The 72089-nt window shown below is 40.2% G+C and overlaps 1 protein-coding gene, 1 long non-coding RNA gene, 1 other non-coding gene and 1 pseudogene across 4 annotated transcripts in view; 2 read left to right on the forward strand and 2 right to left on the reverse strand.

Annotated features, from left to right (window-relative positions):
- Positions 1–535: 535 nt before the first annotated feature.
- LOC107817532 (uncharacterized) lies at positions 536–1336 on the reverse strand. Its single transcript, XM_075230225.1, has 2 exons — positions 1180–1336; positions 536–1134 (listed from the first exon to the last, which is right to left on the reverse strand). The coding sequence occupies exons 1-2, from the start codon at positions 1334–1336 to the stop codon at positions 536–538; spliced, it is 756 nt and encodes a 251-aa protein (XP_075086326.1).
- Positions 1337–1981: 645 nt separating this feature from the next.
- LOC142169341 (small nucleolar RNA R71) lies at positions 1982–2086 on the forward strand. The gene has a single exon (XR_012699049.1). It is a non-coding gene; the product is annotated as a small nucleolar RNA R71 (small nucleolar RNA).
- A 26569-nt stretch (positions 2087–28655) lies between these two features.
- Positions 28656–56538, forward strand: LOC142169036 (mitogen-activated protein kinase kinase kinase 20-like; annotated as a pseudogene).
- A 14104-nt stretch (positions 56539–70642) lies between these two features.
- LOC107817534 (uncharacterized) overlaps positions 70643–72089 on the reverse strand; it is a 3597-nt gene continuing 2150 nt past the window's right edge. Inside the window, exons 2-3 of one of the 2 annotated variants that reach the window (XR_012698736.1) lie at positions 71362–72081; positions 70643–70933 (exon numbers count right to left, since the gene is read on the reverse strand). This is a non-coding gene — a long non-coding RNA (uncharacterized LOC107817534). The remainder of the gene's footprint in view (positions 70934–71361; positions 72082–72089) is intronic. The other variant, XR_001655211.2, reaches the window with a different exon arrangement.

A 72089-nucleotide genomic window follows, 5' to 3' on the forward strand; every position in this document is an offset into this window, starting at 1 on the left:
CATTGATATCAACAATAGTCTAGCCAATGGCCCCTTTATGTTCCCTCAGAACCCGCAGCAACTTGTCCCCTTGCACATGTGATAACGAGGATGATATAATAATATGTAAGGACTCCGAAGCACCTAAGTAAGCATACCGAAGATGGGAAGGTAAAGGTTTGAGATCTAATTTTGGAGCCTCCTCAATAGATGGCTTAGGTGGTGTCAAAGCCAATGACCTGTGAATTTCCTCAAATCTCTTCAACCCATTGACATATTGACATGTCATGTTCAAAACTTGTTCAAGTTCTTCCACCAGATCATCCTCCTCTTCTTCTTCATCAATTAAAGCTCTTCTCAGAGGATCTTCAGACACCAAGTATGGCATTGTGCCTGCCAATTCCTTATCCACAGTTGTGATCATGGCTAAATCTTCATCGTGTGCAGGCAATTTGAGCGCTCGGTATACATTGAAAACCTCCATTTTGTCACCCACTCTCACGGTGATTTGTACTTCACATACATCAATAATTTCTCGGCCCATGGCTAGCAATGGTCATCCCAAAATAAATGGGACTTCCTGATCAGGCTCGTAATCCAGGATGACAAAATCAGTTGGGAATATGAATGTTCCCACTTGGAGCAGCACATCTTCAATGACCCCCTCGGCGCTGGCTAAGGATATATCTACCAATTGTAATACCACCGTAGTCAGTCGAGGGTCTCCCAACCCTAGCTGTCGAAACACAAACAATAATATCAGGTTTATGCTTGCCCCAAGATCACACAATACGCGCCCAACCACATGTTTCCCCATTGAAATTTGAATTGTGAAGCTTCCTGGGTCCTTCAATTTAGGAGGCAACTTATTCTGAATTCTGGAACTACACTTCTCAGTGAGTGCTACAGTCTCGAACACAGTTAGCTTGTGCTTGTTTGCTACAATTTCCTTGATGTACTTTGCATTCTTTGGCACTTCATGCAAAATGTCCACCAATGGGATGTTAATGTGCACTTGTTTTAAAATATCAAGGAACTTCTTGTACGCTGCATTATCCTTCACTTTCTGCAATCTTTGAGGGAACGCAGGTGGTGGCTTTAAAACTATTGGTTGTGGTTGCTTTGCTACAGGCTCTTTAACTGGCTTCTCTGACTCTTTTATAATTTCCGATTCAACTTCTGTGGTTGGTTATTTTTCACTAAACGTCACTTGCTTTCTCTTCTTTGATGGGGCTTCTTCTAATTCTCTCCCATTCCTTAATGACACAGCATTAATAGGAGCCTTAGGATTAGCCTTAGTGTCGCTAGGTAATGCTCTCGCTGGTCTGGTGTTCTGGGCAATATCAAGTTGCCCCATCTGTTTGGGCCTACTGGTCAGCCATAAACATTTTTAGCATATCCTCGATGTGACTCATCAAATTTGTAGGTTGCTCAGCCTTTGGTGGTATATATTGCTGTTGAGGAGGTTTTCGCTTGTACTGATTCTGAGCACTTTGGGTTCCACCCCAAGAGACGTTTGGGTGGTTCCTCCTGTTAGGATTGTAAGTGTTACCATATTGATTCTGATTAGCTTGGCCTCTATTAGCATTCCCCACAAAGTAAACTGACTCTGGATTCGCTGGACAGGTATCACTGGTATGGCCCTCGCCGGAGACTTCGCAGAATACCTGCACTTGTTGTATTGGTTGAACCTGTTGCATTGGTTAAAACTTCTGTTGGTTCTCAACCACATTCATCTTACTGATTTGATTTGCTAAAGATTCTACTTGTGCAGATAGTGCTGATACAACATCCAATTCAAGTACCCCGGCAACTTTATGGGCTGTGTGTTTACCTGCTTCCCTTGCCAATCCGGGTTGCTTTTGAAAAACTTGTTCAACAACGCACAGAGCTCATCAAAGTTCTTTTCCAATACTTGACCACCAGTTGCTGCGTATACCACTACTTTTATTTCAGGATGCAGACCTTCAATAAAAGTGTGAGCCAGTACCTCGTTGGTTTGATTATGGTGTGGACAGTCTTTTAGTAGCCCCTTCAATCGCTCCTAGGCTGCATAAAGTGATTCACCTTCTCTCTATTTGAATGCAACTATCACACTTCTTATCTTTGCGGTTTTGCCAGAAGGAAATAACATAGCCAAGAATTTGCAAGCCAAATCATTCCACGATGCAATAGAGTTAGCTGGCTCAGATTTCAACCATCTCTTGGCATGTCCCAACAGAGAAAAAGGGAACAATGTGATCCTGACATAATCAGATGTGACCCCGTTAGTGATATAAGTATCACTAATCTCCAGAAAATTCAGAATATGTTGTTGGGGGTCCTCGTGTGGTAGTCCCATAAACTGTCCATTTGCATCAAGTAGATGGATGATGCTCTGCTTAAGCTTGAAATGCCGAGTGATCCTTGGATTGACGATACTGGAGGTGATATTAGCAATACTGGGCATAGCCACCTCTTGTACCTCCAGTGGGTGTTCATCTGCCACTTCAACAGGAAGTTGAATGAGAGCTTGTAGATTATTTGCTTCCCGAGCTTCAATTATCACGGCTAAGTGTTGCCCTAAATCACACATGCAAGTATACACGGTCAATCAAGTAATAAAGAGTGAGTAGAGTATCGTTCCCACGAGGACTTGTGATCAATTATCAACTAAATCAAGCAATTTCTAATTTATTGAGTCAAGAATAATTTCAAGGTGATTTTTGTTTGATTAATTATACTAATGATAATTGCAAGTAAAAGAAAAACTAATGAACTAGAACACTTAGCACCAAAGATTTAATTCAATGAGAAATAATATTCCAGGGTCATGGTTATGTAACAATCCTATTGAATTCTTCCATTAACTTGACTTATTAATTTATCTGGGTTATTAACCTGCAAGGACAATAATAGTCGTAGAAATTTGACATTTTTTACTCGCCTAATCAATTTATTCTAAACCCTATATTCCTATGAGATTAAAGATTAAACGATCGCATTAATAATCTCTTGCAAAATTGGCTAAGCACGACACATAGGTATATTTCTATCCGTATGCACAAATCAATTCCCCAATGACTGGGTTCAAGATCGTGCTCTATTCAATTTTACTGCAATCAAGAATTACCTCTTTCAAGTTCAACTCAAGATTCATATATAGTATTTTACTGTTAGCCAGGTAGTAAAATAATTAGGCTCAGGATATGAATAAATAGCCCATAATATTAAATTAAATCATCAAATCAATCTCCGAATATCAACATTCATGTAAAACCATAACCCTAGAACAAATGAGTTTAGCCACGCATAATCATGGTAAAAATCTCAATTAATTTCCAAGAATACATAAAAATCATCAATAGAAGGGAAAAATAAGAACTCAAGATGAATTCCACGGTTTCCGAACTCTGTTATGGCTTTTCTCTGCTTCCAAGTGTGTTCTTGCCTCCCCAAAGTCTTCTCTGCCTTCAAAAAGTGGCTAACTCTCATATTTATATGGTTTAGGGTTTAGTTGGGCCGAATTTGGCTTCTCCTATTTCGGATTGGAAAAATTGATTTTTTCTGCTCCGGTCCCGGTCTGGCGAAGTGAACCTCTCTTCGTTGTTCAGGACTTTTCTTGTTTCTTCTGCTCTGGTCCAGGTTTGGCGAAGTGAACCTCGCTTCGCTGTCTTGGACTTTTCTCTTCAGCTCTTTTTTCACCAATTTTTCTCCATTTGATCCTTTTCCGCGCAAGTTTGTTCCTACACATAAGAAACACGTAATTAGCATATTTTCACTTAATAAGAGGTGAGAACTCCCGCAAATCACATAATAAATGGCACATACACTCACGCAAAATATGCACTTTTCACCCTTTATCACTAATCGAGTAGGAATTCTTCCCCCTTGCATTAGAAAGATCAACAGACAATAGAAACAGACTATGCAAACATAAACCCGATGGTGCACCCATCCCAAAGAGGTAATGGCTAGCTCATCATGATGAAGGCGGTATTATTTTCTATGCCCATAGCGCTCGTATAGAAATTCAAATGAGAAGTATGATTTCTTCAGATAGACCAATTCATCATTCTTCTTAAAACTCAACATCTTTAGAAAACCGCGTAGAGTGTGATTCTCTGGCACCAATAGTCCTGGACTATCCCATGGTAATTTGGCAAAACCCCATATTTCTTCCAAGAGAGGAGTCATTTCTATATTGCCAAATCGAAAAACAACTCTCTTCTCATCCCAGAACATAGTAGCAGCCTCGATCGGTTCCCTATTTGGTCGAATGTTCAGCAAGGATGGCAGGTCACCAAGTACTCTCCTCACATGGTTTCTATCATAGGGCGCAGGTCTTTCCGCCAGTCAATTAGCAAAGGCGGGATATTCTAGACCATACCAAACCTGGAAATTTCGTGCTTCATTTTCTGCAAACAAATAAAAGTTAGCCCTTTCCCCCTCCGGATTCGACTATATACACAATAATGATCCGCATGGTGGCACGTTTTTCTCCAAGTAATGCACATAATATGATGGTGTCCCTTGGGGATTATGGAAATCCCGTTGGCCTTTGGACAAGGTACATCTAAACGGGTTGCTAGGTCAATGACGTCTCAATCTGTACTAGGTTTAACATGATGCATGTACATTTCAAATCGGAGTATGGTTTCTAGAAAGGTCTAGACTAGTACTCTCAAGCGGACAACTTAAGAGGGAAAGGCATGGGACCGTCAACTGCACCGTTGATCGACTAGTCTACCGCAAACAAGCCTTTCGGTTCAAAAAGGGTGTTTTTAGGGAAACGCGGACACTGATCAAGCGCCGCTATATTGATAATAAGCATGTGTGGAGTATGATGTTGAAAGCATGAAGTATGCAAAATATTAACACATTGCCAAATATTTACATGATGAAAGTGTATAAAACAGTAAATAATATGGTAAAGATGAACATGAAGAGGAAAAGAAAAGAAAGACAAAAGAGAGAAGTCAGTTTAACTCATGAAAATGTACGAGAACATAATGAAGCAAATTAGGAAATGGGGATGGGAGAGACGTGATATAGTAGTCTTAGACAAGATGAAGGAAATGGAGAGAGGACGTACATGTCATAGCAATACAGGAAAACAGGGAGGGGATGTTTATGTCATAACAATTTAGATAAATAAAGGAAAATAAGGGAAGAGATATGCATGTCATAGCGATTCAAACAAATGAAGAAAATAAGGTAAGGGATGTACATGCCATCAAATAATCCACACAAGTCAACTTCGTTATGGTAAGAGCCTAAGTGTAAATTACCAGTAGAGTCTCCATGCTGCCGCACCCCGTTTTCTTGCGAAAGCGAGTTTCAACATGGGATAACTATTTTAAATGGGTATTAAAAGAGAAGAGTCAATACCTAATGATTTTGAGGTGCGTTAGGGCACCTATTTGCAAATAACTTTGTTTAACTAGTCCACGTCACCAAAGTTCGGGTAAGGGCTGAAATTAACTCTAAGAGAAGGGGTTAGACACTCTTTGAGGTCCACAACTGTGGGTCCCGACCAAAGTTTACACTATGTGGGATTATCGGATTACAATTGTCCTAAGTGATCATATAAGTGAGGTAAGACAAGGAATTTAAAGGTTCTATTATGAACGAGTGCAAAGAAAATCGGGCAACAATTAAACTATATAGATAATCAATACAAGTCCTTAGAGGTCATAAGGTACAACTTAATTATTCTATATTCAAAGACTAAGTGTGAACAATGGACATATAAAGGAGGGGGTTCCTATGTTTTATAGCCTAAAGGATCACCCCGTGCAACATAAATATTACTTTTCAACTCCCATAAGGTAAGGGTTACTCATATTATTCAGCAGGCATAAACTATCATCTCATGTTACCCAATTACTATGTTAAAGTTTTTTACCTGAAAGCGCTCTAATTCAATTATAGGTCATGTCCTATACGTGCACTACCCGTCCCATGCCTATGGTACAAGAGGCTTTGGACCTACTATTTGGGTGGTTCTAGACTCTACTTAGGATGCTCAAACTGATAAAACTAGGCATGCATTCAAAACATATAAGACTACACATAAAGTCAATAAATGGCTCAAGTTGGCCTCCACACATACCCAACAAATTACACGCATGCAGATTCATACATTAGGCGGCAGACAGTTTTAGAGTTAAGAAGCATGAGAGCCGTTGAATCCTATAGGCATGATTTCTATGTAATTCTGATTTCCAGTATTGTACAGGCAGCACTACAACTTTAGAGTAAAATATTGGCAGATTAAAGGGATTACAGGTCCTGTAGACATGATCTCTAATTATTTGCACAATGAGGTGGTGCAACTGTTTGAAAGCCTAGGATTAACATCATCAATTTCATAAACAGTTTCTTATGCACGTGACAACATCCTATAGGCAGAATTTCTAACAGTTGACAATTAGACTTGGTTTTATAACACTTTATCCCTATAGGCATATCATCTAAGTGAGGCAGTATAAAAGTAACAAAAAGCAGCTGATTAGTTAATTAGAACCCTATAGCCATGGTATCTAGATGAGTATTATCGAAGACGTGCATTATTGTATCATAGAGGCATGCTGTCTAATGGTTAACCAAGGCGTTTGATTCCTATAAACATACTGTCTAAAGCTTTCAGTATTAGCTATGGAAACAAGTGTAGCAATTACTTAAGCCAACATGCTTCGAACATTGTACAAGTATTAGACAAATTAAGTGAAATGTGTGATTTCCTACAAGCATAATTTCTATCAGTGTACAGAAATAAAGCACACTAAACAAAATAGCAAATAAAGCACGTAGACCCTATAGGCATGTCTTCTACTCTTTTATGCAAGAATAGAGTATATCCATTCTCCTTTTCCACTAATTTCCCCATCATTCGTTATTGCAGATTATTACATGCCCAAAATAGGATTAAAAACAATTAGAGACTTAATAAGGAGACTACAAGCCCAAATACAACAAATACAGGATACCCAAGGCTGCTTCTTGGCCTTCAACTAAGCCTTGAACCTTAGGTGATGAACATGCCAACACTCCAGGTGGCTATTAATATGCTTCAATTTTGAGTACCAAACTGGCCCAACAGCTAGGCCCAAACCATAAGACAACTCCCTTGCTTACCCATGAAATACAAAATAGCCATAACAACACAAGTGACCAGCTAGGTACTAAGCCAGCCAAACAATCTTTAAGACTTAGGAATTTTATCCCTTAACACTATAGCTAATAGAGATCAAGGATTTCAGAGACAAACAAGTAAATTTAAACAAAATCCCTTACAGGCACATATGGCATAGATAGAAACAAGTTCTCAATGACATGTTGGAACATTATAGGACAACAAAAGCAGAAGTTCAAAGTAGGCATGATTCCAAACTAATCTCAGTAGGACTTTAGACACATGATTCTTGACATGGAAGCCCGGAAGAGCCATAATCAGAACAAATAAAGGGTGAAACAACTTCACAAGAAAACTTTGACAGGAGATCCTAATGATCCAACTAACTTGAGAACTTAACATGTGAAAGGTTCAGGAAAATGCCAGCCACCACACAAAGGTTCTAAATCCAACAGGTAAGCATTCATGGCAGATGAGAAAAAGCTGACTTTCAGATGAATAAGGCAAACATGAATCACATGAAGAGGGCTGGGACTTATTCTAGTCGGCATAGGAAGAATAGGCTAGACAGATATTGGATTCACCCTAGGAGTCTTAACAGTCAATGAGCACACAACATCAAAGCAAAGAAACAAGTCTGAATTGTAACAATATTGGCATATAGAATTCATGTATTCACATGTTGATTTCAAGGAAGTAGAAGGTTGTACATGAAAGACTTAGCAAAAACACATTCAAATAAGTTATGGACATGCATTAGTTCCCTAGGAGATTCTAAGTCATGGATTCATGATAAGCAATGGACCTTAAGTAACTAGTGATAATTAACATGAAGATGAGCAATCAATCAAGTTGGACACTAGTAATGGGCATGTACTAAGGCTAATAATGTTAAGAGATAACATATTAGGCTAGGCATTTAGACAGTGTTGTCACATGATTCGCAGAAAAACATCAAGTTATGCATAAGGGATTCAACAGGAAGAATGCAATTCTGAGCAATGACATAGTTTCCTGGGAGTTTTAGTACAAGAAATCAAAACAAGGTGCGACAAACATCAATCAGGTTTAATTACAAACCAAACAAACGTCATGAATCAACTTAGCTAACCATGCAAAAATCATAACTTGAACAGAGTTGAAATTAATGACACTACATGATGGCATTAAGACAAGCATGCGTGTACACGAAGCGGCAAAACATCGAAATTACATTAACTCAAGGAAATCCAAGTAACACTAGTGCACATAACATAAATATAATCAGAAGGAAGTAGAAACGCGAGAGGATAAAGTACTAACTAGTTGCGAGCAAAGTAAACAAAGAATGAGAAACTCAAAATCTCAGGAATAGCTGCGATTGTTGGAAAACAGTGAAACCCCAAATCCCCAGTGCTTCAGAGTTCACAAGAGCCTCGAAGTGGGCTCCGAGCAGTGCTTGCACTGGAGGAGGCTAATGAACAGATTCCGGTGGCCTTGGCTTTCAGCCGGCCAAAATCATAGTCTCATAATAATATAGAATGGGTGAGAGTGGGAGAATGGTGGTAGTAATAGTAGCTAAGTAATAGTCGTTAAGCCTTAGAGGGGAACGAAAATGGGGGTTTATATAGTAGTAGAGATTGAATGAACAAACATGGAAAATAATCAATTAAGCACAAATAAGCAAAAAAAATATTACATGCAATCAATAATAGAGCCGATAAAGGGATAAATCAAATTCAAACCCTAATTAAGGTTCAATGTTTGAAAATTAGTCTCCTGGTGTGAGAAATCAGCCCTTCTTCCATGTTTATGGACGAGATATTTTCCAGATCATGGAGATTAAAGTTGAACGGGCCCGATTCTGAGAGATGGTACTTGCCAAGTTTAGGCAAGTACTAAGTAACACTATTATCACGTAGATACTGATGGGGTTACACAAATAAGGAAGGTGAATCATAGGAGATTCCATTATCTAGGCGGAATGGGAGAATGATTTAAGATGAGGCGGCTAGGGTTTCTTAGGGGGGAAGAAGGATTGGGAGTATCTGGGGATGACGTCTCAGGGAAAATGGGCGTTAGGGTTTGGGGTGGGTTATAAGATGGAAGATGGTTTGTGAGCCGTTGATTTCTGCGATCAACGGCTGAGACAGAAGGAGAGAATGGGGCGGGTCATTTAAATAGGTACGACCTGGTTCATTAAGAGGTTTGTCTGGTTTGGGCTTGGGGCTGTTGCGCTAGGTTTACGGGGTCTGGGCTAGTGAATTGGGTCCGAAATTAACTCAAAGATTGGGCCATGGTTTAAATACACAAAAAGTATTAAAAATAATTTATAAAAAAGTAATTAATTAATAATAAAATATTATTTATGTAGTAAAATGCTTGGAAATAATAGATTAACATTATAAAATATAAAATGCTATTTTAGCATAAGTAATTTAATAAATATAATTATTCATAGAATGAAGCAATTGTTTAAGTAATTACTTATTTTAACATAAGTAATTGTGTAAATAACTCAAAAATACAAATATAATTTAATGAAATGAAGCAAAGTGTTATAATACATACATGTGGTGTAAATAATAAATTTGGATGATTAAGTCATCACAAAATAATTTGAAAGGATAATTAATAAATATTTGGATAATTTAAATGCAAGAAAAATCAATTTTAAAGCTTTAAAAATCATAGAAAATACTTATATAACCCCTGTAAATTGGGTAATAGTGAAAAGTGATATTTTGAAAGTATATGGAATACTTTATAAATATGAGGGCAAAATTGGGTATCAAGAGAAGCGGGAGGAGAGGGAGGCCAAGAGGCCTCGTAGTTCAGGTGGTTTCAACAGTACCTCATATTCCATCATAGCAAGGATCGTCCTCAAAGGTCTACTCAGATGACTCGTTTGATTCATCGTGGTGTATCAGCTAGTCATGGTTCATACAGTGCTCGTCCGGATCTCTCATCTTCCAGTGCCCTCCCAGCTGAGAGTTCATCTTGTGCTCCATCATTTCAGGGTTCGTTTATACCAGGTTCTTCTAGTGGTTATTCGGGTTCTCGGGGTCCGATTCAGTCCTCGAGTGTGGAGAGTTTGGGAATGTGAGGAGGTATTGTCCCTGTCTTATGGGAGGTCTAGTTCAGTAGAGAGGTTAGGCTATGACTTCTGCACCAGTTACTTCGCCACCCGCTCAAGCAGTGCATGGTAAGACTCAGGCAGTTTGAAGTCTCCTTAGAGGGGGAGGTCGATCAGGTGGTGGTCTGACTCGATGCTATGCTTTTCCCGCCAGGTCAGAGGCAGTTGCTTTATATGCAGTGATCACATATATTGTTTCAGTGTGCCACAGGGATGCTTCCATATTATTTGACACTAGTTCCACTTATTTATATGTATCATCGTACTTTGCTCGCTATTTGGATATGCCAAGTGATTCCTTAGTTATGCATGTTCATGTATCTACACTGGTGGGTGATTCTATTATTGTGGACTATGTATATCGATCGTGTGTGGTGTCTATTAGGGGACATGAGATGAGGGTTGATCTTTTACTGCTAAATATGGTTGATTTTGACGTGATTTTAGGCATGGATTGGTTGTCAACATGTCACGCTATTCTAGATTGTCACGCTAAGGTTGTGACATTGGCGATGCCGGAGTTGCCTAGGGTGGAGTGGAGAGGTTCCCTGGATTATGTTCCTGGTAAAGTGATTTCATACTTGAAGGCTCAACGGATGGTTGAGAATGGATGTTTGGCATATTTGGCTGTTGTGACGGATGTCAGTGCTGATACTTCTACTATTGATTCCATTCCGATAGTGCAAGACTTCTCGGATGTGTTTCTTGCAGACTTGTCGGGCATGCCACCTGACAGGGACATTTATTTTGGTATTGACTTGGTGTCGGGAACTCAGCCCATCTCTATTCCTCCGTATCATATGGCACCATCAGAGTTGAAGAAATTGGAAAAACAACTTCAGGAGCTACTTGATAAGGGGTTCATTAGGCCTAGTGTGTCGCCTTAGGATACACCGGTTCTGTTTGGGAAGAAGGAAGATGGTACTATGCGGATATGCATTGATTACAGGCTGTTGAATAAAGTTACAATTAAGAACAAATATCCACCACTGTGCATTAATGACTTATTTGACAAACTTTAGGGTGCTAAAGTGTTTCTGAAGATTGATTTGAGGTCTGGGTATCATCAGCTGAAGATTCGAGATTCAGATATTTTGAAGACGGCATTCAGGACCCACTATAGTCACTACGAGTTTCTTGTGATGTCTTTTGGGCTGACCAATGACCCAATAGCCTTCATGAATTTCGGGAACAATGTATTTCAGCCATATCTTGATTCTTTCGTCATAGTATTCATTGATGATATAATGGTGTACTTGAACAACCAGGAGGAGCATGAGCAGCATCTGAGTTTTTGCTTGATTCTGTGGCGTTCTTAGGGCACATGTTGTCCAGAGAGGGATCAAGGTCGACCCGAAGAAGATTGAGGCAACTTAGAGTTGGCATAGACCGTCTTTAGCTACTGAGATTCAGAGTTTTCTTAGCTTGGCCAGATATTATCACCGTTTTGTGGCGGGTTTCTCATCCATTACTGCACCTTTGACTAGATTGACCTAGAAGAGTGCCCCATTCAGGTTGTTTGATGAGTATGAGGAGAGCTTTCAGAAGCTCATGACTACTTTGACCACAACTCCAGTTCTAGTTTTGACTTTAGCATCGGGATCATATACGGTGTATTCTGATACTTCTCGGATCGGTATTGGATGTGTCTTGGTATAGGAGGGTAGGGTGATTTCCTATGCTTTACGCTAGTTGAAGCCCCATGAGAAGCACTACCCGGTTCATGATTTAGAGTTGGAAGCCATTGTTCATGCATTGAAGATTTAGAGGCACTGCCTCTACGATGTGTCTTGTGAGGTATTTATAGATCACTGGAGATTACAACACTTGTTTAAGCAAAACTATCTAAACTTGAGGTAGCGGAGGTGGTTGGAGCTGTTAAAAGACTATGATATCACCATTTTGTATCATCTCGGTAAGGCCAATGTGGTGGCTGATGCCTTGAGCAGAAAGGCTGTTAGCATGGGTAGCCTTGCATATATTCCAGTTGGTGTGAGACCGCTAGCATCAGATGTTCAGGCTTTGGCCAATCAGTTCGTAAGGTTAGATATTTCAGAGCCTAGTCAGGTTCTAGCTTGCGTGGTTTATTGGTCGTGTTTGTATGAGTGCATCAGAGAGCATCAATATGATGACCGCCATTTGCTTACCCTTAAGGACACGGTGCATCATGGTGATGCCAAAAAGGTTTCTATTGGAGATTATGGGGTGCTGCGGATGCAAAGTTAAATTTGTGTGCCAAATGTGGATGGGTTGCATGAGTTGATTCTTGAATAGGCCCACAGTTTGCGGTATTTCATTCATCCGAGTGCCGCCAAGATGTATCAGGACTTGAGGCAACACTATTGGCGGAGAAGAATGAAAAAAGATATAGTAGAGTATGTGGCTCAGTGCTTAAACTATTAGCAGGTGAAGTATGAGCATCAAAGGCCATGCAGTTTGCTTCTGAGACTTGAGATTCCTGAGTGGAAATGGGAGCATATTACCATGGACTTTGTTGTTGGACTCCCATGGACTTTGAAGAAATTGATGCAGTTTGGGTGATTGTGGATCGGTTGACTAAGTCCGCACATTTTATTCCGGTTGTGACTACTTATTCTTCAGAGCGGTTGGCTGAGAGATATATCCGCGAGATTGTTCGTCTTCACGGTATGTCGGTGTCTATTATTTTTGATTGGGGCACGCAGTTCACATCACAGTTTTGGAGAGCAGTGTAGTGAGAGTTAGACACATGGGTTGAGTTAAGTACATCATTCCATCCCTGACGGACGGATAGTCCAAGAGTATCATTCAGATTTTGGAGGATATGCTACGCGCTTGTGTTACAGATTTCGGTAGTTCTTAGTATCAGTTTCTACCTCTTGCTGAGCTTGCCAACAACAATAACTACCAATCGTGTTTTCATATTGATTCTTATGAGGCTTTATATGGGAGGTGGTGTGGATCTCTAGTTGGTTGGTTTGAGCCGGGGGAGGCTAGGTTGTTGGGCACTGATCTGGTTTGGGATGTCTTGAAAAAGGTCAAGTTGATTTAGGATCGGCTTCGCACAACATCGTCTAGATAGAAGATTTATGCTGATCGGAAGGTTCATGATATTGCATATATGGTGGGAGAGAAGGTATTGCTCAGAGTATCGCCCATGAAGAGTGAAGTGAGATACGAGAAGAAGGGCAAGTTGAGCCCTCAGTATATTGTCTCTTTTGAGCTGCATGAGAGGATTGGAGAGTTGGACTACAAGCTTGCATTTCCACCTAGTCTATCGGGTGTTCACCCAGTATTTCATGTTTCCATGCTCCAGAAGTATTATGGTGATCTGTCTCATGTTTTGGACTTTAGCACGATTCAGTTAGACGGAGATTGGGCTTATGATGTGGAGCCGGTGACCATTTTGGATCAGTACGTTCGAAAGTTGAGATAAAAATATATAGCTTCAGTGAAAGTTTAGTGGAGAGGCCAGCCAGTTGAGGAGGCTATTTGGTAGACCGAGCGTGAGATACAAAGCATCTATCCACACCTATTTGAGACTCCAGGTATGATTCTAGACCCGTTCGAGGACGATTTGTTTAAGAGGGGGAGAATATAACGACTTGGCTGATCATTTTGAGTATTGTAGCCCCATTCCCCCATTTATTACTTATTCTATGTTCATTTGTGGTTATGTGACTTGTCGGGGTGGTTGGTTTTGTTCCAGGGATTTTTCGAAATAAATTAGGACACAGTCCCATGTTTGGAATCTTAAGTTGAAAGAGTTGACCAGATGTTGACTTATGTATAAACGACTTTGGAATGGAGTTTTGATGGTTTTGATATTTTCTTATGGTGATTTTTGACTTAGGCATATATCCGGATTTAGATTCAGAGGCCCGTAGGTCGTTTTGGCTTGAATTGGTGAAAGTTGGAAAGTTAAAGGTTTGGAAGGTTGAGATGTTTGGCCGAATGTTTGACTTTGTTGATACCAGGCTCAGATTTTGGTTCCGGGAGGTTGAGTAGGTCTGTTGTGTTATTTTACTTGTATGAAAAATTTGAGGTCAATCGGAGTTGGTTTGATAGGTTTCGGCATTGGTTTTAGAAGTTGGAAATTCATTAGTTTCTTTAGGCTTGAATTGGGGTGCGATTCGTGTTTTTGATGTTGTTTGATGTGATTTGAGGCTTCAAATAAGTTTGTATCGTATTTTAGGACGTGTTGGTATGTTTGATTGAGTTTTGTAGTTAAAGAATTTCTGTTGGCTTCAGTTCCGGTGTAATCGCACTTGCCAGGTTTTGGCTGCATGTGGAGAGCCGCAGAAGCGCCCAGGAAGGCACAAATGGGGAATTTGGCTGGGCTTGGAAGGGGGCGCAAATGTAAGGCACTTTCCGCATCTGCGAGGCTCGCATGTGGGAAGAGGTTGCCGCAGAAGCTGATTTTGGGCAGAAGAGGTGGAGTCGCAGAAGCGAATTTGTCTCTGCAGGTGCGGGCGTGCATTATTACACGCTGCAGTAGGCCTTATTGGCTTATTTATTATTGTGGATCGAGCAGCATGCGCCAACAGGCCTTATAGGCTTTATATTAGCGCTTGGGCAGGATCTGCCCTGCAGAAGTTTGACACACCAGCAATGAGCGCAGGCACAGTGATATCTACACGTGCTTTGGTGAGGGGCATTGATGCCAGGCACCCGTACAGTGCTGAGTGATTTTGTATGTGATGAGTGGGATTTGAGGTAGACAGATTGAGTAGTCTGAGAGTGTGAGTATTTGGGAATATCACTGTGATAACATCCATTTGGCTTGCATATTGACATATAAGCACATAAATGTACCATTCCTCATGTTAGCTATTCTTGACATGTTCTTATCAGTGTTGGTCTTTAATTGTGAACTTGAAAGCATGTCTAAATTTCTGTACCACGAATGAGCTAAATATGGAAGTTTCTTGAGTTATTTATTGCCATTGTCATTATCTTACCTGGGTTGTCATTATATTTGTTCTGACTGTAACCTTCTAAGCCTGTCACTGCTTTCATCCCAAGGTTAGTTATGTTACATATTGAGTACATTGGGCCGGCTGTACTCATACTACACTCTACACTTCGCGAGCAGATCCAGGTACATCTGGACACGTTGATTGCTAGATAGGTGCCAATTCTTGCTTGGAGATTTGAAGGTAGCTGCTATGACGTCCACAGACCTTGACTCTCTTCCCTCTTATATTTTGCAGTACCGTTCTATTATTCAGATAGTTGTACTAGAGTTGTTGTTTATGTTGATACTTATTAGTTCTCATGTACTTGTTGACACCAAATTTTGGGGTGTTATAGTAGTATTTCAGATGTTATTATCAGATATTTATGAGATTTTCTGTTGTTGAGTTATTAAAACCTGTATTATTCCAAATGCTTAGTTGTTATGTGATTGTCGGCTTGTCTAGCAAGTGTGTTAGGTGTCATCACAACAGGTTGGGGTTTTGGGTCGTGACATTAGGGCGCACCCCACACTTATCATGCTTGCCCTCTTCAGCTAGCTCATTTAGGGAATCTGCTTATCTAGGGCGCACCCCACACTTATCATGTTTGGAATCAGAGTATGCCATCAAGTTATCTCTAGGTGCACCTAGTGTCTACTTTATTTTTGAACACCACCCTTTCTCCCCGCACTCTTAGCATGAACTGCCTTTCCTCAATATCTAATACTGCTCTACCCATAGACAAAAAGGGTCTCCCTAAAATCAGGGGGGCCTCCTTATTCTCTTCCATGTTCACCATAATGAAGTCCATAGGGAACGAAATGTGTCCACCTGAACTAGCACATCTTCCACTATTCCTTCAGGCATGATTGTGGTTTGATCCACCAACTGCAAAGCCACATGTATAGATCTGATTTCTCCAATCTCTCCCTCCAATTTCTTGAAAATAGATAAGGGCATAAGATTAATGGAAGCACCTGAATCACACAAAGATTTTTCAAATTTAGTACTTCCTAAAGAGCAAGGTATAGCAAAACTCCCTGGATCTCCACACTTTTGAGGGAGCTTATTTTGCAGAATAGCACTACAATGCTCTATGAGCTTGATAACCGATGTCTCTTCCACTTTCTGCTTGTTGGACAATATCTCCTTTATGATCTTAGAATATGGTGGCATTTGAGAGAGTACCTTTGTGAAAGGTAGATTAACATGCACCTGCTTGAGTACTTCTAGAAAATGCCCAAATAGTTTGTCCAGCTTCTCTCTTCTTTGCTTCTACGGGAAAGGTAGAGCAGGCATATATTTACTCTCTTCAGTTTCGTCATTGCTTCTTTGTTTGTCTTTCTTACTCCTTATTGGAACTTCAGATTTGTTCTTCTTCTTCAGACCATCCTTTTGCTCTGCCCTCACTTCACTCCTACGATGCTAATCACTTTTCTGCTCCCCCTAAGTCTTAACTTGATTTCCAGTCAACTCACCCTTCTGTGTTACCATCAAGTCCTGCAATACTTTTCCATTCCGCAATGACACTGCATTTATTATTTATTTTGGATTCTTTTTGGTATCCACAAGAAGGGTTCCTGGAGACCTCTCGGATAATAAACTAGCAATCTGCCCCATTTTCCTCTCTAAGTTTCGAATGGCTGCACCATGAGTTTCAAATCTCTCATCTGTCTTAATAATGAAAGCCTTCATTAGATCTTCCATGCTAAACTGATTAGACTGTGGAGGCTAGGATTACTGCCTCTCCTGATTTTGATATCCTAGAACGCCTTGTCCTTAGGGTATCCGATTATTCTGTTTCTATAAGTTCAGACTACCACTTGGTGAACTCCACAAAAAACCTGGGTGCTTCTTCCCCATGCAGTTTAAATTACTACCACTTTGGTAGTTGCCTCTGTCAAAGCTTCCCACAGTATTTACCACTTCATCTGTATCTTAGGCCTGACACTCATGCGTTGGATGGCCCATATCACAAAAGTCAAAAACTAATGATGGCTGGCTCTAGACCTTGGCTAAGGTCAACTTTCTTATCACTTTGGTCATGGTGTCTAGTTTGGCTTGCACTGGAGTGTTAGAGTCTACCTGGTGAACCTCAGCTGATTTTCTTCTGTCATTATGCTGAGGGGGCCATCGGTTAGCATCTTCAGATAGCTCATCAAGAATCGCAACAACCTCCTTAGGGGTTTTCTTCATTAAAGGACCTCCAACTGCATTGCTCAGAGTTCTTTGTGAGGAAGGTGTCAGTACATCCCAAAAACCCTGGAGTTGCACCTACTGTAACGACCCAACTGGTCGTTTTGAGCTTTAGCATTCCATTCGGTTGTTTGAGGCTTTGGGTAGATTTATATTATGTATTATGACTTGCTTGAATGGTTGGTTTAAGATTTCGAGCACTTCGGGATTGATTTGGAAGAATGATTCTTATTTTAGAAGCTTTAAGTTGGAAGAGTTTTCCAAGGTTTGACTTTTTGGTAAACGGACTCGAAATTAGGTTTTGATTGATCCGATAGGTTCACACGATAATTTTGGACTTGTACGTATGTTCGGATTTGGTTTCGGAGGTTGCTAGAAGAATTTCGACAGTATTTGTCGAAAGTTGGCAATTTAAAGAACTTAAGAGTTCATAAGTTTGACCAGGAGTTGACTTTGACATTATTGGACTCCAATTGGTGTTTCGAGACTTTGGATAGGTATATGTAGTTGAATTGAACTTGTGTGCAAAGTTTAGAAATAATCTGAAGTGTTTAAGTATGATTCATACACTCTTTTGAAAGAATGAATCTAACAACTTAAGAGAAATTCTATTCGATTTGAGCCTCGATTCTTTATTATGATGTTTTCGTAGGTGTTTTGAGGCTATAATTTTAAATAATGTTTTTGTACTTGTTGGTATGATTGGATGGGGTCCCAAGGGGCTCCGGTGTATTTTGGATCATCGGTTGAGAAAATAGTTAAGTTAAACATTTGAAGTTTGACCATGATCAATATCAGGTTAGGATGACCACTTTTCGGTGTTTTGAGTGCGCGAGCAGGTTCGTAATGCATTTTATGATTGAAATGTGTATATGGTTTGTTTCCAGGAGATTTAGAATGAGTTTTGGGTGCTACTACGAAGATTTTCTTACTGCTGGTTTTTTTTCTAGTGTAAGTAATTACGAAACTGCCATTTATGTCCCTAAAATTTTCAGATTTCTTTTAAAACTTGAAAACATCATCTCTCCCTCATTTTAAGGCCAAATTGGGTGATTCAAGAGGATATCTTTGGTGTTATATCACAAGGATCATGCTGGACTTATCAAACGTGAGTTTAGGGATCATAAAGGACCTGAGTCGGGTTGGGACAACTTCTGCATTTTTACTTATTTCAAAATTTATTTACTTTTTTCTCACAAGGTTTAGGAGCTTGATTTTGGGCGATATTTGAGGGGATTTTCACTACTTGGATTGGGGTAAGTATTTTTGACTCTGATTTATTATTATTTCATGATTCCAACCTCGACTTTAATGATTTGAGGTCGGAATTGAATAATTTTGGTATGGTTGGACTTGTATCAGAATGGATGTTCGAAATTTGTGAGATTTATCATGTTCTGAGGTGCGTTCCCAGGGTTGACTTTTTGATTTTAGTTAAATATCGAATCTTTATTATCCAAAATTATTTCCTATGACTTTTATTAATGATATTAAGTTATTTTGGCTAGATTCGAGCCGTCCAAACGTGAATTTGCACGGGAATGGCTTATTAGTATATTGATTTAGCTTGTTTGAGGTAAGTATCTTGCCTAACGTTTTGTGGAGAAAACTACCCCTTAGGATTTGGGTTGATTGTACTATTTGAATTATATGGAAGGCATGTACACGAGGTGACGAGTGTGTACACGGACTTATATGTTGTACTTGACCGGTTTGGACTCTTAGGCTTCTTCCATGCATTTAATTGAAGTTGTCATTTCATGTTATATCTTTTATCAAGTTTACTATTATATACTTTAATTGAAGTTGTTACTTCTTTTATTGTCACATGTTTTACCTGCTTTTATTGTCCTTATGTAACTAGATGCACTCTATTATGTTATTTCGCTTACGTGAGCCGTTTAGCTATTCTTGTATTGATGAATCGTTAAGGTTTGGATTCGAAGTGTTGGATATTCGTCGTTGTATTGTGGTTCTTAAATGTTCCGTACGTTTCATCTTATTATGTGTTGATATTTCGTAAATATTGATGTTGAGTTGTTTATGTTAGTAATTTGAAATTGTTGGGATCGGGTTGCATGCCGCAACGGTATATGATATGATATGATATGAATAAATAAGGACGAAATATGATTTGAACAGATGTTGATATGGTGGGATCGGGTTGCACGCTGCAACGTTATTGATATGATATGAAAAAATAAGGATGAAATATGATTTGAACAAATGATGATATGGTGGGAGTTGCGCGCCACAACGGGTTTGATATATTGTAATTGTTTGTGAATGTAGAGTTATCTTCGGTTGTGATTCTCGTTGTACATTCTATATTAGAAGGACTTGTTGGTTGAATCATTATTGTTTTTTCTTAAATCATTTCACTTGTATTTTGATCGTATTTTGTTAATTATTGTTATTCTTTTGTTAGAACGATCGTGACTTCTCATGTGAGTCATGCATTATATGTGATTTGCTGTGTTGCTTTAATGTGTCAACCTGTGTCGCTGTGTTACTTGGTGAATTAATTTTCAAGATGAATTTACTTGCATGGAGACATTATCTCATACTCTATTGAGTTGTTGGTAACATAACAGTTTTAAATAAAAGAATTATTAACATGCATTATTTTACGTGACTTTTAAGATAAAACTCATATCTCACTCGGTGCTTTATTATTTTCTTTAATGGTTATCATACTTCACGTCAATTGATTCTCAAATTAAACTCACTACCCTATTTGATGTTTTACTTTAATTAAAATTGATATCACGCTTTACTTTAACTAATTCTATATTTAATACGTAAACTTATCTGATGTTTTACTTTATTTAAAAATGTTATTTTACTTTACCTTATTGATTTCTAAATTAAACTCACTTGGTACTCTATTTCATATAAATTATACTTTATTTTACTTTACTTGATTCCTACAATAAACTCATTATCTCATTTGACGCTTTACTTTATTCAAGATTATTATTATGCCTTATTGTATTTAAGTAAATCTCTTGAATATTTTTTTGGCATTTGACACAGATACAATGTGTGAGGTAGCACGTGGACTTTGCCGTGCGAAGTGATTGATAATGTGGGAACGAGGTACCATGTGGGCCATATTTGTGATTGTGGCCTATGATTTGTGATCAGAGGGTGTGGTGCCTCAGAGTGATTGTTTTTGTAAATCATGTGTTGGAACGACTTGATTATTTGAATTGTCATTGGTTTCCCCTAATGGATTTCATTCACATTTTAACTATGTTCTAATTTCTTTACCGTTTTATCACATATTGCTTCTTATTGACACTTGTTATTTAATATTACTTACGTTATTAGCCCTACATTGATATTCTTTCCACTGTTAGCTTTATATTTATATGCTCACACAAGTTATTGTCTAGTGGGTGTCTTGACTTACCTCGTCACTACTCCACCGAGATTAGTCTTGATACTTACTGGGTACTGTTGTGGTGTACTCATGATATGCTTCTGCATAATTTTGTCGAGATGTAGGTACTTTGGATCGTGTTGGTTTTTGAGAGTTGTGTCTGAGCTACTGGAGACTTCAAGGTATACATGCTTGATGCTCGCAGGCCTCGGAGTCACCTCCTGATATTATATTTACTATTGTTTATCTTAATTTCAAAGCAGTATTGTACTTATAGATTCTATTGTATTTCAGTAGAGCTTATGACTCTGTACTACCGGTTATGGGGATTATATAACATTTATTCAGTTTTAGTTATGTTATTTCATCTATCAGTTTAATTTTTATTTAGTTAAGTTGGTTATCTCTGTTAGATCTTTTGTAAGTATTACCAAGTCTTAGAGACTAGGTTCCATCACGACAACCTAAGGTGGGATTCTGGAGTTGTGACATCCACAATTCAGTTCCATTATGCTGACATTTTCTGACTATCTCCTTGAACCTCTCCCATGCCTCGAAAACTATTTTTGTATCCTTTTAGTAGAAGTTATGGATATCTCTTCTAAATTTTCTCGTTTTTGCCGATGAGAAGTATTTGTTGAGGAACATTTTAGTCATGTCTTCCCATGTCCTGATCGACCTAGTTGGTAAGATTCGTAGTCAGTTCTACGCATGATTCTTCAGTGGAAAGGAGAATGCTCTCAAATAAACTGCATCTGTTGATACTCCGTTGTACTGAAGGTGTTCATGATTTCCTTAAAATCCGTCAAATGACTGTTTCGATCTTCATTCACCTTGCCTCTGAAGACACCGTTATTTTGGATAGTTTAAAGCAAGCCTTGCTTCAACTCAAAATTATTAGCTGCAATCGGCAGGGGCCTCACACTTGATAGTCCCTGATTGCATATTGTCCTAGCATATTCTCCTAATGATTGACCAGGTCTGGGGACGCATTTTCAAACTTGTCTTCAACTAGGGGTCTATTTAGATTGAACCTTCGACCCTCATCCTCATAGAAAGTCTCATCAGTAGCTCTATGGGCCGCTTCAACTGCTAATCATGCAACTTGCTCTTTCTGTTGTGCTGCCTCTCTACAGTTAGGTCTACCCCATCATTCTCGTTGTTTACCATTTTATATTCAGTCGAAGTCTGACCTAAGAATGATTCATTTGATTCCTTCTCCTTTCTCAACTATCGTAGGTATTTGTCTAATTCCGGGTCATATGATACCGATTCCTTTGAAGAGGATCGAGTCATACACCACCGAACTTAACCTGTTGCCTGCACACATATGAAAGAATCTTGAATAATAGAAAAATAAAAAAATAAAATTGGTTCCTGAATTAGAACCAAAAAATATTGAATACTATTGATTGCTAATCCCCGGCAATGACGCCAAAATTTGACGAGCTTAAAACACAATACAAAATTGATGCTCGCTAGCCAAAGATAGTATAGTAAAATTATCGTCTCCACGGGGATTGGATTTAAATAATGTTCAAGTGATTTCTAGCATAAACGCTATTCAGGACGATTAGCACTTTGATTTGAGTGATTTTAAACTAAAATGAACTATTAAAATTAAAGCAATTAACAATTGATCAAGGAAGACAAGATTTGAGCAACACTGAAAGAATCAATGGGAGAAATAAGGGTCGTGATAGGATAGGTGCAAGATAGATATTCGGGATCTAACTCTAGTTCAATTCACTCTAAAGTTCTAATGATTCTCACGAATTCACTCGATGATTAGTTAAAATGTGTAGCGAAGAGTCCTCTCTTGATTAAATCTTAACTCTACGAGGTGAACTTAATAAAGCACTGTGAAGGTATGCAAGAACACGTTAGTGGACTAGTCTTTAGGAAAACGTCTATTGAATATTCTCCTAACTTGATTTAATCAACAGTTCAACAAACTCTTTCGATTACCTAGAAGAATCACTAATTAAACCAAACAAGATAATGCAAGGATAATTACCCAAAATGTTCATCTTTCGATTAAATAATTCGGTGAACAAAATTGCAATCAATTCAAAGCTCCATAAATGAATTCATGCAAAGAACTAGAGTTAAAATTCACAAATATCAATCAAAATAACATATCCATCAAACCCTAAAGTAAACTACTGCTTAATCATGGAAAAAATCATCACAAATTGTCACGACCCAAAATCCAGCTAGTCATGATGGCACCTAACCCAACCCGCTAGGTAAGCCAAATGATAAACAACACAACTCCATTAGGATAACAAGAGTCAATAAATAAAATATCTGAACTCTCTATACAAAATTCCAAGGATTGGTAGTACAATTTACGAGCTTCTAAAACATAGAATTTACAAAGATGGTACGAAATAAATACATCCTATGTTGAAATATACATAAACAGATTTACAAATCTAAAGCTAACATGAACAAGAGGCAGCAATAACCGGAATGCAGGTACATCTTCAATGCCAGCTCCCACCATATACATTAACATCAGCTCCAAAATCTGCAAGCAAGGTGAAAAAGTGTAGTATGAGTACAACCGACCCCATGTAATCAATAAGTAATAAACCAAACCTTAGGTAGAAAGCAGTGACGAGCTCGAAAAACGGTCGGAGTCTAACACCGATAGCCAAATGACAACTCGTAATAATGTAATGAAGGCAATACAAGAAATAACTCAAATCATTATTAGAAAGCCCAAATCTTTCACCAGAGTCACCAAAATACAATTTTATTAGAAAAACTGTGAATATTTTCAAAACTTTCAACAACAGATAAGACATTTCATGTCAGATAACATGAGAAAAGTACATCTCTATGCCTACCTGTCAATATGCATGTCAAGTCATCAATTATCATATACCATCTAGCATGAGGAATATACATCGCAATGCCTACATGTCAAGTGTACATGACAAATCATGAATGTCACAATACCGTCTAGCATAAGGAAAATGCATCTCTATACCTACATGCCAAGTATGCATGTCAAATGAATGATTTCACGCTGATATTCCCAGGTAGTCTCACCCTCAACATACTCAAGCTGCATGTCTCAACTGACCACTTCATCACACAAACACACACAATCACTCAACACTGTACAGGTGCCTGGCTCATAAGCTCCTCACCAAAGCACGTGCATATACATCACCCTGTTTGCACCCATTGCTGGTATGTCAGACTCCAGAGGGGCAGATCCTGCCCAAGCGCTAATCAAAAGCCCAAAAGGTCTGCTGTGGCGTGCAATACCATCCACAATAATAACAATAGTAATAAAGCCATTATGGCATACTGCGTAGTGTAACCCAATCCACAATAACACTCACAACACGACTCTCTGGCCCACCTCTGTCATCAATCTCTCAAGTCTCAAGGGCTCATAATCTCGTACCACTCAGCCCAAAAAATGATAACATGTGATGTAACAGTGAATTATAAATAGAGACTGAGATATGATATGCAAATGATGAACCATGACTGAGTATATAAGTGCAGTTAAAGCAGATAACTCAAAACAATAGAAATAACCTTATTAGGTCTCAACCGAATAAGCACATAGCCTAAACATAATTTTTGGTATGAATAACAGTTCAATTACTCTAACATGTAGGAATTTCACAGATAAAACAAGACTAGATAGCAACTCAGTACAAAAATCAACCCGGTTCATGTTTACCACAGTGCACTCCCACACGCCCATCACCTAGCATGTGCGTCACCTCAACACAACACAAACAACACATTTCACAGGGATTAATACCCTCAATTCCAAGTTTAGATATGTTACTTACCTCGAACAAGCCAAATCCAATACCGAGTAAGCCAAAAAACTATAGAAATGCCATTTTGTGTGTATCAACCTCCGAAAGACTCGAAACTAGCGAAAAGTAACTCAAACACATCAAATATCGCCTAAGGAACCAATCCCAAATTGTAAAGGTCGAATCTTCACACATTTACTCAAAGTCAACCAAAATGTCAAACCCGTGCCTGCACCTCGGAACCCGACAACACTCACCAAATCCAACAAATCATTCAATTACGAGTCCAACCATACTAATTTAACTCAAATCTGACTCCGCCTCGAAGTTCAAAACTTCTAAAATTTGCTTTGGGAAAGTTTAGACAAAAACCTCCAATTTCTCTTTTGAATTCATAATTCAAATGCCAAAACCAAAGATAAATTCATCAAATATCATCAAAAACTGAGTAAAAAATACTTACCCCAATCCATATGGTGAAAATCCTCTCCAAAATCGCCCAAAACCGAGCTCCAAATCTCAAATTTTGTAAAAAGAACCAAAACCTCGATATATAGTGAGTCTTCCCTGGTAAGTTTGTGGAACCGCATGTGCGGCCCCAATCTTCACTTCTGCGAAAATCACTGATCCCAGACCTCTCGTAGGTACAAGGAAATTCTCCTTGTCTGCGACCATCTCGCATCTGCGTCGTAGCTACCGCTTCTGCACCTTCGTAGAATCTCTACATTTGCAGACTCCTGCCCCCAGCTCCAATTTGCGCTTCTACGCTACAAGTACGGCTTATGCGGCTATGCACTTGCGCCCAAGGCTCTGCAGGTGCAGACACACCAGGTCCCTACCAAACCAACATATCCAAAATGATCCAAAACGATCTGAACCATGTTCGAAACTCACTCAGGCCCCTCGGGACCCCGTCCAAATATACCAACAAGTTCCAAAACATAATACGGACCTACTCGAGGCCTCATATTACATATAACAACTTTGAAGTGGCGAATCACACCTCAAATCAAACTTGAAGAACTTTTGAACTTTCATTTTTCAAAACTCGTGTCGAACCATATCAAATCAACTCGGAATGACCTCAAATTTTGTACACGAGTTTAAAATCACATGACGAACCTATTTCAACTTCGAAACCTCAATTCAAACCCGATATCATTAAAGTTAACTCTCGGTCAAATCTAAGAACTTTCCAAAACTTCAAGTTGCCAATTTTTGCCAATTAGCGCCATAACCTTCTTAAAACATCCAAATGCAAATCCGGGTATATGCCCATGTCCAAAATCACCATTTAAACCTAAAGGAACCATCAAAACTCTGATCAAATGTCAAATACACAAACGTCAAATTTGATCAACTCTCCCAACTTAAAGCTTCTAAAATGAGAATAATTTTTTCAAATCAATCCTGAATTACATGAAAACTAAAACCGATGATTCACACAAGTCATAGAACATCATATGAAACTACTCAAGACTTCAAAATGCTGAACAGAATGCAGATGCTCAAAACGACTGTCTGAGATGTTACCCAAATAAAGTTGAAGAATAAGAAAACGTGAATTCAATCCAAACTCGGGTGATGAGTTGCGGAAAGAATGATGAATCCTTATGCTTTGAGTCTCCAATCTTCCGTAGGTCAAAAGTCCCTTAAAAATGAGTGTTTGGTGTATTTATACCATGTAGGAACGTGTCCAGACGAAACTACCCTTTTCAAGCTGAAACAAGAAAAACACTCTATAAAAATTGCTCAACCACGGTTCATGGTGCGCTGCCTCATATGGTGTGTCTTTGGAGAAGTTTAGAGGTTTGTTTCTGACAGGCCAACTCCAACTTGCACTGCCGCATCGCCCCACGCGATGCAACAATGACTTTTGCTCAGAGTAAATTATTTCTTTCACTTTTTGATATCCAGACTTGGTCCTCGACCCCCGAACGCGATGCCAGTTTACTTCCTTGGGCTTTTGCTGAGACTTCAAAGCTCCAACTTATTCGATTGAGCTCCAAATTATGCTTTTAACTCAGAATCATTTCCTGCAAGATATAAAATACATAATAATCACAAATCACCATTATTTAAGCTTAATCACAAGTAAAGTGCAGTAATTAGAGTGCAAAATATGACTAAAATACGGATTTCTAGCCTACAATCACAGCAGAACAAATTTTATCTCATGCGGAGCCAAATCATTTACCTTTACAGTCGTAGTGTAAGTCGTTATGTGTTCTTGTAGATCCGAAGTACCATCATACTTTGGAATATCTGGCATATTGAATATCTTTAGAAACAACTCGGGGCCGCAATTAGTTCGAATGCTAATTATGTATACTTCTTTGAATCCAACCCCTTCAATACGGGTGGTACCCCTGGGATCTGATCCATCCGAGCGTAGAACTCTTTAGCATTTTGATCCATCCGATCATTCATTTCCCGAACCTTATGAGATCGGTTTTAAAAGGATCATTTGTGTTGTTATTATTTTCGGATCCACTACCTGCATCACCTTCTTGATTATCATTAAATCCAAACTCCTCTCTCGAAGCAATGTTACCAATTCTTTCCATTGTTTGATTTGCAGGCATGCTAGGAGGGGCTCAATTCCTCCATTGGAATTATTAAAGGCAACCGAAAGTGCTTGCTGGAACTCAGTCATTCTCCGGTCCTATCTTGATAGATGATTTATGATTTTCCTTTGCTGCACTCTCAAAACTTTCACCGTTTCGACTACAGGTTCATCCTTCATATCTTCAGGAGTAGGACTCCTCACTCACTGAGGATTTCATTATTCCCGAACCGAAGTTGTCTCATTTCGGTTGTTGCGAGTTTCACTTATTGAATCATCACGTTGATCTCCATCATGGAACATATCCTCACGCTCGTTGTTATTCCCAACATTGAATGAGTTGTTAACATCATTAGTTGCCAAGTAAATTGTCTAAGTGCTCTCGTTTGTCTCATTATTTATCTTGTAATAATTCGACTCTGCCCCTAAAGGTAGCTCCTACTCCTCCTCCTTCTATTTTAAGATATCTTCTTTTACTTTACTAAAGAAAAGTGTCAAAATACGTTAGTTACAAATGAATGGATCAAAGAAATACCACAATTGTCTATGCTCTACGGTGGGCGCCAAATTTGGAGTTTTAAAATATTTGGCCAAATATATAAACCTATTATTGAAAATCTTAGAGATTTTATTTCCGTAAGATGACTGTTATAAAGGGGTAATTTTATAAAAGAGCATAATATTATAAAGATGGTTGTTATTGTTAGTAAAAAGCTGTTATAAAGAGGTAAAATATGATATAAAAACTGAATATAAAAAAAACTTAAGTTTTATAGTAAAATATTGTTATATAGAGCGACAGTTATAGAGAAATCTGACAGTATTTCAAACTCTAGAGTTATTTTGGATAATTTAGTTGTAATAAGATCATGACATTTGAAATGATTAATTTAAATATCTTTTTTTGTTGTTTCCCAACTTTAAAAAAAATCATGATAAGTGAAATGATTGATTTAAATATTTTTTTATATTTTTCACCCTATGTACAAATCTGGATTCGCACCATGTAAAACCTATTAAAATGAAAGCGCTTCATACAATAATTTTTTTCATTCCCAGGACCCAAACCCTTGGTGATTATTTATATCTTTAAATAAAGACACTACTGTACTTATAATAACAAGTATAAGTATCTTTAAGAAGATAATAATAATGAAAGTAATTATATCGTTAATTAGTTCTTTTAAATTATGTATTTACTAGCTATTGTTAAATTAATCCGTAGGTATAAAAGATTTATCAAGATTTAACTCTTAACACTTTGAGAAAAAAGTTGAGTAAATCACAAGAAATAAAATCGGTGCATTTAGGAAATCCATTTAGAGGAATAAAGCACTAACCAAGAGGAGAAAAATACCCTCTCCACATCAAATAAGGATTGTGTATGGAAATACAAAGTTACCAATAAATAAAAAAAAAATGCACTAACACCACCTTAGCGACAGCATGTAAAACCTTCTCCACATCAATAAAGGATTGAGCGTTTTCTATATATAAAACAAGCTACCATTTGTTATTTTTCAAAATCATTCATTTAGTTTAAGACAGAAAGTGAGAAGTTGAACTATGGAGTGGAAAAAGATTTACCTTCTTGGTGCCGGCTCTTACGGGAAAGTATATTACGCGGTGAAGATTGATTCTTCCTTGTTATGTGCTTCAGTTGGTGCTGTAAAATGTTCAGATATCTTGTGTTCCATTTCACTCCAAAGAGAAGCGCATATCTTGAAAACTCTAAGAGGTTGTCCTGACGTGGTTCAGTTCTATGGAGCAGACGTAAGCTTCGAAAATGGTATTCCAACTTACAATTTGTTTCTTGAATATGCATGTGGTGGATCATTGCACGATTTGATTCAATTCAAAGAGAGGAAAGATGACAGAATTTGAAGTACGCGCTAAACTGTTCACCCAAAAAACGGATAGAATTGAATTTGTACGTAGTTCTAAGGGTACGTGGTATATCTTGATACAAATCGTATAAACGAAAATATCGAGTATTGACTGTCAAGAATGAAAATACTAACGAGGTTTAAGGGAGGATGATTTATGAATAAGCCAGATAAAAATTATGTATAAAGCTCAAAATGATAATCTCTCAATATGGAGCATATGCACAGTATCTGAGTTATGGTATTTTTGATGCCTCAATCGTTCTCCCTTTACAGAGATAATAGCCATCCCTCTTATAGTGGAGGGATCCTACTTTAGATATAATTAAAAATACATAGTGAAAAACCATGAAAAATCAACTTTTCCCTTTTTCCTGCTGAGATTCTCTCCCATAGTGCGGCTGTAACGACTCTTGTCTATAGGCTCGATATTGACTCCGGCTCGATACTGAATCGAGCTCGATATTGATTCGAGCTCGATTTTGACTCGGGGCCCGGTATTGATTCGGGCTCAGCATTGGTCGGTCTTTGGCTCTCAAGCTCGATAACGTTACTTCGCATCATGGTTCGATTTGGATCCGAGCTCGATAATGACTTCGAGCTCGGTATTAATCGGTCCCTGAAACTCAAAGATCGGCGACCCGGCTTCGGATCTTATCCCGAAATTATGAAGACGCTCTTCGGCGCCCTTCAATTTATTATGTTCCCATCTCGACCAGTCGTACGAAGGCCAAAATCGGTTTCGACCGTGTACAGATAGTCCCCTCGTTTCTCGAGAAGGATGTGGCGAGACACGATATGATTTCGCAATGGCTTGATCAGATATACACTGACGTTATCATCGAGCCCGACCATGACGTACGTGATAGTTGTCCCATCGGTTCAATTTACCAAGGCATTAAATGCATGTTAGACGGTGGTCGGCCACTGCTGATATTGAACCGTCATTCCTCAATCTATAAATAACTTCTATTTTTACCATTTATCACTTTTACATCTCCAGTTTCCAAATTTCTAAGCTCTTTCTCGCATCTTCTGAGTTTATCTGCAAGCCTGTGATTTTTATTGCAAAATCTTCCTTGTGTGATTTTCACTGCAAAACCTTTCTTCAAAACACCACATCTTTGTTATCTCCTTCTATTCTTGATCTTCAAAACCAAAATGATGAAAACATCAAAAATCGTTCCTCAAAAAGAAAAAGCTTCTTCTTCACAGTCTGTCGCCGATAAAACACCGGTGGAGCCATGGTCTGAGGAGTGTGTTCCCGGGGCGTGTGTTCTTACCTCCAATTTTAAGGTCGATAAAGGCTCGTATCTTGGATAAGCCTCTTTCTCGTATCTTTGATAGTTTGAACGAAGTATTTTCCATATACTTAATCAATTTTCTTATGTGTAGGCCTGGGCAAAGATGCGGTTTTGAGGCCCCTGTCTGGCGAGGAAGAGGCTTCAGCCTTTGATCCAAAACCGGTGAAGGATAATAAGAGAAAAAGGGCTCTACTTTCGAAGATCCAAAACCAAAGACGAGGACGGCTCGTAAGCCGAGGAAGAATACCATCCCTTTGACCGAAGAATCAGTTCGGCATCTAAGGGATAAAGACGAGGAAGAAGAAGATAACGGGTCCGTACTGGTGGCGCGAGTGAAGAAAACCATTGATGCCTCAAAGGCAGCTGGGTTGATGGTGGTTTGTGTGTCTCCGACTCGAACTGAGGTGGTATCGGAGAAGGATTCGGGCAAAGTCCCCGAGTTAATGGAGGTCGATGATGCCTCCCACTGATGTCGATAACCGGTGGGTATATCCGAAAGGGCCGATCCTGAAGCTCTCCAAACGGAGGAGAATGCCCCAAGCGACTCGCTTGGGGCAATAGTCATCGGAGACTCGCCTACTCTCCCCGCCATTTCTGAAGGGGCGATTCAAGAGGCCCAATCTTTGGGGGCGCTCGAGGTAGGCGGTCCTCACGAGGGAGAGGACCCTTTTCGTGATCTGTTTACCGGTATCGAGGATGCTACCGGCCCTAGTGATGATTTGGGTCTTTTCCACGAAGTGTAGCAGGCTCTGAATCGGGTAAGACTTAACTCACTTAGTTGGTACCACCTCATGTTTGTTTTTCTTTTCTAACTTCTTTTCTTCTTTCTTCACAGGCCGCAACGGTTCATCGAGAATCGTGTTCTCGATCTCCAGCTGAGCTGCGTCGGTATGAAGCAGACCTCCGACGGGTCACGGAAGAGAGGAACACCCTTAGACTCCTCTTCGGGAAAAGGGAAGAAGAAATCAAGGACCTCCGAGCTGAGTTGGCCAAGGCTTATCAAGACCAGACTGACATGACCGAGCAAGTAATGATAATCTTTAAATCCCATGGGCTCGCTTCCGGAATGGTGGCTAATATTTCGATCTCACAGCTGCAGCAGAAGCTTGAGGTGATTGGGAAGCTTCGCGAGGAGATTGATATGATAAGGGCAGAGACCTTGGGATGTAAAGATATTATGGACCGTCTCGCCGCATAAAAAAAAACTGCTTGAGCCCAATTATCATCAGCCGAAAACCAACTTCAAGACATGAAGGAGAAGAGCTCGGTCCAAGCTCGAAAAATAAGGGAGCTCGAGGCTCGGTTGGCCTCCGAACTTGCCAAAGCCAAATCTGATGCTGAAAAAGCAAAGGCCAATGCGGATGCATTCGTGGCTATCTATCGGGCCGACGCTGAAGCCGCTCAGGTACAAGCAAGAGAGGCAGCCGAGACCGCAAATACTCAAGCACATTGGGCTGCTGAACTTGCCAAATGCCAATCTTGGAGGGAGACCCTCGAGGAGATCCATGCTCGAGGTTTCGATCTCACCGAACAGATAAAAAGGGCTAAAGAGCTCAAAGCCGATGCGAAATCCTTGGCTTCCGATGATGACGATGATGATGATGGGAGCAAGAGTGGGTCTGAGAGCGGGGAGGAGCCCGATGGAGAAGAGACCGCCTCCGGAGATAACCAGGAGACTTAGAGTTTTTTCTATTTTTTGTGTATGGTCCTGTTCGGACGTTGTAAACACTCTTGAATATATATAAAAATCTTTTCCTTTCCCGACGAAGATCTTGTTTCATTCATGCCTTATGAAAGTTTTCATAAGTTCGAGGCTTTAGGCAATTTGATCGAATTCGGACCTTTATAGGCTTTATAAGGTGTTTGCTTAAACTTGAAGCAGTATAGCCCGTAGGATATATGGTCGAGTTAATGCTTCGCTCTAACTCTAAGTAATAGTTAGTCCGTAGGCTTTTATTGGTCGAGTGAGTGCTTTGCTCGAATTCGAAGTATGGTAGCCCGTAGGCTTAATAGTCGAGTGAGTGTTTTTCTCGAACTCGGAATAATTGTTAGCCCTTAGGCTTAGTAGTCAAGTGAGTGATTGCTAAGTAAGAGTAGCCCTTAGGATTAATAGTCGAGTGATTGATTGCTCCAACTAGAAGTAGGAGTAGCCCGTAGGCTTCTATTGGTCGAGTGCGTGCTTTGCTCGAACTCGAAGTAAGGTAGCCTGTAGGCTTAGTAATCGAGTGAGTGATTGTTCGAACTCGAAATAATAGTTAGCCCGTAGGCTTAGTAGTCGAGTGAGTGATTTCTCAAACTCGAAATAATTGTTAGCCCTTAGGCTTAGTAGTCGAGTGAGTGATTGCTCGAACTCGAAGTAAGAGTAGCCCTTAGGCTTAATAGTCGAGTGAGTGATTGCTCGAACTCGAAGTATGAGTAGCCCTTAGGCTTCTATTGGTCGAGTGAGTGCTTTGCTCAAACTCGAAGTAAGGTAGCCCGTAGGCTTAGTAATCGAGTGAGTGATTGCTCGAACTCGAAATAATAGTTAGCCCGTAGGCTTAATGTAGGGCTTGGCCTCATTGATTTTTCGGTTGGCAGTCCCGATTTATGGGGTAGTGGTCGGCCCTTAAGCCTTCTTGCGTAATAGATCATGAAATAGCGGATGGGTTCTGAGACATGAGATATCGACAAAGAAGAAATTTCTCTTTATGTCGTTATACATGTGTTCATGTTTTGTACTAGGGATTGAGCAAACTACACGAGCATGGTTCGTTTTGACCATTTGGCTCTTACAATGTTTCCTATCGAAACCCTATTGTTATGAAGTAACTTCCTTGCATCAAACTTGACATATAAACTTGATATATTTGAGGGTAACACCCCCTAGTATTCGAGGTTGATTGTAAAGAGGCCTCGGATACTGTTGAATTGCTCTAAGTTAGCACGATCAATGGTTGCCTCATTAAAAACCTTGCCGAAAAACCCATTTGGGATAAAACCTTGGATACTATTGAATTGCTCTAAGTTAGCATGATCAATGGTTGCCTCATTAAAAACCTTGCCGAAAAACCCATCTGGGATAAAACCGGTCTAAGGGAAAAAGAGTGCAACGCGTGCTTTCAGGCCAAAGGCTTTGTGCTGAATAACCCATTCCTGTTCTTGGTCGAACTCCTACAAGGGTTAGTTTCGAAATATAAATGAACATGGGAAGGTTATACCTTAGCAGTAGTATCGTTTTAGGTGCGACACGTTCCAATTGCTTGGTAGTTGTTTGCCGTTTATAACACCGAGCTTGTAGGATCCTTTACCGACAATTTCGAGTACCCAATACGGTCCTTACCAGTTTGGACCCAATTTTCCTTTATTTGGATTTCGGGTATTGCGGGTGACTTTCCTTAGCACTAAGTCCCCAGTTTTAAAATGGCAAAGATTAGTTCTTCGATTATAGTATCTTTCGATCCGCTATTTTTGGGCGGCCAATCGGACGAGAGCGGCTTCTCGCTTTTCATCCAATAATTCGAGGCTAGTATTCATAGCCTCGTGATTTGCCTCTTTTGTTGTATGTCAAAACCTCGCACTGGGTTCCCCGACTTCGACTGGAATCAAGGCCTCAGAACCATATACTAAGGAGAATGGGGTTTCCCCCGTACTGGAATTTGATGTTGTTCGATATGCCCAAAGGACTTCGGGTAAAATTTCTCTCCATTTCCCCTTAGCATCGTTCAACCTTTTCTTTATGTTTTGAATGATAGTCTTGTTAATCGATTCTGCTTGTCTGTTCCCACTAGGGTGGTACGGCGTTGTTAATATCCTTTTTATTTTATGGTCTTCGAGGAATTTCGTCACCTTGCTGCCGATAAATTGTTTTCTATTGTCACACACTATTTCGGCGGGTGTCCCAAATCGACATACGATGTAATCCTAGAGAAATAGTCAGTCATAAATAAAATAAACTTAGCTTTACCTGGGGTCGACGGTAGAGGGCCGACGATGTCCATCCCCTATTTCATGAATGGCCATGGGGATAGGACTGAGTGAATTTGTTCTCCAGGCCGATGGATCATCGGTGAAAACCTTTGGCATTTATCACATTTTTGAACAAACTCTTTAGTGCCTTTTTCTATGCTATCCCAGTAGTATCCTGCTCTAATGATTTTGTGAATCAGTGATTCGACGCCGGTATGGTTCCCACAAGTGCCTTCATGGGCCTCTCGTAAAACGTAATCGGTATCACTGGTCCTTAGAATATTGCCAACGGTCCATCGAATGTCCTTCTGTATAACGTTCCATCTTCAATCAATGTGAATCGAGTAGTTTTGCTTTGTAGGGTCCTCGACTCTTTAGGGTCCGATGTGAGCTTTCCGTTCTTCAAGCATTCAATATATTTATTCCTCCAATCCCAGGTTAAGCTTGTAGAGTTTATCTCGGCATGACCTTCCTCGATCGACGACCCAAAATTTGCAATTGCATCGGCCTCATTGTTTTGTTCTCGAGGTACATGCTGTAAAGTCCATTCTTTGAAACAGTGCAAAGTTACCTGCAGTTTGTCCAAATACCTTTGCATTCTATCCTCTCAAACTTCGAAGGTTTTGTTTACTTGGTTTACCACCAGTAAAGAGTCTCACTTGGCTTCAAAATTTGCAATTGCATCGGCCTCATTGTTTTGTTCTCGAGGTACATGCTGTAAAGTCCATTCTTTGAAACAGTGCAAAGTTACCTGCAGTTTGTCCAAATACCTTTGCATTCTATCCTCTCGAACTTTGAAGGTTTTGTTTACTTGGTTTACCACCAGTAAAGAGTCACACTTGGCTTCAATGACTTCTGCTCCCAAGCTTTTAGCTAGTTCGAGACCTGTAATCATGGCCTTGTACTCGGCCTCATTGTTAGTCAACCTAGAAGTTTTGATAGATTGCCTAATAGTGCTACCCGTGGGCGGCTTCAAAATGATGCCTAGCGTGGACCCCTTCACATTCGAAGCACCGTCTGTGAAGAGGGTCCATACCCCCCGATGATGTACCCAATTTTAAGAAGAGTTCCTTTTCCACTTCGGGTACGAGGGTTGGAGTGAAATCGGCTATGAAGTCCGCTAACATTTGAGACTTGATGGCCGTCCGGGGTTGATATTCGATATCGTACCCACTGAGTTCAACGGCCCATTTGGCCAATCGGCCCGATAGTTCGGGCTTGTGCAAAATATTTGGAAGTGGGTAAGTGGTTAATACACATATGGGGTGACATTGAAAGTATGGTCTTAACTTTCTAGAGGCACTTATCAGTGCAAGTGCTAATTTCTCTAAGTGCAGATACCTAGTTTCTGCTTCCCCTATGATTCGACTTATATAATAAACGGGAAATTGCATACCTTGCTCTTCTCGAACTAGGACACCACTTACCGCTATTTTTGATACTGCCAAGTACAAGTAAAGTTTCTCATCTACCTTCGGAGTGTGAAGCAGTGGTGGGCTCGATAGGTATCGCTTCAATTCTTCTAATGCCTGTTGGCATTCCGAGGTCCAGGCAAAATCGTTCTTCTTTATGAGTAGAGAGAAAATTCGGTGGCTTTGATCCGACGACCTTGAAATTAATCAGCCTAGGGCAACTATCTGTCCGGTTAGCTTCTGTACGGCTTTTACAGTGTCCACGATGGTGATATCTTCGATGGCCTTGATTTTATTGGGGTTGATCTCGATCCCCTGATTCAATACTATGAAGCAAAGGAACTTGCCCGAACCGACCTCGAAAGCACATTTCTCGGGGTTGAGCTTCATGTTGTATTTTCTTAAAATCTCGAACGTTTCCTGCAAATGAATCAAATGGTCCTCTGCGCGCAGGGACCTAACTAGCATGTTGTCAATATAAACTTCCATTGATTTACCTATTTATTTTTCAAACATTTTATTTACTAGGCGTTGGTAAGTAGCTCCAACATTTTTTAGCCCGAAGGGCATTACATTATAATAATAGGTTCCATACTTGGTGATAAATGAAGTCTTTTCTCGGTCCTCTGGGTTCATTTGGATTTAATTGTACCCGGAATAGGCATCGAGAAAAGTAAGGATCTCGTGGCCGGCCGTGGCATCGATCATGCGATTGATGTTAGGCAGTGGAAAACAATCTTTGGAGCACGCCTTGTTTAAATCCTTATAATCTATACACATTCTAAGTTTGTTCCCTTTTTTAGGAACTACAACTATATTGGCTAACCATTCGGGATATTTCACCTCCCGGATGGACCCTATTTTGAGAAGTTTAGTTACCTCATCCTTTATGAATCGGACTGGGTCTCCTCTTTTCCTTCACCGGTTTGAACCCGGGGTCCAGGCTTAGCCGATGCATCGTTATCTCCGGTGGGATCCCTGTCATGTCTAAATGGGACCAAGCAAAACAATCTATGTTATCAATAAGAAATTGGATAAGCCTTTTCCTGAGTTCGGAGGTTAATCTCGTTCCCAGGTATACCTTTCGCTCGGGCAGGTACTCGATCAATATAACCTGTTCTAGCTCTTCGACTATTGATTTGGTGGCATCGGAACCTTCGGGAACAATAAAGGTTTGAGGGGTCAGAAAATTCTCCTCTTCTTCTTCTATCTCCTGCTTCCCCGATTCAGTCAAGGCTGATGGTTGTGATTGCTATTTGACTTCCTCTTTACCTTTGATGCTTGACCTTTCCGAGGTTGATCGTGTCGATATCGGTGTTGCCTCATCGACTGCAAACATTTCCTTTGCAGTATGCTGCTCCCCGTATACTGTTTTTACACCGTTCGGCGTCGGGAATTTCATCACTTGGTGGAGGGTCGAAGGGACTGCCCTCATACTGTGGATCCAAGGCCTTCCGAGCAGGGCATTGTACCTCATGTCACCCTCGATTACGTGGAACTTGGTATCTTGAATTGTTCCAGCCATGTTCACCGATAGAATAATCTCCCTTTAAGTTGTTTCACTGGCATATTGAAGCCGTTTAAAACCCGAGCTGCAGGCATGATTTGATTCTGTAGGCCGAGTTGTTCCACGACCCTCGATCAGATGATATTCGCCGAACTACCTGGATCCACTAAAACACGCTTAACTTGAACTTTATTTAATAAGATAGAAATTACCATAGCGTTGTTGTGGGGCTGAGAAATGCCTTCAGCTTCTTCGTTGTTGAATGACAAAGTGCCTTCGGGCACATAATCTCGGGTTCGTTTTCCCCTAGTGGTTGATACCTTAGTGTATTTGAACATGGGTCCCTGTGGAATGTCGACCTCACCGACGATCATATGAATGACATGTTGGGGTTCCTCCTGTTCATTTTTTCTGTTGGCATCCCTTTCTCTTAAATGATTCTTGGCTCGATCACTGAGGAACTCTCGAAGGTGGCCCTCGTTGAATAGACGGGCTACCTCCTCCCTTAATTGTCTACAATCCTCAGTCTTGTGACCATGCGTGCCATGATACTTGCACATCAAATTTGGGTTTCTTTAGGAAGGATCAGTCTGTATGGGTTTGGGCCACCTAGTATATTTGATCCTTCCGATTGCCGATACAATGCCTGATGCATCGATGCCAAAGTTATATTCCGATAACCGAGGTGTCTCTGTGGGATCGGCATACTTGTCAAAACCACTTTTGCTCATAAGTCCCCGAGAACTCTATCCTCGATCACTTCTTTGATTGTTCCAGGAGGAATTGCATCCTGAACCATTGTTCTTTCGATATGCGATATATGATTGGTATTAGTCTCTGTTCAACCGTCGCCCCCTGTCGATGTCCCTTTGGATTTTAACTATCGACCTGTTTTGATGTACTGAACTGGAGGGGCTGTTAGTTGGTCGTCCTCGACCCTGATCTTCGATTGATATCGATTGTGCACATCTGCCCAGGTCACGGCCGGATATCGATCAGACTTTGTTTCAACTGACGTGATGCTATCAAACTCCACTCGTTCAACCCTTGGGTGAAAGCTTGAACGGCCCAATCATCTATGACCGGTGGCAATTCCATGCGTTCTATTTGAAATCGGGACACAAACTTCCTCGGCATTTCATTATCCCTTTGTCTTATCTTGAAAAGGTCCGATTTTCTCGTTGCGACTTTTATGGCCCCTGCGTGTGCCTTTACGAAAGAATCTGCTAACATGGCGAATGAGTCGATGGAATGTGATGGCAGGTTGTGATACCAAATCATTGCTCCCTTCGAAAGGGTCTCTCAATTTTTTTTCAATAGCACGGATTCAATTTCATCATCTTCTAAATCGTTACCCTTTATGTCACACGTGTAAGAGGTGATGTGGTCGTCCTATTATATTTAGATATCTCGGGCATGTGAAATTTTTTGGGGATCGGTTTTGGAGCTGCACTCGGGGGAAAAGGCTTTTGCACGAATATTTTGGAATCCAACCCTTTCAACACTGGTGGTGCCCCCGGGATCCGATTGACCCTTGAGTTATATGTTTCCATTTTTTTATCGTTTGCTTCGATCCGTTTTGTGAGTTCCTCGAGTATCTTAGCAATTTTGGGATTAGTCCCAGATTCTTGCTCATTTGACCTTACTATAGCTGGCTCCATTCTATGGGTGATTTCTCTGGGTGGACTAGGTTCTGGTCTGCTCGGTACATAGGTTTGACTCTGCAACTGAGCTATCGCTACATGTTGAGCTTGCAATATTTCGAAAATCATATGCAAGCTAATTCTATTTTCCTCAACGTTGTGGGTGTCTCGAGCTGCAGATCGAGTACCACCATGAATGCTATTTTCAGGTTCAGAACGTTGGTTTGTCTTAATAGCCACATGCGAATTAACGTCTAATGGTACTTCGACTCGGGCCCAATGGCATCGACAAGCGGCCTTTCGGCCCTGGGTGTCATGTTGTTGTTCTCACCTTGAAGGCCAGCTTCGTTGTCGATAGATAAGGCCATTAATTGAGAGTTCATTCTTGCTAATCCGAAATCAAAGACACTTTCAACAACAAGCGTTAAATGGTGAGTTTTGCAAATTCGTATCAAATAACCACTGTTATCCTCAACCCCACAATGGGCGCCAAACTGTTTACCCGAAAAACGGATCGAGTTGAATTTGTACGTAGCTCTAAGGGTACGTGGTATATCTTGATACAAATCATATAAGCAGAAATATGGAGTATTGACTGTCAAGAATGAAAATACTAACGAGGTTTAAGGGAGGATGATTTATGAATAAGCCAGATGAAAATAATGTATAAAGCTCAAAATGATAATCTCTCAATATGGAGCATATGCACAGTATATGCGTTATGTTGTTTTTGATGCCTCAATCGTTCTCCCTTTATAGAGATAATAGCCATCCCTCTTATAGTGAGGGGATCCTACTTTAGATATAATTAAAAATACATAGTGGGGAACCATGAAAAATCAACATTTTCCTTTTTCCTGCCGAGATTCTCTCCCTTAGTGCGGCTATAATGGCTCTTCTCTATAAGCTCGATATTGACTCGAGCTCGATATTGATTCGAGCTCGATTTTGACTTGGGGCTTGGTATTGATTCGGGCTCAGCATTGGTCGGTCTTTGGCTCTCAAGCTCGATAACGTTACTTCGCATTATGGTTCGATTTAGATTCGAGCTCGATAATGACTTCGAGCTCGGTATTGATCGGTCCCTGAAACTCGAAGCTTGGTGACCCGGCTTCGGATTATATCCCGAAATTTTGAAGACTGATAACGTACAAATCCACTACTAAAAAGTAAATGGACACGGTCACATGCAATATAATTTACCCAACTATGAGTCGGGGTCGAATCCCACAGAGAACAATATGTAGGCAATTAGGAATGTAAGAGAATTATCACTTGTTATGCAATGCCAAACACTTAGTATTTGGTTATGAAAATATTATAGCTAAATGGAAAAATGTAAACTTACCTAGAAAGCAAGTAAAATGATCGATTGCTACAAGCATGGATGCATCGGGATTTACACTCAAGTAACGATCCAATGTATTTCACGATTTTATAAATATGAACGAGTTTATGTTAATTAGCCTCGGGTAATAATTCTATATTAGCTTCTTACGAAGAGTAACAAGACTTCCTAATTGAATTATCCCTAAAACAATTAAGAGATTAAGCACATCCGGATACGGCTACAAGGGTTAAAGCCTCAAGTTCTTGTTAATTAATCTTTTTCAACCCCAAATAATCTTTCCCAAAATTAATTCAAAGTTAATGGGCGAGTCCTAGGGTTAGCTAATCCCTTTGGAAATATTAAAGAGCAAGAATAATTAAAGAAACAATAACTCGCTTCATAATAATTAAAAATCGTTCTATACATAAGCACAACAAGATATTTAATCCACACTTTAAATATGAATATTCCCATAAACAATATTTAAGTGTTGGAAAAATACTACACACTTAAATATTCAATACAAAGAAAGAAAATGAAGAAATGAGCATAAATGAGTAAGAAATTCTCAACCAAAAGCTTCAAATCTTCAGCCCCAAGTGTGTGTGCAAGAACCCTAGCTCCAAAACTTGTCTTCTCTAGTCTAGGAACTGAAAAATAAGCCAAAGATCCTTTACAAATGAGCTAGGTCATGTATTAAATGGTTTGGGGTCAAAATCGTGAAATTCTAGGACTACCCAGATTTGTGAATCACGATCGCGAAAAGAGGCTTGTGATCGCGAAGAGTAGTGTTGTAAGGCATTGCGATCGCAGACTACATCACGCGTTCGCGTAGAACATTTCAGAGCAGTTGACCATCTTCTTCATCGCATTCGCAGAACTTGCCCTGCGTTCGCGATGTATTGTTTCCTCCAGCATCGCATTCGCGATGATACCTTCGCGTTCGCGAAGGTTGCCTTCCTCCTTCTTCGCGTTCGCGTACAGCACTTCGCGGTCACGAAGGTTTGTTGTCCTAATGCTCCGCTTTCGCATCTAACCCTTAGCATTCGCGAAGTGTAATTCACTGGGCCGTATTTGTTTTTGCATTTTAGCTTCTTTTTTACTCGTTTTCGCATGGTTTCTTCACCATCACTCCTAGATCATTTGATGCCTGAAATATGCCAATAAGCCTCAATAAATACCTTAATTTCTCAACAAAATCATACAAAAGCCTAAGTATCAAGAGGAGATAAGTTGGTAAAATACCAACTTATCAAACCCCCAAACTTTAACTATTGCTTGTCCTCAAGAAATTCAACAACTAAGAACATCCTTCAATAAAATTACCAATCCAGCTCAATGGCACACCAGACATCATTTCAAGTCAAAAAGGTTCAACTTAAGCACAATCTAATGACTTCGGTTGGTACCAACAATTAATCCAAAGCATATGAATCGCCAAGAACTTCTCACAAATTTCATTTCAATTCAAGTGCTCAAACACCACTTTTAATCAAAGTAGCAACCAAGTCATGACATTAAAGCTTCAAAATTTTCCTCATTATCACAAGTAATTTTCCTTTATTCATTCTTCCCAATTGGAGATTGGATTAAGTTCACAACTCAAAATTTTCATGTGCCCTCACACTTAAGAGAGAATCCCAACTTATATATTGCAATTTAAACACATATGGGATATTAAATGGAAATAATTAACTCTCACTCTCACAAAGATATTCAAATGCACAAAAGGAGTGCCATAGGCTTGCCCTTCATGTATTCCTCCACTAATGTAGACATACTCGGTTCAAAATCAAGTAGGACTTAAAGGGTTGCAATGTAAGTTTTTAGCTAAGGTAGGGCACAATTTGGAAGAGTGACTCAAAACCTCTCTAAGCACTACAATTTGCAACAATTAAAGCACACTTCCTTCAAAAACCTTTTCCATTCTTTCTTTACTTTTCATTCCACACCTAATCTTCCCTTTATTCACAACTCCTTATTTTTCGTTCCTTTTACTTCTTTCTTATTTTTCAAGGAAAATTCCACTATTTTTTTTTTTACCTTTCACCTTTTAACCACCTTCCACATCACAACTTTTCTAATCTTCACCCCCAAACTTAGGTTTTTAGCCTATGTTTATACTTTTCAAAGTACATAGGGAGGTAGGGTGCCAAAAGATAGATCAATAAGGAACGATGGGTTAAAGCTTGTAACATGGTTGCCAAAGAGGAAGTTTAAAGGCTCAAAAGGGGTTGACTAGGGAAAATATGCAAGGGTAGGAAATTTAATCATAATAACGGTCCAAGGAAGGCTTAACATTATTTTCCAAACCAAGTTAGTCTAGGATTTCGCCTTGAAGCACATTCCGGGCAAGTTCTAGACTACAAATAATGCAAAAGAACTCACAACAAATCTCACCACACATGGCACATGCAAACTCGAGTGACATATAAATCCAAAATCCAATTAAGACTAACGAACCCAAAGAAAATCATATATAGCCTAAAAGACTATTTAATGAATTAACGGGCCAAAAATAGAGCCTAAAAGTCACAACAAGGATTATTAATTCAATAATTTTTCATTTTAAAAATCAAAACTTCATATGCCAAGGTTTAAATCATGTTGGTACCAAACAAGCCGCATCCTATAACCAATTTATTCACTACTAGCTATTATACTAACTAAAAAAAAATATTTACCTAAAGAGAAAAAAGAAATTAAACACGACTAATCCCTTAAGAAAGTTGTCACGCCATCCATCATAGGGAAAAGTCACCCGGTTCGACACAAATTATTTCCTTGGAAAAGAACTGCGGTATAAAGAAAAACCAAGGAGTTTCATTAATACTACTATGAAAAATAAAAAACTAACAAGAAAATGCTAATGTTAACATGCTAGAATTAAATTACAAAATATTACTAATAGTCTACAAATGTCAACCAATCTACACGAGTTCACAAAAATGATCATGCTCCACATACATCCATCATATATGAGCCACCCCCAACCTAAAGTGTTGCATTGTCCCCAATGCAACTAAACAAAACAAGCGAAAATGAAAGTGGTGCTCCCTGAAACTGCATCACTCGGAGCTGGAGGTGGTGGGAAATTTGAGCTCCAAATCCTCATCCTCATCATCCTTTGATTCATGTGATCCATAGAATGAACTCAGTTTGTGCATCATTTTGGACAGAAATTTGCTTTTCTTCTTCTCATGCTCCTTGAACTTCAACTGTCACCTCTCAACCTTTCCTTGTCTTCGGCTCATGTCTTCCAACCTGTTTTTGATTGCTTTTTGTTCCTGAACTACATCATCCAAAGATGTCTTCTTACCAGTCTTAGTAGAAGTGCTCTCCCCAGGTGGACCAGAAGGAAGGCCAGCTACAAGCTGGCGAATGTGAGCATCAACGCCATAGATTTGACTGGACAAGTGACGCATAGTGGGAGGTCCATAGGAAAGTGGAGCAATGGGGTTATTTAGTCCTGCTGCAGCTGTGGCAGAACCACTGGACCCATCGGCAGTCTCAGTAAACTGCCCAAATGAAGGAGATAATACATTAACTCTTCTCTTCTTCTTCCCGCCAGTTGGTCCTTTTCTAAGCAATGGATAAATTGCTATGCCTGGGTCCTTCTCAGAATAACTCGGTTCCTTTAGCACCCAAGCATCATAGCACAACTGAGTGATCAATGAGGGAAAGAATAGGCTTTTACACCTTCCGTTGCATGCTTCCTCAATTTCACTCACTATGTACTGGCCCACGTTCACTGGCAAGTCATCCATAATGGCAGCAATCATCATCGCCTTCTCTGGCATCACCTCAGACTCATGTCTAGCTGGCACAATTCGGGCCCAAATAATGGATAGCCAAGTCTTGGCTTCAGCTGTGAATTCATAAGAATCAACCCCTTTGTGCACTCTTTCCCAAGTCAGTGTTACCCCGTCATGAAGCTTCTCCACCAACCATTGGGTCCCTCTATCCCTTGCTCTGGCCCTGTATACCTCATTGTCAGCATTGGGAAGCATATAGTGTGCATTTAATACCTCGGGACCAAAGTTGACCCGCTTTCCCATCACAAAGGTGTATACTTCCCCTAGGAAATAGGTCTTCAAATCATTAGCATAGTATTCGCGAACTATAATGTAGTTGGCTTTGATTGGTTCAGGAGCAAAGCATATTCACCCACTGTCAGTCAATCTTTGGAAAGAATCCGGCATTTTATCCTCAAGTTTGTCCAAGTGTATGCCCTTTTCTTTGACGATGCTCTTTGACATGAGTTTGTCATAGTTCCTTTCACATTCAGCAGATGTGAATCTGGCATGGTCAAAATATTCCTCTTTCACTGCTTGGGGAGCAGACTCTTGTACAATTTCAATATTTTTCGAGGCCATTGTATGCTCAAAGTACCTACAAAAGTAGACCATATGTTAAATGCTTGGAAAGGTACTTAATACACTGTATTTTGATGTATCTAGGCCAAAGTAAATGACCAAAAAGCAACAGCATTAAAATCTGCAATGCTACTGTTTTGCTACAAGGAGTTAGAGCAATGCGATCGCGAAAATTAACCAGCGATCGCGAAGAGCATTTTTTTGATTCTCAGAGTTAAAGGTCTGCTATCGCGGACCAGCCAATGCGATCGCGAAGTGAAATGTTGATGACCTCATAGATAAAAGTATGTGATCGTAGAACAGTCAACGCGATCACGGAGAGCAATTTTCGAAGGGGGAAAAATAGACCTTTGCGATCGCGGAATTGGGCATAGCGATCGTGAAGGTCTTCTTCCTTGCCCACTTAAAGTTCTTTCAGGCATTTCCACAAACATATTATGGGCATCAGATTTTCATAGCATTTACAAGAAATTGAAGCACGGATCTAGCCTCAAATTTTTCAAGAGTCACAACCCTCTCACTCAACCAACCTAATCCAGCAAACAAGCATACATTCACACACAATATTCACATAAAAGCCCTAAAATTTCTGCCCTAAACATTAGACAAAAGAAAAAAAACATGGATGCTCATATACTCTTGTAGCACAAGGGAGAAGTTGAAATTCAAGAACGAGTAAAGTGACGAGATACATACCTTGAAGAATGATGGATGAAAATGGTGATGAAATTGAATAATGAAGAGTTGAGGATGATTCTCAGGGGTTAGAGGAGTTGGCACAATCGTTTCTTTGTTTTGACATATGTAGGTGTCTTTTTTCCAGTGTTTTAATCGTTCAGAGTTAACCTGTTAACCGCGATCGCGCGCTGATGTCATTGTTCGCATAGAACCAACTTACCAAAATGACGCGATTGCCAGCCTGTTTATGCGATCGCATAGTGGTAGCAAAATGTTTCTTTACGCAAACACATAGCCTCTTATGTGATCGCATAATGTAACAGTTTTCAGTTCTGCAGTTCATCAGCTACTGCTTTTGGCTGCCTGGTCACCCCGACCTGTACAAATCAACTCCAAAAATTAGGAAACTTGGCAAATTAGTCAAAAATAATATACTAAGCTATCCTAAAAAAAGAAAATTTTAAAAACGAATAAAAATTTTGAAAAACGATGGGTTGCCTCCCACCAAGCGCCGCATTTATCATCGTGGCACGACGCGGATCAACTTTATCACTTTTCTCGCCACTTGGACGATATGAATTGGGCACCTAGATTGGAATCAAGCCTGTGACCATGAGCAGTGGAGGGTGGTAAGTTGATGATCAAGCCAAACTTTAATTTCTTCATTTTGCGATTCTTGGCTTTCATGTGAGGAATGTCATTTTGCCTTCTTATTCCCTCAAATTGTAAGACGTATGGCATTTGCTTTTCCTCCTCGCAATTCTTCATTGACTCGTGTAGCTCAATTCCCATATCACCACACAATTCCAATGCTGAAAAATGCTTGGAATGTAACATCAAAGCTCCAAATTGCAATTCTTCCCGGATTTTGACATTCTTTTTTTCCCCCGGACTAGAGTCAATCTCAACCATATTTTCATTTACACCGGTTGACTCTAATTTCATATTTTTCTTGGCATCACTAACACTCATGGAGTCGGTTGGCGAATGTTCAATTCTTGATTCCTCAAAATAAAGCTCACTTTCTTCCTCGTAGTCGGACTCTTCTTGACTTCTTTCCACACTCTCAAATTGGTAGGCATAGTGAGCCTCAACCAATATTTTCATTCGATCTTCCAAAGTGCGGATGTGCTCATCATTTTTAGTCAAGCCTTGTTTTAAGTCCTCGAGTGCCAAGCTTTGCTTCTCTTCATTTTCAAAAATGGCCTCCAACATGAGCATCATTTTCTCTTTTTGAGTATTTGAGATTTCTTCTTGGTTTTGATCAAGTGCTAAGGAAGTGTTTTCGGCTTCCACATCTAAGGAAGATTCTTGGCTATCATTCACTTCCGAGGCTTTTTGGACCTCTAAAGCTTCAAGCATTTCTCCCATTTGTAAGTTCAACCTTTCAAGCACCAAATCATTTTGGAGACTATTTTCCAAAAGCTCCTCCAAGGCATTTTGCTCTTTGTTTCCTCCTTCAAGTAGGCATTCTAACATGAGCTTAAACTCTCCATTTGGACCATGCTCAATTTCTTCCACTTCCGTATCACTATTATTTTTATCACAAAAAGTAGAATCATCATAGCGGGGGCTTGGGAAAGGGAAGGATAAATAAGCACAATTATCCCAATGACCATTTTGACGATCACACTTATCACAAGTACTTCACTCATGGGTTTGAGATTGTACGCACGATCCACTCCCGGGAGAATTTAAATAATTTTGCCACGAGTGTGGTCCTCCACAATAAAGACAAGGGTCATCAACGTATGAACAAATACCATCCGGCCAATTTTTATTATATGATGCCATTTTTTTTAAATTATGAAAATAAACAAGAAAATAAATAATAGAAATAAACAAAGATAAGAAAATAATTACACAAATATTTACAAGTTTAGACCAAAGCACTTACGCTTATTTCTCAAACAACCTAAATACGCCAAATTGTTCCCCGGCAACGGCGCCGATTTTGATGACGTCCAAATCCACTACTAAAAAGTATATGGACATGGTCGCATGCAATATAATTTACCCAACTATGAGTCAGGGTCGAATCCCACAGAGAACAATATGTAGGCGAATTATCACTTGTTATGCTATGCCAAACACTTAGAATTTGGTTGTGAAAATATTATAGCTAAATGCAAAAATGTAAACTAACCTAGAAAGCAAGTAAAATGATCAATGGCTACAAGCATGGATGCATCTGGATTTACACTCAAGTAACGATCCAATGTATTTCATGATTTTACAAATATGAGCGAGTTTATATTAATTAGCCTCTGGTAATAATTCTATATTAGCTTCTTTCGAAGACTAACAAGACTTCCTAATTGAATTATCCCTAAAATAATTAAGAGATTAAGCACACCCGGATACAGCTACAAGTAGATCAATCATATCCCTAGGTAGAATCTATAAAGTAAGGGTTAAAGCCTCAAGTTCTTGTTAATTAATCTTTTCCAACCCCAAATAATCTTTCCCAAAATTAATTCAAAGTTAATGGGCGAGTTCTAGGGTTACCTAATCCCTTTGGAAACATTAAAGAACAAGAATAATTAAAGAAACAGTAACTCACTTCATAATAAATAAAAATTGTTCAATACATAAGCACAACAAGATATTTAATCCATACTTTAAATATGAATATTCCCATAAACTAGATTCAAGTGTTGAAAAAAAATACCACACACTTAAATATTCAATACAAAGCAAGGAAATGAAGAAATGAGCATAAATGAGCAAGCAATTCTCAACCAAAAGCTTCAAATCTTCAAGCCCCAAGTGTGTGTGCAAGAACCCTAGCTCCAAAACTTGTCTTCTTTAGTCTAGGAACTGAAAAATAAGCCAAAGATCCTTTACAAATGATCTAGGTTTTGTATTAAATGGTTTGGGGTCAAAATCGTGAAATTCCAGAACTACCCAGATTTCTGCCTAGATTTGTGAATCGCGATCGCGATCGCGAAAAGAGGCTTGCGATCGCGAAGAGTAGTGCTGTAAGGCATTGCGATCGCAGACTACATCATGCGTTCACATAGAGCATTTTAGAGCAGTTGACCATCTTCTTCATCGCGTTCGCAGAACTAGCCCTGCGTTCGCGATGTATTGTTTCCTCCAGCATCGCGTTCGTGATTATACCTTCGCGTTCGTGAAGGTTGCCTTTCTCCTTCGCGTTCGCTTACAGCACTTCGTGGTCACGAAGATTTGTTGTCCTAATGCTCCGCTTTCACGTCTAACCCTTCGCGTGCACAAAGGGTAATTCACTGGGCATTATGTTGTTTGCATTTTAGCTTCTTTTTTACTCGTTTTCGCAAGGTTTCTTCACCATCACTCCTAAATCAATTGATACCTTAAATATGCCAATAAGCCTTAATAAATGCATTAATTTTTCAACAAAATCATACAAAAGCCTAAGTATCAAGAGGAGATAAGTTGGTAAAATACCAACTTATCAAAGACTCTCTTCGGCGCTCTTCGGTCCATTATGCTCCCATCTCGACCAGTCGTACGAATGCCGAAATCGGTTTCGACCGTATACAGATAGTCCCATCACTTTTCGGGAAGGATGTGGCGAGAAACAATATGATTTCCTAATGGCTTGATCAGATATACACTGACGTTAGCATCGAGCCCGACCAAGACGTATGTGATAACTGTCCCGTCGGTTCAGTTTACCAAGGCATTAAATGCGTGTCAGACGGTGGTCGGCCACTACTGATATTGAAATGTTTATTCCTCAATCTATAAATAGCTTCTCATTTTACCATTTATCACTTTTACATCTCCAGTTTCCAAATTTTCTAAGCTCTTTCTCGCATCTTCTGAGTTTATCTGCAAGTCTGTGATTTTTATTGCAAAATCCTCCTTCTGTGATTTTCACTGCAAAACCTTTCCTCAAAAAACAACATCTTTTTCATCTCCTTCTATTCTTGATCGTGAAAACCAAAATGGTGAAAACATCAAAAATCGTTCCTCAAAAAGAAAAAAATTCTTCTTCACAGCTTGCCACCGACAAAACACCGGTGGAGCCACAGCCTGAGGAGTGTGTTCCCAGGGCATGTGTTCTTACCTCCGATTTATGGTCGATAATGGCTCGTCGATTCCCGGCCGATGCGAGCCAGTATCGAGGTATATGTGTTCTATAATCGAGGGGCATCTCGAATAGATAAGGAAAGATTGTAACTGGGAGAACAAAGAAGTGGTAATCATGTCTCCCGAAGAGGATATTACTACTCATGTGAAAGGGTTTTTAGGTGTGTATACTTACCCTTTCACGTTAGGTCCTCTCGACCTTGTTATCATTGATTTTTGCCGTCAATACAAAATAACCCTAGGCCAAATTCATTATTCTTCTTAGCGGATCGTTATTTTGATCTGTTTCTTTGTGAAAAAAATTGAGGGGATGCCTTTCACCCTTTACCACCTCATTCGATTGTACAGCCCCCGCCTCTTTCGAGGCGGGTTAATAAAACTTCAGCGCCGGGCCACCAAGGTTCTGTTCTCGAGTATAAACGAGGATAAGGATCGAGGCTGGATGGGTAAGTTCGTTCGAGTGAAGACTTCAGACCTAATACCGGCCGAGAAGATGCCATTTCCCGAGGAGTGGAACATGAAGCGTAAGTGTAACTCTGCTATTATCTTCTATTATTTTCACCTTCGTTTCTTTCTCACTAATATCCCTTTTTGTGATGCAGTTGTTCCTTGCATGCCCGGTGCAGTTCCTGACCTCAAAAACTGGGTACGGGACCTAGCTTCGACCTCTACATATGCTGAGCGCTCATGGCGTGATTTGTCAAAGGGCCGATGGGAGTCCAAAAATAATGGTAAGCCTTTTTCTCGTTTCTTTGATAGTTCGAACGAAGTGTTTTCCATATACTTAATCAATTTTCTTGTGTGTAGGCCTGGGCAAAGATGCGGTTTTGAGGCCCCCGTCAGGCGAGAATGAGACTTCGGCATTTGTTCCAAATCCGGTGAAGGAAGAGGCTTCGCATCATGGTTCGATTTGGATTCGAGCTCGATAATGACTTCGAGCTCGGTATTGATCGGTCCCTGAAACTCGAAACTCGGTGGCCTGACTTTGGATCTTATCCCGAAATTATGATGATGCTCTACGATACTCTTCGGTCCATTATGTTCCCATCTCGACCAGTCATACAAAGGCCTAAATCAGTTTCGACCGTATACAATGTTCATAAAAAAGGGTGGGTTCATTGTGATATTAAACCTGCTAATATTTTGGTTTTCAATGCTAATGAACATGACATGCACAAGTTTAAGTTGGTTGACTTTGGATTGTCATTAAAAGTTGGTGATAGAATGGCATATATGACTGGAGCTCCGTTGAGCAATCGAGGAACCCTACTGTATGCACCCCCAGAGTCTTTGACGTGTGGTTTCCATGCGAAAGCTTATGATATATGGTCACCAATAGGGGTGTAAAAATAAAACCGACAAACCGCACCAACCCGATAATCCGAGTCAAACCGAGACATATTTTATTTGGTTTGGTTTTAACTAAAAAAAGTCAACCGAAACCAAACCAACCCGACATTATATGTATAGAAGTTTTAAATATATTTAATATATAAAAATATTTATGGTAGTGTAGTTTATAAATATTTCTTAAGCTTTTTCATAGTTTTATCTTTTAACGTATTATTTCAAACTTGTGCTTATAATTTTTGGATGCTCCAATAAGTTTTATAGTTCATAAATGTTATTAACTCAAATAAATCCTAAACCAAAATCAAATCAATACTAATGCTAATAAAGACATTCAATTCAATTGTACTATGAATAAAAATAGTGTTGGATATATATTTTTTAGTTTTTCCATGGTTTAGCTAAAATGTATAACTTATTTTTCTTTTAGTGGTTAGTCATGTAAATAATAGTATTTATTAGTCATAATTTTAAATTATATTTGTTTTCATTATGGCATATTAATAATATTTATTTTATGCGATTTGATTATCTTTATTGTTGAATATTTTAGTGCAATGCCATGACTCATCTCGTATTTATGTTATTTTATTGAAAAACACCTTATATAGTTATGTCTTACTAGGATTAAAGAAATATTTGGAGCACAAATTTTACGTTTTGTGCTATGAAAAAAAACAAAAAAATCCGAAAGCACGAAAAATCCTAGAAAAACCGAAATTAAAAAAACTTAACTTTTATTGGTTTGGTTTGGTAATTAGATTTAATAACCCGATACAATTGATTTGGTTTGGTAATTAGAAAATCCGAACCAACCCGACCCTTATACACCCCTAGTCACTAGGATGCACTGTGGCAAAGATGATGACTGGAAGTCGTGTTTGGCTTTGTCACGACACTAAAGATTTGCAATGGCAGATTATGAATGAAGACCCTATAATTCCGAGTAATGTTTCTGAGATTGCTAGAGATTTTCTATACAAGTGTTTCATAAAGGACCCTCGAAGAAGATGGACAACCGAACAGCTACTGCAACATCCTTTTATTCACCAGTCCAAGTACTTTTCTATATCCGTTCGAGGACGACCGTTTGTTTTAGAGGTGGAGAATGTGATTACCCAATAGGTGATCTAGAGCTTTAACCCTTAATTCAGTATTTCAAAACATCAAAAAACTCATTTTAGCCTTTCTCGATTTGCGTGCACAATCTGTGCCTTCTTCCGGAGAGCTTTTATGTGAAAAATTGATTAAAATATGAATGTGTGCCTTAAAATTTATTTGAGTTGACTTGGGTCAGCATTTTGAGCAAACAGACCTGGATCCGTGTTTTGACGGTCCCGACGGGTCCGTATCGTGATTTAGGACTTGGGCATATGCTCGGAATCGAATTCGGGGGTCCCTAGCTCGAGTTATCGCAATTTGTTAAAAATTTAAAGTTTAAAGGTTTAAAGAGTATGAATTTGACCGAAGATTGACTTTATTGCTATCGGGTCCTGATTTTGGTTTCGGAACTTGGTATAGGTTTATTATTGTATTTATGACTTTTCTGCAAAATTTGGTGCAAAACGGAGTTGATTTGTCGTGATTTGGACGTCTGGTTGTTAAAATAAAAGTTATTAAGCTTTATTGAAAGTTTCATTCGATTTGGTGTCTGATTCATAGTTCTATGTGTTATTTTGGTATTTTTGATCGCGCGAGCGAGTTTGTATATTATTTTTGGAATTGTGTGCATGTTTGGTTTGGAGCCCCGAGGGCTTGGTGAGTTTAGGATAGGCTTCGGAGTGGTTTGGACTTGAGAAAATAGCTGGTGAGAATCTGGTTCTGGTACAGCCTCTGATCTCGCATTTGCGAGGTCAATGTTCACATTTGCAAACTGTTAAAAATCCTGTCAATAGATCGCCTAGCAAGTGATATATTAGGTGCCATCATGGTCCCGAGGGTGGGATTTCCGGGTCGTGACAAGTTTGTATCAGAGCACTAGGTTGCCTAGGTCTCACGAGTCACGAGCATGCTTTGTAACGTTTGGAGGATCGATACGGAGACGTCTGTACTTATCTTCCAGAGGCTATGGAGTTTAAGAACAATTTCACTTTTATTCTTCTCTGTCGTGCGATTTTATTCTATCATTGATGATTGAACTCTTCTATTCTTGTTCTCTCGCACATGGCGAGAACAAGTACTGTATCTTCAACTGGACAGTAGCCGGAGCCCCCAGTGGCAGCTCCTACTAGGGGCAGAGGTCGAGGGCGAGGTCGGGCCAGAGGCTGAGGCAGAGCTCATCCCAGAGCTCGAGCAGCAGCACCAGCAGTGGAGCCTCAGGTAGATTTTGAAGAGGAGGTTCCAGCTCAGACTGTACATGTTGGACCAGCTCAGGTCCCGGAGGGGTTCATCGCCACTCCAGTTCTTCAGGATGGTCTAGTCCATTTGGTGAGCCTTATGGAGAGTGTGGCCCAGACTGGAACCTTTCAGGTGGCACCGGCCGTCTCTCAGGCTGGGGGAGGAGCACCTACTCCCACTACTCACACTCCGGAGCAGATGGCTCCCCAGTATCAGACTCCAGCAGTCCTGCCAGTTGGGGTAGTTCTATCGGTTATTGCGGCACAGGCTGGTGATAAGCCTTCCATGTCTTCTGAGGCTTTATTGAGATTGGTCAAGGTCACCAAGCTCTTTCCAATTCACTTCAGTATTGCACCTTCTTAGGACCCACAGGATTATCTTGACCGATGCCATGAGGTGCTGCGGAACATGGGTATAGTTAAGACCAGTGGGGTCGATTTTGCTGTGTTTCAGATGACGGGTTCCGCCAAGAGGTGGTGGAGAGACTATATGTTGACCAGACCAGCTGGGTCGCCTGCACTTACTTGGGATCAGTTCTCTCAGCTATTTCTAGAGAAGTTCCTCCATGTCACACTGAGGGAGGATTACCGCATGCAGTTTGAGCTTTTCTAGCAGGGCAGTATGACTGTTACTCAGTACTAGACCCGTTTTGTGGATCTAGCTCGTCATGCCCTTGTCTTTCTTCCTAGTGAGAGGAAAGAGTGAGGAGATTTATTGATAGACTAACTTGCACTATCAGGCTAAAGATGGCCAAGGAGTTCGGAAGTGATATATCCTTTCAGATGGTTGCAAATATTGCTAGGCGGATCGAGATGGTTCTTTCTCAGGAGAGGGGGAAGGGGTCGAATAAGAGGCCTCGTCATACCGGTGGTTTCAATTATGCCTCATCTGGAGGCAGGGGTACTTTTGGTAGAGACTGATAAGTAGGAATTTTGACCGCTTATTTGCTCTCTTTTACTTGTGTTTTAGCTCAAAAATACTTAAACATATTACCGAAAACTAATGAAATGTACTTTTGTACAGGAATATTGGGAAACGAGCCAAAGGAGTCAAAATCAACTCATAAAGGACTCAAAAGTGGACAAGGACCAAAACAAGGTAAAAGGCCCACAGTGCAGACTACACAATACTGTGTGCGGCCGCAAAACAAAAGAAGAGCCATGTCAGTTCTTCTTCAGAGTATGCGGACCGCACAAAAATTGTGCGGCCGGAGAAGAGGAGATTCAAAGAGCTGGTTTTGGGCAAGCTGAAGGAGTGCGAACCGCATCATAATTGTGCGGCCGCAGAATGTCAAGTGTGGTCGCACTCAATATTATATGGTCCGCAGCAGATAAAGATCAGAGAGATGGGACTTCAGAGTCAAGTTGGAATACAGACCGCACTATTTTTGTGTGCGGCCGCACAATCAGATGCGCGGCCGCACTCATTTTTATGCCGTCCGCAGAAATCCCGAAGTGCCAAGCCCAAGTTCCTAGAATGCGGACCGTACTATAATTGTGCGGTCGCAGAAGCTCATTGTATGGACCGCACAAAAAAATTATCCGGCCGCACAACCTTCGCAGGGGCATTTTTGTCAAATATTTTCAGCTTAGTATAAATAGTACTTTTTATCATTTTTAGGATAAGTTTTATTTTGGGAGAGCACCTACGCCATTTATCTTTACTGTTTTGAGTAATATTGTACTAAATTAGCTTCTAAACATTAGATTTTCTTTTCCTAATCAATTATTACGCATTCTATCTTAATTTCTTCTTGTATTTCTTCATTTTTCATGAGTAGCTAAATTTCTAGCTAGGGTTGTGGCCCAACCCTAGTATGGGTACTTAATGGGTGTTTGATTTAGGACTTTTTGTGATTGGGTTAGTGATATTTAGCCTAGTTCTTGCTTGAATTCAAGAATTAATAGTTGCAAACATTGATTCATGCCTAATTGACTTAGTCTCTACTTGAGAAAGAGAGACTAAGTCTAGGAAAACTTGGCTAACAAGAAATTGGGGTGAACTCAAGAAATTGATAGCCCCAATTAAAGGGTTGAATCTAGAGATAGTAAGACCCGACTTGAGCATTTATCACTTATTTTGTGCAATACCCATTTGGACGTGAGAAAACCAAATTGGGCAAAACCATTCAAACTACCGAGAGGTATAGAGTGGATAATTGCGTGTGATTGCTATATTACAACCCCGACTAATCAGGCTTGTCCTAGAGTTTTCAACCCATTACGTAACCACCTAGGTGGAAGTCACGACCCTAGATCTTTTATCATTTGGAAAACAGCCAAAACCAAAAATATTGTCTCCTAGTTTTATAATTGCAATCAATAGTTTAAAGTAGAAGTAGAAACAACAAACAAGAATGTGGAAGTGTAATCTAAGGCATATTGTACAATTACACTAAATATATACCTAATCCCAATTCTAACTCCCTGAGGATTCGACCCCGACTTGTGTTGGGTTTTATTATTACTTCGACCGCCTCACTACCTATATTTGTGGTGTGAGTTTGGGCGACATCAATTTGTGGCGCCGTTACCGGGGAGTTAAGCGGATTTAGCTATATATCTAGGTTTTTGTGTGATTTGTCTTCTTTTCCTTCCGAGTCACTAATTTTGTTTTTGAATTGCTTATAGGTACGAGAATGGATCTCAACAACAAGCCTATTGGTAATTTGCCATTGGGGGAGGAAGTGGACGATGATCAAAGAGATGTGGTTCTTCCCGAACCTCAAGCAAATAGCCGAGGTCGACCGCCTAATGATAATGTTCCCGTCCCTCCCCCACCTCCACCAAGAGCGGCAGCGCACCAGGTGTTGCCGAACGAGGGTTATGCAAGTGCTATAGTCCCACCCCGCATTAGGGCGGGCAACTTCCAAATCACCAACGTGATGCTTACACTTCTTGAGCAATGGGGATTCTTCACCGGGGATCCAAATCAAAAAGCTTACAAGCATCTCAAGGGGTTCGTCGATACTTGTTGGGGGAGCAAGCAAACCAATGTTTCTGAGGACGCGCTGAGGTTGAGGCTATTTCCTTTCTCTTTACGGGGAAAAGCATTGGTCTGGCTAGAGAGATTGCCCAATCATTCCATCCATACATGGGATGTGTTGGCCGAAAAGATCATAGCCAAATTCTTCTCTCTGGGGCACATGGCTGCAATACGGGATGAAATTCTAGCGTTCAAGCAAAAGCCCAATGAGCCATTGCATGAGATTTGGGAAAGATATCGTACCATGGTTAAAGAGTGCCCGAATAATGATATGACCGAGGCCATGATCCAACAAACCTTCTACAGGGGGATCAACACAACAAATCAATGTGTGGTAAAGCAACTCACATGCAGGAACTTTATGAACACACCTTATGCCGAAGCTTGTAAAATTTTGGATGAGATGGTGGATACCTCATCAGCATGGCAAAGTAGGGCCAATGTTCCGCAAGGTGACCCCAATGTCATTCACCTACACAAGGAACTATATGATCATGGGAAAGCTATCATAGAGTTAACAACCACAATGAACCAATTGGCCAAAGCTCATCTGCAAATTCAAGGGCCGAAACAAGTGAATGCGATGGAAGGTGTAAATATGATGATGAACAAGAGATGACAGAAAGGTCAACAAGGGCAAAGCCGTCCGGAACAATTCATGCAAGATGATAGTAGGTATGACCAAGGTGATTATATAATGAGCTAGAAGAAGAAGTGCAATACGTCAACAATTATCAAGGTCAAAGAAACAATGCTCAAGATCAACAACAATGGAGATCACAAGGAAATCAAGGAAATTGGAACAACTAAGGCCACCAAGGCAATTGGAGTGGTGGCAACAATAATCAAAGCAATTGGAATAATCAATGAAACCAAGGCAATTGGGGTGGCAACACTCAAAGTAATTGGGGAGGTAATCAAGGAGGGTGGAACAATAACAACAACCGGGGGTCGGGTTTTCAAAGGCCCCCGATGTTCCAACAACCGAGTAATCCACCTCCCTATCCTTTTCAAGGCCCGAACTATTCTAATAATGAGATAGGACGGATTGAAAATATGTTCAAATAAATGATGGAGAAAAATGCTGACTCTAATGCTCAATTAGCCTCCCACAACACTTCAATCCGCAATTTGGAGGTTCAACTTGGCAAAATCTCACAAGCATTGAACACTCGTCCTAAGGGGCATTACCAAGTGATACGGTGGTGAACCCAAAGGGTGGGAATAATACGAGACATTACTATGGCCGTGACTACGAGAAGTGGAAAAGGTGGAGATGCAACCACCTCAAATCAAAGAAAAATTATGGATGATGACGTTGTGGTTCAAGGAGATGAAATTCCAAGCAATGTGGTTCAAGCTAATGACGAAGTGAGAATTGATATTGATAAAAATGTGGAGGAAATGCAAGAAGTGGTGAACCCGTCTAGGGAGCACGTGATTGACATACCGTAACCGGTGGTGCCAAAGGCTAAGGCACCAATGCCAAGGCCTCTTCCTCCATACCCTCAAAGGCTTGCAAAGCAAAATAGTGATAACAAATTCAAAAAGTTTATTTACATGATGAAGAGTTTGTCTACCAATGTACCATTGGTTGAGGCGTTGGAACAAATGCCGGGTTACGCAAAGTTCATGAAGGACTTGGTCACCAAAAAGAGGTCGATGAATTGTGAAACTATCAAGATGACACATCAAGTGAGTTCTATTGTGCACTCAATGGCTCCGAAATTGGAGCGCCAACTTTTCCAAAGCTTTATGTGATTTGGGGGCAAATATCAACTTGATGCCCTACTCTGTGTTCAAAACTTTGGGAATTGGGCAATCAAGACCCACATCTATGAGGTTGCAAATGGAGGATCGGACTACGAATAGGCCATTGGGAATTATTGATGATATGTTATTCTGTGTTGGTAAGTTCATCCTTTCAGCGGACTTTGTGATCCTTGATTGTGAGGTTGACTACGAGGTGCCTATTATCTTGGGTAGACCTTTCCTTGCTATAAGGAAGGATTTTGTTTATGTGGAAGCCAGTGAGCTCACTTTCCGGGTGGGTGACGAAAAGGTGGTTTTCCATGTGTGCAAATCGATGAGGCAACCAAATAGCAACGAAGTTTGTTCATTCGTGGATTTAGTGACTGAAGTAATTGTTGATGATGCTAGTGTTGTGATGAATGTTGAGGATACCTTGGAAGTTGTGTTGCTCAATCATGATGATGATGAGAAGGAAGGCTTTGTGGAATGTGTCAATGCTTTGCAAGGAATGGGGTCATATACTTATGAACCCCAAAAATTGTCCTTAGATCTTTCGAATCGGAAGACTCCTCCAACAAAGCCGTCAATCGAGGAGCCTCCCACTTTGGAGTTAAAGCCTTTGCCTTCACATCTCAGGTATGAGTTTCTTGGCCCTTGTTCCACTTTACCTATTATTCTTTCCTCTTGCTTGACTAACGTGCAGGTAGATTCTACTTTGGCGGTGATCCAAGAGAGGAAGAAAGCGATAGGTTGGACATTGGCGGATATTCAAGGTATAAGCCCCACCTTTTGCATGCACAAGATTATTTTGGAGGAGGATGCCAAACCCTCCGTAGAGCATCAAAGAAGAATGAATGAAGCAATGAAAGAGGCAGTGAAGAAAGAGATCATAAAGTGGTTGGATGCCGGTGTTGTTTACCCCATTTCCGATAGCTCATGGACTTCTCCGGTGCAATGTGTCCCAAAGAAAGGGGGCATGACTGTGATAACTAATGACAAGAATGAATTGATCCCCACAAGAACTGTCACCGGGTGGAGAGTGTGCATGGACTTTAGGAAGCTCAACAAAGTCACTCGGAAAGATCATTTTCCGCTTCTATTTCTTGATCAAATGTTGGATAGGTTGGCCGGACGTGCTTTTTATTGCTTCCTGGATGGATAATCTGACTACAATCAGATTCTTATTGTTCCTGAGGACCAAGAAAAGACCACTTTCACTTGTCCATATGGTACCTTTGCATTCTTGAGGATGCCATTTGGATTATGTAATGCACCGGAGACTTTTCAATGGTGTATGATGGCTATTTTCACCGATATGGTGGAAGATATTCTTGAGGTCTTCATGGACGATTTCTCCATCGTTGGGAATTCTTTTGATGATTGCCTGAACAACTTGGACAAGGTATTGGCAAGATGTGAGGAAACTAACTTGGTTTTGAATTGGGAGAAATGTCACTTCATGGTCGAGGAATGCATTGTCCTCAGTCACAAGATTTCAAAGTATGGTATTGAGGTTGATAAGGCCAAAGTTGAAGTGATCTCCAAACTCCCTCCCCCCACATCCACGAAGGGAGTGAGGAGCTTTTTGGGTCATGCGGGGTTCTATCGCCGATTCATCAAGGATTTTTCTAAGGAGGTGAACCCTTTGTATAAACTTTTGGAGAAGGATGCCAAGTTCCATTTCAATGAAGATTGCATGAAGGCATTCGAGTTGCTTAAGTTCAAGTTGACTACTACTCCTATTATTACCGCACCGGATTGGAGCTTGCCTTTTGAGCTCATGTGCGACGCAAGTGATGTGGCGGTTGGAGCGGTGTTGGGGCAACGTATCAACAAAATCTTCCATCTGATCTATTATGCAAGAAAGACCATGAATAATGCCCAAGTCAACTACACAGTGACTGAAAAAGAGCTCCTTGCTATTATCTTTGCTATGGAGAAGTTCCGCCTGTACTTGATGGGTACAAAGATGATTGTTCTCACCGATCATGCGGCGCTTCGGTATTTGATGAGTAAGAAGGATTCTAAGGCAAGGTTGATGCGGTGGGTGCTTCTATTGCAAGAGTTTGATATAGAGATTCAAGACTGCAAGGGTAGTGAGAATCAAGTTGCGGACCACTACTCCTGATTGGAGGAGGAGTGGAGGCCACATGATGGCCTTGAGATAAATGATTCATTTCCCGACTAGCAACTCCTAGCCATTTCTATGACCGGGATGCCATGGTTCGCCGACTTTGCCAATTATCTTGTGAGTGGCATTGTACCAAATGAGTTATCTTCAAACCAAAGGAAGAAGCTCAAACGTGATTGCCTTGACTATTATTGGGATGAGCCGTATCTTTTTCGGATATGTACCGATGGTGTGATCTGACGATGTATGCCGGAGGAAAAACAAATGGGTATTCTTGAGGCTTGACACTCTTCACCGTATGGTGGTCACCATGGTGGAGCAATAATAGCGGCAAAAGTTTTGAGTTGTGGATTCTATTGGCCTATTCTCTACAAGGATACTAGTGAGCTTGTCAAGCGGTGTGATGAATGCCAAAAGGTCGGTGGGATCTCAAAGAAGAATGAAATGCCTCTCACTACCATTTTGGAGATAGATATTTTCGATGTGTGGGTATTGATTTTATGGGTCCATTTGTTAGCTCTTGCGGGAACACCTACAGTCTAGTTGCAGTAGATTATGTATCTAAATGGGTTGAGGCCATTGCTTTGCCCAACAATGAAGCAAGGAGTGTGGTGGCATTCTTGAAAAAGAATATCTTCACGAGGTTTGGTACCCCAAGGGCCATTATTAGTGATTTGGGTTCGCATTTTTGCAACAATGCTTTTGATACCTTACTCACAAAGTATGGTGTTACTCACAAAGTGTCGACCCCCTACCATCCTGAAGCAAGCGGACAAGTTGAAGTCTCCAACCGGGAGATAAAGAGTATTTTGTCAAAGACAATCAATGCCAACCACACGGATTGGTCAAGAAAACTTAATGATCTCTTTGGGCTTATAGAACGGCCTACAAAACACCAATCAGGATGTCTCCAAACCGGTTAGTGCTAGGGAAGGCATGCCATCTTCCGGTAGAACTTGAGCATAAGGCCATGTGGGCTTTGAAGAAGTTGAACCTTAAATGGGATGTCGCGGCAAATCTAAGGATGTCACAATTGAATGAGCTTGATGAATTCTGGTATCATGCCTACACAAGCTCATCTCTTTACAAGGAGAAGATGAAGTACGTCCATGACAAGTACATCCATAACAAGGAATTTAAAGAGGGTGATCTTATGCTATTGTTCAATTTTCGGTTACGGAAGTTTCCGGGCAAGTTGAAGTCAAAATGGAGTGGCCCCTTTGAAGTGGTGAATGTAATCCCCTTTGGTGCTCTAGATTTGAAAAATAAGAATGATAAGTTGTTTAGAATCAATGGGCACCGGGTTAAACATTATCTTGGCAAGGTTGATGATGTCCACATTGTGGCGGTTCTTCATTTCAAATGATTGTTAATCTGCGTCGTGCAACGATGTTAAATCAGGCACTTCTTGGGAGGAAACCCATGTATCTTTTTCTTTTTCTTGTTTTTCTTCTTTGTTAGATAGCTTTGTTTTGTGCTAACTAGTTTTGAAGTGTATGTAGGAATGGGTGTGCATTGCAGGGACTGTGCAAGAAAATTCGGCTAAGTGTCACAAAATTGTGGACCGCACCAAAATTATGCGAACCGGACAATCACTCGGCGGCTGCACAATTCTGTGTGCGGTCGCACGACTGGAGGATCAAACATGCATGCTCTCTGAAGTTTGGCCTGTCAAAAATCCTTAACAAAGTGCGGCCACACATAAAATTGTGCGGTCTGCACAAAATCTGCGGCCGCACTCACTTTTGTGCGGTCCACAGAACGTCTTCGAAGGAACAGGTAATGAGTGCGGACCGCACTAAAAATTGTGCGGCCGTACTCAGGTAGGTCTCAAAGTATAAATAGGGCTTTTCTCAACTTTTTAGACTTTACATTCTCTGAACCTTCAAGCCCTAAGAAAACACAGTGCATCCCCCACTAGTTCTCAAACTTCAAGCATTTCATCTCTTAGATTCTCACCTGCATCCTCCATCACTGGTATGTTCATTACATTTTTAGATTTTTCATCTTCTCTTAGTTTTGTTCTTTTGTCTAGGGTTAATTTCATGCCTAAAAATGTCAATAGTTAGTCATCTTTGCTCAAAATCATATGGGTAGCTTCATAATTGTTAATTGGGGCCTAGGTAAATAGCTAATCATGCTTAATTATTAGGGCCATGTTTAATTCTTGCAAAACTTGTATGAATCGTAAAGCAGTGCCGTGTTAATCCAAATTATGCGGCCGCACACACTTTCGTGCGGTCCACAGTCTTTAAGTTAGGGCACTTGTATACTTGAATTATGCGGACCGCACTCAAACATATGTGGTCCGCAGTCAAAATTTTGCGGTCCGCAGTGTTAAATGATCATAGACCCAGTAGTCTGAACCTGGGGCTGTGCTGCCGCACTTAAAATTGTGTGGTCTGCATTTTTGATTATGCGGCCGCACTCACTTTTGTGTGGTCCGCACTTGGCAGTCTGCGGCTGCACTCACTTTTGTGCGGTCTGCACTACCTCTCCTGAGACTGTCTATCCACAACTGGTCTACAACTGTCATGCATGTATTTGAGTCTTATGAACCTGAACTCTAACTGATTCTTATTGTTATAATTGCAGACAATGGTTAGATCATGTGGTAGATGAGATTCATCAAAAGGGAGGGCAGAACCCTCCCGAGGCCGAGGACGAAGTAAGAGTAACCTACCACTAGCCATCCAGAGAGTGATAAGCAAGAAGACTACGGCCAACAGAGTCCCTGAATCATCAGACACTAGTGAGTATCTCCCGTCTAGGGAAGTTTCTGAGGGAAACTCTGGCCAAGCCCCACCTAACACCCAATCTCAACAAGTCCCGGGTAGATTCCACTTGGTTGATGAATCATCTTCTGCTGCTAGTTCTTCTAAAGGTTCGGAAGAAGGTAGTTATGATTCTGAGCCCTCTTCCTCACATGCCCCAGCTGCACCAATCAATGTTGATGATGATGATGATGGTATAGGGGGTGATGCTACAGTGGGGGGTTTAGAGAGGTCGAGGAAAAGGGAGATGTGGGAAGACAGATTTGTCAGCCTGACTGCTTTCAACAGATTTAGAGAGTGGTGGCCCCAGAAATCGCTCACTCTTGAGCGACAATTCATGATGAAGGATTTGGACAAGAACAACCCAAATGTCCTCAGACAGTTCCAGGAGAGAAAAGGATAGAAATGGTTCACCCAAAGCAACCTCGATGCAAATGAGCACTTGGTTAAAGAATTTTATGCCAATGTGGCTCACATTAAGAAGGGTACCAAGGTGACAAAAGTGAGAAATCTGAAAATCTGATTCGACTCTTGTGCTTTAAACTCTTATGTGGGATTTGAAGAAGTGGAAGCGGTCCAATACTTAGAGAAGCTGGCTTTGGGTGATGCAGCTCGCCCGTGGCTAGCCGAGATTTTGGCTATTCGAGGATCAACACCTCTGTGGCTTACAGCAGGGGTTCCCATAGTTCGGGCCACCCTAACCTTTGAAGCAAAAGGCTGGCAAACATTTGTGTGCAACTGCATTGATCCGTGCCTAAATGAGAACAACCTCCCACTTCCCCGTGCAGTCCTAGTGGCTTCGATTATGGCTTGGTATTCAATTAATGTTGGTTCCATCATGTCCACCAACATCACATTAGCTTTCCAGAAAGATGAGAGATCATACCCGTACCCAACTTCCTCACAGAATACTTCAAAGATCAAAAGGTGGAGCCGAGGCAATATGATACCAAAGTAAACGCCAATAAGCCTTTCTCATGGTACCACTTGCAGGGTGCTGACAACCCGAAGTTCAAGGGTAAGGCAACTACCTCCGCTGGCCAGTCTGAGGAGCCAGCAGTAGTAGTTATTGATTCAGCTGTTGAGCTTTCCACAGCAGCCAGTCCTTCTACCGGGACAGTAGCCATGCCACCACTGTCTTCTTCCAGACCATCAGCTCCATTATCAGTGCCAAGTTCATATACTTATCCACTGATGGCGCTGCGAGTCTCCCAGACATTGGCGAGTCTCAACAACTGGATGCAGGCAGCTACTTCAAAGTTGTCTGACATATCCAGTGCTGTTGTAGCACATTCTTCTACCCAGGCTGCATCACAGGTACCTCCATCAGTGGAGAAAACATTGAAGAAGATTCAGGACAACCAGAAGACCATTATGGAAACTCTGGTGGCACATGGGGATGTTATTAAGGAGTTGGGCAAGAAGGTAAAGAAAATGCGGAAGTTTCAAGCTTTGAAGAAGTCGGTGGATAAGTTGACAACAGCAGTTACCAAGCTTGCATCTGTCGGAGATCTACCACTGGATTTACTCATGGAGGCAGCACCAGCAGTACCCGAGGCACCAGAGGCAGCAGCCTACCAGTTTGAGGAGCCGGTTGCGACTGCCCACACCGCTGAGGAGATGATACAGATGCTGAGCAACCCTGTTGTCCCTCAGCCAGGTGATGATGAGATACAGCTAGAGGAGACCGAGGGTGCTGAGGATGCCATGCATACTGAGACCACATAGGGAGTTCTCTTAACTCTCTTCCCCTTCTTGTTCTTATTTTTGATAAGTATTGGGGACAATGCTCATTTTTATTCGGGGGTTGGTCTATTTTGATTGATTTGGCATTGACATTTGGTCTGTAACAACTCTTATACTATTTTTCTTTTATCTTTATTTTCTCTTTGGTTATGTATATATTCTTCCCTTTCCATTGATGTTTATATTCATTTTCCCCTCAGTTTGTATATTCGTTTGCCTTACTTTCCGTAGTTTAGCTTCTTTAGTTTGTCTTTCTTAGCGGTATAACTTCTTATTTATTTTAGTAACTTCTTTTTGATTTGTTAGCTTCTTTTTTACATTTGAGTGAACAATAAACCTTTGGTTTTCTTAATGCCACGGTTCTTTTCAAAGGTGGATTTTGTGTGAAGCAGGTGGCTCTTTCCAATGATAGATGGCGTGATAACGTTCGTTTTCTTTTATATTTTTTAAAAAAATAAAAAAAATAGTAGTAATGAATAAAAGGGTCTCTAACATGCTTCACTTGGTACCAACACATTTACCCACGACCTTATGGTTAAAAATAAGTTATTGGCAGAAATTAGCTCTAGTTGTGACCTTTTGACTCTTGTGTTGACTTAAGCAGTCATCGAGTGGTTCAGTCGAGCCATTTGTGATTCTCAATAACAACTAGTATTGTGGGCCCTCGACTCCATTATCTTTAGCAATCCAGCAGTGTAAGAGGTGATGTATTGAATTGCAAGTCCAAGTACCCGTGCTAATAGTCTAGAACTTGCCCTGAATATTTTTCTAGGCCAAATTCTAAGTGTAGCTTGGCTTGAGAAATGATTGTAGGCTCTCCTTGGTCTAATTTGAAATTTGCAATCTTTCATAGCCTAACAATGTGATATCCCTAGTCAACCCCTTTGAGCTGAAGCCCTTTTTCGTTCAATAACTACGTTACAAGCCTTTATCCGTTTTGTAATGACCCTCTGTTGGCACCCGATCTTTTCTTAGCATTCTTGAGAAACAATTGGCAAAAACATAAGTTTGGGGGAGAGACGAGGAGTTTGGAAGTGATAAAAGGTACAAAGAAAAGAAAGAAATAAAGAAAAGGGAAGGCAAAGAAAAGAAAGAAAGAACAAAAAGAAAAATGCCAAAAAGAAAGTGAATAAGGTAGAAAGTTGAAGGGATTCAAAGAAAACAATAATGATAGGCATGGAGTAAATAGAAAAGGAGAAAAATAAATGTCATGATCAAGAAAGAGTGACGTTACGTCTCTCAAGTTCCCTCGAGGAAAAAGAAAATGACTCAAAGAGTCGAAAAAGTACGAGCCGAAAAGAGAAAATGGAGTGCTTGAGGAAAGATGAAACCATTCTATTCCAACAAGTCCTACCTTGGTCCAAAAGCCTTCGTTACATCCCAAAAAATCCCTACATGATTTCAGGTTGAATGAGCTTACATTAGTGGCGATTTACATGAAGGTTAAGCTTATGGTACTTAGAGCCGGACTTGTGACATTCTTTTAAGAGAGATAAGCGCACTTTTCGTAAACCTTGATTTGAGTGTTACATTCTAAAGTGAGATTTGCTAATGGAGAGTAGAGGAGGAGTTTGGGATCCAAAATGACCTACGTGAAAGAGCGAGCATCTTTGATGAATAGAGTCAACTCTTGATGCTCTAGTGTCGCATTAGAACTATGGTACTCACAAAGTCAAATCATTGCATTATTAATAATTCATATATGTTATGGGTAATTGTTGGTCCCAATTGATGTGTGGTTGATTCACCTTAGGCTAGCTGAAATATTCATTTTTCTAGTGGAGGTGGGAATTGCCTTAATTGCTTGAGGACAAGCAAGAGCTTAAGTTTGGGGGAGTTGATAAGTAGGAATTTTGACCGCTTATTTGCGCTCTTTTACTTGCTTTTTAGCACAAAAATTCTTAAAGATATTCCCGAAAACTAATGAAATGTGCTTTTGTACATGAACATTGGTAAACTTGCAAAAGGAGTTAAAATCAACTCATAAAGGATTCAAAAGTGGACAAGGACCAAAACAAGGCAAAAGGCCCGCAGTGCGGACCGCACAATACTGTGTGCGGCCGCAAAACAAAGGAAGAGCCATGTCAGTTCTTCTTCAGAGTATGCGGACCGTACAAAGATTGTGTGGCCGCAGAAGAGGAGATTCAAAAAGCTGGTTTTGGCCAAGCTAAAAGAGTGTGGACTGCACCATAATTATGCGGCCATAGAATGTCAAGTACGGCGGCACTGAATATTATGCGGTACGCAGCAGACAAAGATCAGAGAGATGGGACTTCAGAGTCAAGCTGGAATGCGGACTGCACTATTTTTGTGTGTGGCCGCACAATCAGAAGCGCGGCCGCACTCATTTTTATGCGGTCCGCATAAATCCCGAAGTGCCAAGCCCAAGTTCCAAGAATGCGAACCGCGCTATAAATGTGCGGCCGCAGAAACTCATTGTGCGGACCGCACACAAAATTATATGGCCGCACAATCTTCGCAGGGGCATTTTTGTCAGATATTTTCAGCTCAGTATAAATAGAACTTTTTGTCATTTTTAGGGTTAGTTTTGTTTTGGGAGAGCACCTGAGCCGTTTTTCTTTACAGTTTTGAGTAATATAGTACTAAATTAGCTTCTAAACATTAGATTTTCTTTCCCTAATCAATTATTATGCATTCTATCTTAATTTCTTCTTGTATTTCTTCATTTTTCATGAGTAGCTAAATTTCTAGCTAGGGTTGTGGCCCAACCCTAGTGTGGGTACTTAATGGGTGTTTGATTTAGGACTTGTTTGTGATTGGGTTAGTGATATTTAGCCTAGCTCTTGCTTGAATTCAAGAATTAATGGTTGCAAACATTGATTCATGCCTAATTGACTTAGTCTCTACTTGAGAAAGAGAGACTAAGTATAGGAAAACTTGGCTAACAATAAATTAGGGTGAACTCAAGAAATTGATAGCCCCAATTAAAGGGTTGAATCTAGAGATAGTAAGACCCGACTTGAGCATTTATCACTTGTTTTGTGCGATACCCATTTGGACGTGAGAAAACCAAACTGAGCAAAACCATTCAAACTACCGAGAGGTGTATAGTGGGTAATTGCGTGTGATTGCTATATTATAACCCCGACCAATCAGGCTTGTCCTAGAGTTTTCAACTCATTAGGTAACCACCTAGGTGGAAGTCACGACCCTAGATCTTTTATCATTTGAAAAACAACCAAAACCAAAAATATTGTCTCCTAGTTTTATAATTGCAATCAATAGTTTAAAGTAGAAGTAGAAACAACAAATAAGAATGTGGAAGTATAATCTAAGGCATATTGTACAGTTACACTAAATATATACCTAATCCCAATTCTCACTCCTTGAGGATTCGACCCCGACTTGCATTGAGTTTTATTATTGCTTCGACCGCCTCACTACCTATATTTGTAGTGTGAGTTTAGGTGACATCAGAGGCCATCCTCCCAGGTCATTTCAATCTGCGCTTCAGGTATCTCATAGTGCTTCAGGGAGTCGTGGTCCTTATGTGCCTTATTCTGGGTAGCTAGCCTACAATGCACCATCAGTTCCTATCAGTGCGCCTCCAATTTAGAGCTATCACCTTGGTTATCCGGCCCGTTCGGGTCAGCGTCAGTTTCAGCAGCCACAACAGCAGGATGGGTGTTTTAAGTTTGGTGGTATTAGGCATATTAGGAGGTCCTATCCGAGATTATTGGGCGGCATAACACAGCAGAGTTCTCGTGCCATGATTCCAGCATCGGTTGCTCCACTGCCCGCTCAGCCAGCTAGGGGCAGGGGTCAGGCAGCCAGAGGTGGGGGTGAGGCCGTTAGAGGTGGAGGTCAGGCCGCTAGAGGTGGAGGCCAGCCAACTAGAGCCCGTCCCAAAGATGTAGTTCAGAGTGATGGGTCCTAGCCTCGATTTTATGCTTTCTCAACTAGGCCTGAGGATGACTCATCTGACGTTGTCATTCTATTTTGCTTCATATCTAGTTCTGCCTCGTGATTCTTTGAGTGCTCTTATGTATGTGTCCACACCTGTGGGAGATTCTATTATTGTAGATCATGTCTATCGTTCGTGTGTGGTTACTATTAGGAGTCTCGAGACAAGCGTAGATCTTCTACTTATTGATATGGTAGATTTTGACGTCATCTTGGGTGTGAATTAGTTGTCACCTTATCATGCTATATTGGATTGTCACGCCAAGACGGTGACATTAGCCTTTCAGAGGTTGCCTCGATTAGAGTGGAGGGGGACTCCTGGAAATTCTACCAGCAGGGTTATCTCTTATGTGAAGGCTCGATGTATGGCTGAGAAGTGGTGCCTAGCTTAGGTGGCTTATGTTCGCGATTCTAGTACGAAGGTTCCTTCCTGCATATCTACCAGGGATGCTGCCTGAAAGAGATATTGACTTCTGTATTGATTTAGCTCCAGACACTCAACCTATTTCTATTCCTCCATACCGTATGGCCCCACCAGAGTTAAAAGAATTGAAGGAGCAGTTGCAAGATTTTCTTGATAAGGGCTTCATTAGACCTAGTGCATTTCCCTGGGTGCGCTCGTGTTGTTCGTGAAGAAGAAATATGGGTCGATGAGGATGTGCATAGATTATAAGCTTCAGAATGGTTTGGACTTAAGAAAATAGCTGGTGAGAATCTGGTTTTGGTACAGCCTTTGATATCGCATTTGCGAGGTCAATGTTCGCATTTGCGAACTATTAAAATTCCTATCAGGTTCGCATTTGCGAACCACTTCCTCGCATTTGCGAAGGATGGCTGGGCAGCGAGGGTTCGCATTTGCAATCGATAGGTCGCATTTGCGAAAGGGCCACAGTTCGCATTAGCGAACAAATCATCGCAAATGCGATGATAGCAGAGATGGAGCTTCATCACAATTGCGAAGTATGTCTCGTATTTGCGGGGTTCGCAATTACGACATCTGCGCCTGGTCAAAAGCTGAGTTCGACGAGATTTTGGTGCATTCTTTCAAATTTTCAACCCTAAAGACCTTAGAGGCGATTTTTCCAAGAGCTTTTCTTTCTAATTTCTTTGGTAAGTGACCTTAATCTACTTTCTTTCAATTTTTCACTACATTTCATAAAATTTCAACCTTAAATCTAGGATTTCATGGTAGAAATTGTGGATTTGGGTAGAATTAGAGATTTTTATAAAATTAGAATTTAGACCTCGAATTAAGGCCGGATTTCGAAATAAGTCGCATATCCGGGCTCGAGGTGAATGGATAATCTGGTTTTGGTCTGAATTTTGGGTTTTGACCAAGCGGGCCTGGGGGTTGACTTTTGTTGACTTTTTCAACAATGACCGAAATTGAATCCCTTTCATTCTTAAGTAGTTTCAAAAGCTTATTTTGAATCGTTTGATCAATAATTTGATAGGTTTGGTTGGTTTGGAGGCTTGTTCGAAAGGCAAGGCCGCGTTTGAACTTTGAATTGGTTGCGGAGTGAGGTAAGTGTCGGGTTTAACCTTGATTTGAGGGAATTAGGAATCATTGAGCTATTTTTTATGTGAAATTCATATGTGGTGATGTATATACGAGGTGACGAGTGTATATACACCGCCAAAGTACTTGCTTCCTTGCTTTTCGGTATTTCATTAACTATTTCCTTCCATGTCTTATCTGTTACATGCGTTAAATGTTTTCCATGTCTTTACTTGCTCATTGCCATTAATTATTCTAGTGTTAAAAATGTTAGATTCTCCCATGCTTCCTTGATTGACTGCTTCTTGTCTTAATTGAATTACTCGCATCCTTTGATTGTCATTTACTTGACTTTTCTTACCGCTTATTATTAATTATGGTGAATCCTCAATTTGGTACGAGATTTCCTTTCTGGTTCAGCTCCATATTCGTTAAATCATAAAGGTTCTTGTGATTCGAGTTATTAAATTGATTGTACTCATTGATTTATTTATATTGATACGGTGGGATCGGATTGCGCGCCGCAACATGTGAAATAAGGGTGAAATGATATAGTGAAATAAGGGTGAATTATGATATTGATTCTGATTATATAGTGGGATCGGGTTGCGCGCCGCAATGTATATTTATTTACTATTGTTGATATTATTATGAATGAATAAGGGAGAATTCTGTTATACAGTGAGATCGGATTGCACGCCGCAACAATCTATATGCTTCTATTTCCACTACAAGAAAAAATGTCTTTAGCGAAGAAATATTCAGTCGTTAAAAGTCCTAATAGCGAAGGGTGGAATGTTAGTGCTTTTAGTAACAGGCTTTTGCATTCGTTAATTTTCTATTAACTATTACTATAATGATATATTAAAAACCTATATACACAGTTGCACCAGAAGCATAAGAAATAATCAATATTTCTATAAATTTCACAGTTAATTACAAGGAACAAAAACAAAACACTACCAAATATATACCTATCCAAAATGGACAATATACTTGCATCTCCTAACAAAACAGAAAATAGATTGTAGTATTACAAATAGAAAATCTTTTAAACAACTCTTAACAAACTCCTAACAAAAGAGAAAATAGGCTCCCCTTCTAGTTCAACTTGTTCTTTAGCTTTTTCAGTTGCTACTTGCTCTGCACTTTCTTCAAGGACAGCTTCTTCAAACTTTAGTTTTCTTATCTGTTAAGAGAACAAATTCTTATCAGTCCAATAAAAAATACTCCTAAACGCTTTTACTTTTTCTTCTTTTTCACTTTCCCGCAAAATGAAGATTAACCACCAAGAAGGCAAGCACAATTTTATAGGAATCATCTAAATATTCGAAAAGAGAACTAAATTGACTGAAACTTCCCAAAGAAAGCAATTATAATTTATCAAACAAGAGTATTCCAGGAACAATGAATATTAAACCAGAAGAAAGTTTGAAATGAAGACTAACCATAACTAGCTAATATTTTAATGGATACCATAACTAGCAAATAAAAAAAGTTGAGCATTTCCCAGTCAAAATTTAAACTTTCAAGTATTCTTTTATATTTAAACTAAATGTAAAAAGTTCTATTTGATCTACATATCCGAAAATGACCATAAACAGTGGAAAGCGTTACCATCATCTGAAAAAGTGGACTATAATGTTATCTCTCTCTCTCTCCGGATAAATGTATATTGGAAGTAAACCATCATCTGAAAAAGTTCTATTAAGTTCTAAGATAATATTCTCCACCTGAAATAGTAACATATGCCATTTGGTCACTAGCAGAATACTGATTTCAAGTATGTGTAGCTTAATCAATTGTCTGCCATGCTAAATTTAGAATTGTAGTTTTATTTACTAGTAGCTATCAAGAAGTTATATTTTTTGAGAAATTTTATTGGCACATATCTTCTGTTGATACTTTGGATCTCCTGTCCTTTGCGAAAGAGCAATAAATTCAACCTGCTCGGAGGCATAATCTGCCAGGATACTATTACCCTGAGAGCAAGGAGCACAATAACTTCACCAAATGTACGTTAGAACTACAGAGATGTAATTACATGTGTTCAATGTGTTTGTGCATAGAAAATTTACACATTATACATCACATGCCACGAGACTGAAATATTCAGATTTCAAAAGATAGTCATTGGTGTACAAAATAGGATTCTGTCCAAGTGTTCAGGAGGAAAAGAACAAGTAAAAAAAATATATAATCCAATAACTGCACAACAACCTCACGGTCATGCAGATCCCCCATATGACCCAAAGAAAAGAAATAAATAACAATTAAAAATAAGAGAGTTGGATTCCCACATGAGAAATTTCAGCAAAAGCATCACAAGATGGCTGGCTGCACAA

The sequence above is a fragment of the Nicotiana tabacum genome, chromosome 14, assembly GCF_000715075.1.
Source record: "Nicotiana tabacum cultivar K326 chromosome 14, ASM71507v2, whole genome shotgun sequence".
Taxonomy (NCBI): domain Eukaryota; kingdom Viridiplantae; phylum Streptophyta; class Magnoliopsida; order Solanales; family Solanaceae; genus Nicotiana; species Nicotiana tabacum.

What these genes read in the sequence shown, in the direction of transcription:
- LOC107817532 (XM_075230225.1), bottom strand. Translation starts at nt 1,336, where the DNA reads ATGGGGCAACTTGATATTGCCCAGAACACCAGACCAGCGAGAGCATTA. An exon ending in GAGAAAGCAAGTGACGTTTA is followed by an intron (nt 1,135 to 1,179) that starts GTGAAAAATAAC and finishes AAATTATAAAAG; the next exon opens with AGTCAGAGAAGCCAGTTAAA.